The 72,089-nt window shown below is 42.0% G+C and overlaps 1 protein-coding gene and 1 long non-coding RNA gene across 6 annotated transcripts; one reads left to right on the forward strand and one right to left on the reverse strand.

Moving 5' to 3' along the window:
- Nucleotides 1-1,197: 1,197 nt before the first annotated feature.
- On the forward strand, nt 1,198-33,648 carry keap1a (kelch-like ECH-associated protein 1a). 4 transcript variants are annotated; one of them, XM_017700270.1, is made up of 7 exons: nt 1,198-1,241; nt 18,818-19,452; nt 20,775-21,131; nt 21,683-22,359; nt 27,185-27,390; nt 27,483-27,659; nt 33,052-33,648. In XM_017700270.1, the coding sequence occupies exons 2-7, from the start codon at nt 19,243-19,245 to the stop codon at nt 33,219-33,221; spliced, it is 1,797 nt and encodes a 598-aa protein (XP_017555759.1). In that variant the 5' UTR covers nt 1,198-1,241; nt 18,818-19,242; the 3' UTR covers nt 33,222-33,648. The 4 variants fall into 4 exon arrangements, with proteins under 4 accessions (XP_017555759.1, XP_017555760.1, XP_017555757.1 ...); XM_017700271.2 differs by having other exon boundaries at nt 1,228-1,266; XM_017700268.2 differs by lacking the exon at nt 1,198-1,241 and adding an exon at nt 14,869-15,026.
- A 2,269-nt stretch (nt 33,649-35,917) lies between these two features.
- On the reverse strand, nt 35,918-42,495 carry LOC108428899. Of its 2 annotated transcripts, none has more exons than XR_001857963.1 (3): nt 42,409-42,495; nt 39,419-39,531; nt 35,918-36,686 (listed from the first exon to the last, which is right to left on the reverse strand). It is a non-coding gene; the product is annotated as an uncharacterized LOC108428899 (long non-coding RNA). The 2 variants fall into 2 exon arrangements; XR_001857964.1 differs by lacking the exon at nt 42,409-42,495 and adding an exon at nt 39,861-39,899.
- Nucleotides 42,496-72,089: the final 29,594 nt, after the last annotated feature.

Raw genomic sequence — 72,089 nt, forward strand, 5'->3', positions numbered from 1 at the left:
TACCATGAAATTTTGGGCTAAAAATTGGTGGGAACGTAGATTTATTTGGGTAAGATGTTGTGAATCTCAAAATAGGGGGGCAACGGTGCACTTGTCAACATTGTCAAATGGACAACAAGCCTTTCATTAGCCCAGAGGTGGGGAACTTTGGCTCTGGAGGGCCAGATTCCTGCAAAGTTTGGTCATTTTACTGCTCAAGTACACCTGATCCAACTCATCAGTAAGTTACCAGGTTTGGTTGATGTGCTAGGGCATGGAAATAAACAACATGTGCTGGACTCTGGCCCCCACCCTTGCGTTAGCCCATAACGTAAGTTTGTATGGCTGAAAAGTCGCCAGAAAACTTAACACAAGCATGTAGATGTGTGACGAGGTTTGGACGACATATTAAATGTGGTAAAAATCTAAACATATTGCAAGGGAAAACAGTTCAGTTAGATAATGATAGCGTTTCGCTGGTGAACTTGTTTTTGCTTGCATTATCGATTCTACACTGGACAATAAATACACGTTAAATTTGGGGGTCAGCTTTTAGAGGGGGGGTGCACTTGTTTCCAGCAGATATAAAACTTTAACAAAGCGTCCCTGTGCCGATGCTTCGCCGAACACTGTGAGGAGACACCAAGTCACTGGGTAGGTTGTGACTGAATGGATGTAATGGATGAAAATGCAGACTGGAGATAGGACGACTCTGGACAGTTCTTTTCCAACGGTGAGTGATTTATTTACAACGTGAAGACAGACAAAAGAAAAACTGTACAAACCCAAAATACACAGCAGTTCAGGTAAGAATAAGTCTTAGGCTGCAAGGCCATAGGACTATATTCTTTAGCTTAGCTCTACTCCCTTTTCCTCAGCTTCCTCAGTATCTGAGGTTAGTATCCTCGAGCCGGCCTCCTTACTGAACCTTTCCCCTACCTCTTATAGGCTTAGCCCCACCCCTGCATCACCTGAGCTGAACCATTCCACTCTGCAGGGGTGTTGATAGTATAAGAGTGGATTAAAATCAGGGGTACATAAAATCACAATCCCATATCACAAGGCCTTAATATGTAATATTACAAGTAAGATGTTTCATTTAGTGTGAACATTTGTTAACCTGCCTCACTCTGTTTTCTGTGACTTAGGTTAGAGACATCACCCCTCTCATGAGCTAGCCGTGGGCCCTCCGGCACGCTCATGAGTGAGCAACGTCTGAGCTTGCCTCCCTTTTGCTGAGTCTACTAGGAAACAGGAAACAGGTGAGTGTTACAGGCAGGTGTTCAGGTAAGACACCCCCACGCCCACACATACACCTACACCTACAACTACACCCACCCCTGTCTCTGGTGATGGGCAACACGTTTGCCTCATCACAGTCCCTAAACACGTACTCTCATTACAAGATCGCAAGACTACTTATACCCTCTTTAAAAAAATGCTTTTTGAGTTTAAGTTAAACTTTAGTTAAACCAGTTACTGGCTACCTCGAAATTTTGAGTTCATTAAACTTCTAATAATAAGTTAACAGAACAAGAACAAGTTCAATCAACTTCAAATGTAATGGCTGCCCAATGCCTTAAATTGTAACACCAACATTTTTAAATCACTGGGAAAACAACTGTGTATATAAAGCTAATACACTGTTATTTGACATACAGAGGCTTCAAATAAAATCACTCATTTCACTCCTGATCGTTGTGCCACGCACTGTTCAGCCAAATGTGTTACGTCTGAAATCAAATGAAATAAACAAAACATTTGGTTGGTGTTTGGTTTATCGGTGTGATTTATAACTTAGCAAAGAAACAAACACACACAAAAATTTGCAATTTTTCTTCAGGAAATCAAATGTGGACCCCGACACATTCAAATCAAATAATTAGTTCCACAGCTTCTGGCGAGGATATCGGTTCCCGAATGCTTCTCATTAGTTACAGCCATCAGTTACCGTATTGCACTTTTCAGCTAAAAATGTCACTTGCATTTCATATATAAAGTGGTCATTTGAAGGGTTATTTTGTCCAGGCTTTTCTCAGATTGATTGTTTAGCCCTTACCATAATGAAAAGGGACTGCTTTTACTGCATTTTTAATTTACAGTACTGTGCGAAAGTTTTAGGCATCTAAGCAAATTCTTAAACAATTGACCTCAGCAGTGAGTTTATCACAATATACATTAGAACAAAGTCATATTCATAATTCAAATAACTCATAACTTCGAGTTATGAGTTATTATCGATCGATCGATCGATCGATCGATCGTTAGGAACCAGACGTCTGAAGAGCTTAATGCCTCTAAAAGCTAATTCTCAGAAAGTTATTACATGAAATGTCTACAAACACACTACAAGATATCTATCTATCTATCGGGGCCAGCAATTCCAGCTTGAGAGCAGCGGTGGCAAGGTTTATTTATACATATATATATATATATGTATCTTTCTTCTTTCGGCTGCTCCCTTTAGGGGTCGCCACAGCGGATCATCTGCCTCCATCTTGCCCTATCCACTGCCTCCTCTACTTTCACACCAACCATCTCCATGTCCACCTTCACTACATCCATAAACCTTCTCTGAGGTCTACCTCTTCTCCTTCTACCCGGCAGCTCCATCTCCAACATTCTTTGCCCAATATATCCATATATATGTATATATAAAAACCCTGACACCGCTGCTCTTAAGCTCGAATTGCTGGCCTCGTGGAGGAAAGATATTGCTGAAAAGGAACTCCAGGATACTCTCGGCAATGTTTTGTTTACTATCCGGCTCGACCTGCAAGCGGTAAAGACCCAGCTGGCGCATGATAAAGCTACTAAAGATGCTACAATGTCTACGCTAAAAAGTACGGTAGGAGAGATGTAGCACGCACTCAAGAGTGCTCCGACGATATCGCCGTGATGAAAGCTACTGTCGAGTCCCTCATAGCCACCACAGCCAAACTGGAAAATAAATGGGAAGATTTTGAATCCAGATCTCAGCGTAACAACATTAGGATACTGGGAGTACCGGAGGGCCCTGACACCTGTACCACTGCTGCTGTAGCTGCCTTACTGAACTTATGGAAGCGTTCGGTCTGGTAAAGGAGCCGCTTTTGGACTGGACCCACCGGACCCTCCAACCCAAACCCAAGCCCGGTGATCGTCCATGAGTTACTGTGTGCAGATTTCATTATCACAGTGACTGCGTTGACATTCTACGCCGCGCTAGAGAGCTCCAGCAGATTAAAGTCAGAGACCAGATCATCTCGATCTTCCCTGACTACACTGCCAAGGTAGCGCGGGCTCGAGCCGCATTAAATGAGGTCAGGCGCCAACTTCGTGGCATTGACGGTGCTCGGGATGGTCTGATTCACCCAGCGCGACTTCGCATAACATACAACGGTGTTGAGAAGGACTTCGTTTCAGCGGAGGAAGCCAGCCACTATGTCAAAACCTTGATTTCTCAATGAACACTAACAGCTTTTCAGTTCTGTGTTCAATCATTGCTTAGAGTTTATGGACTCACTAGCCTTAATTCCCTGCCTGTGCAGTATTAGGTGGTTTACTGGTTTGTTGCACTAACTAAGTTACTGTTTGTTGATAGCAGGCAGTTTTTTGTTTTGTTTTGTCCTTCAATCTCACTGGACACTGACATATAATAAGGCTATACCAGGTTTTATATTTTTGCACACCTGATCAGATCAGCACTACCTCTTTTTATGCTTTCTGCATCTTTTTGTACGGGACCCAGGGCCTGCTGTTATTTGCTAATTTGTATTCACGTGCTTTCCAGTATCATTCTGATCTGTGTAAAAATGTGATGTGTTCTTAAGGCAGTCATCTTTTTTTCATTTTGTTGGAATGTTCACCTTTAGATGAAACAATATTTTGCAATGCGAGTTTTTTCAATATATCACGTTTTGCAATATGTTTCATACCGTCAAATGGTGTTGAAATCGGGAGGTTTTTCCTTTCTTCTCTCTTTTTTTCTTCTGTCTCTTCTTCTTGCTTACTTTGCTCCGCATAGTCTCCGGGTAGTTCAACACTAGTGTGGACTATAACTTTAGTGTGGGAAACACTGCTGTCCCCTTTGTTCTGGGTTTGTGAGGGGACTTGGGGTGTATTTTTGTTTAGGGGTATGTTGGGGGGAGGGTGTCCCACCTCAGCTCTCTATGGCCATTTGCATTTTTGTTGTTTTTTTTTCTTTTTAAATGGTTAATGGCAATATAGATCCCAGCATTGCTGGGCCAGGCACACTTCTTAGATTTATTAGTTGGAATATTAGTTGGAATATTAGAGGTATGGGAAATCCTGTTAAGAGATCTAAGGTTTTTACACACTTGAAACGTTTAAACTCTGATTTAGTACTTTCACAGGAGATCATCACTTTTCACATTAAAGATCATCGTAGGTTACATTGCCTGTGGGTAAGTCAAGTCTTCCACTCAAACTTTAATTCAAAAGCTAGAGGAGTCGTCATTTTAATTAACAAAAAAGTTCAGTTCTCATCCAAAGATGTTATCGCTGATAGGAATGGCAGATACCTCATAGTTGCTGGTACCCTAATGCAAAAGGTTATGTTGGTAAATGTATATGCCCCGAATTTCAATGACGCTGAATTCGCTAACAGATTGTTGAGTAGCATCCCCTTCTTGAATACTCACCTCGTGATCCTCGGAGGGGATTTTAATTGTTTTTGACCCATTTTTGGACCGCTCTAATCCTCGTAATCTGACTCAATCTGCCATGTCCAACGTATTTTCTGATTTTATGAAACGGAACAGTCTTGTTGATCCGTGGAGATTTCGTAACTCCTCTGTCAAAAAGTTTTCTTTCTTTTCCCAGGTGCACCACTCATATTCTGGAATTGATGATTTTTTTTATTAACAGTACGCTTGATTCTTGTGTTAATTATTTGGACTATTTGGGTATTGTAATTTCTGACCACTCACCTTTATTACTAGACATTCTATTTTCTACCCATCAACGTAGCCCACCACTCTGGAAGTTTAACTCTTCTTTTGGCAGACAAGGAATTTTGTGAACTCATTTCAAGCTCCATTGATGAGTTCTTGTCTTTCAATCAGAATGACTCTTCATATTCATTGCTTTGGGAGACGCTTAAATATTGCCTGAGAGGTCAAATTATTTCTTATTTCTTTCTAATAAAATGATTAATACTCTGCTTAATGAACTTTCATCTGCGATTAGTAATCTTGATCAAACATATGCACTGAACCCTTCTCTGGAACTGCTTAAGCAACGTTTTGATTTGCAAGCAGAATTTGATCTCACTTCAACTAAAGAGGCAGAGCGTCGTGGCTCATATTACGAACATGGTGACAAGGCAAGTCAATTACTGGCACATCAATTATGACGGCAGGCCACTTCCCGCTTGATACCTAGTATTAAAAACATTCATGATATTTTTACTACAGATCCCTTGGAAATTAATGCTACTTTCAAATCATTTTACTCTTCATTATATAAATCTGAATTCCCTGCAGACGACACTAAAATGTACTAATTTCTTCTGAACCTTTCGAACCCTGTCATTGATACTGACATTGCTAGGCTTAACTAGACTCCCCACTCTCCCTTGGAAGAAGTTTCAACTGCAATTAAAGCTATGCAATCTGACAAAACCCCAGAGGCCCTGATGGGTTTCCGATTGAATTTTTCAAAACATTTATTGGTAAATTGGCTCCGCTTCTTTTATCCGTATTCAATGAATCCTTAGAAAGTGGTTCACTGCCACCAACTCTGACACAAGCCACTATTGCTCTCCTTCTCAAGATGGACAAAGATCCAACCTCCTGTGGGTCCTACAGACCATTATCTTTGCTCAATGCTGATGCACAGGTGTTGGCTAAGGTAATTGCATCCCGTTTAGAAAATGTGCTTCCTCATATTATATCCGAGGAGCAAAATGGGTTTATAAAGGGACGTCAACTGTGTAACACCCGCACACTTTTCAATATAATTTACTCAAAACATTCGGCTGAACTTCCTGAACTTGTAATTTCTTTAGATGCTGAAAAGGCATTCGATAGGCTAGAGTGGGAGTATTTCTTTGCAGTTTTGAGGAAATTCAGATTTGGTGATGAATCTATTTCTTGGATTCACCTCCTTTATTTGTCCCCTAAGGCCAGTGTCCACACCAATGATGATTATTCTGATTATTTTGCCCGTGGACGTGAAAGTCGCCAAGGTTGCCCTTTGTCACCTTTGCTTTTTACCATTGCTATTGAGCCTCTGTCTATTACGTTAAGATCTTCCTCCTTATTCAAAGGAATCACCCGTAATGGAAATGAATATAAATTATCATTGTATGCCGATGATTTTTTTATTATATATAACAGATCCCATACTTTCTATCACTGCTGTTTTGAGTATTTTGGAGAATTTCAGCACCTTTTCAGGGTATAAATTAAATTTGGGGAAAAGTGAGTGTTTTCCTGTTAATACTGCAGCTTCTCATCTTCAAAAGTCAGATTTACCTTTTCAGTTTAATCCATTGGGGTTCAAATACCTAGGTATCAACGTGACTTGTTCTTTATCTAGCCTTGCATCTGCTAATTTCACTCCCCTTATCTCAAAGATTACTTCCGATATTCAAAGATGGGGTAATCCCCCCCTTTTATCACCATCCATAAACTTTGTTACTGGTTAAAATCTCCTGGATCCTCTTGGTGTAAATTGGAACCATCATCCTGTAGGGGATCTTCTATATCTGCTCTACTTTATTCTTTAAGGAAATTTAGGGGATTGAAATTGAGGAAATTGAGGACTTTAGGAAAAGGATATTCTAGGTTTCACATCCTTACTAGCAAGACGCACCTTATTGTTGCATTGGAAGTCTGTTAAATATCCTTCTATCTCCCAGTGGCTCAAAGAAGTCATGTCTATTTTAAAACTTGAGAAAATTAAATATATGTTGAGAGGATGTACGGTCAACCCTTTATTTCCTTAATTTCATTTAGTTTCACTAATATGGAGATACTACCCGATTGAATGCATGCTTGTTTTTGTGTTACCTTTTATATTGTATAAATAACTAGCAATATGTGTGTTGAGGAATTGAGGTGGGGGCGTTGGTGGGGAGGGTGATTATTGTTTAATACACGGTATTTTGTGATTAATTTAATTATTTTATCATTGGTATCAAGGGGTTATTTATTTATTTATTTATTTATTTTTGCATGGTTTTGTTGTTGTGTGTGTATGTGACCGTGTACATATACATATATGTTTCAAAAAGGGGGAAAAATGGGAATCAGTGATTTTTTTTTTTTTTTTTTTTTTTTTATGATTGGAAGTATTGTGTTGTATTTTTACAATGAAAAAAAAAACAAAAAACAATGTCTTAGGTAAGACTTTCACACAGTACTGCATATATATATATATATATATATATATATATATATATATATATATATATATATATATATATATATATATATATGCATGCACTGCAAGTATATTAAAATATTAAATACACACACACACATACATACATACATACATACATACATACATACATACATACATACATATACATATATATATATATATATATATATACTTTCAGTGCCTATATTCACTTCAGATGGTGTCCTTGCCTTTGTAGTTATATAGTTGAACAAAACAGTATGGGTTTGTAAGCATAAACATGTCTCCAAACTAAATTGATAGGGAAAAGATATTTAGATAGTTTAGAAATCAACAAAAGTAGTCCATTGTTGCAAAGTCGCTGTTGGCAGTTACAGCTTCAGGACATCAAAGATAAGAAGTAACTGTTTGCAGCATTCTGTTTCAATTTTAGCTCGTTCCTCTTGAAAAGAAGACCTAAATTCCCCAGGATTACAAGGGTCCCTCTCGTAGACTCGCAATTTCAAAACCCTCCATGTATTTTCATTGGGGTTGAAGTCAGGAGATTGGCTTGGCCATTTTTAGAAATCAGCCTCGAGTTATTTTGGCAGTATGTTTGGGATCATTGTCTCGTTAAAACCTCCATCTTCTCCTTGTCTTATTTGGTTCACTGAATGATGACATTCTCTTGCTTCACTGTAGGTGAACATTGGTGTTCTTGAAATCATTCATGCAGCCCTTCGTCCTTCAAACATGACAAGCTGCATCACAGCCTGTTCTAGTTTTGGCTTCGCCTGACCTCACTTCATTGTTCCGAAATGTTGTACATTGTTCCAAACAATGACTGTGGTGCGGTGCGGTCCTTATCATTAATCTGGGAGCATGCTGTGTGATCTTGGGACGCACTCTTGTCTATGTCACGCATTTCATTATGTAACCTTTGTTTATGCTTATGAGCATACATCTTTATTCAAATGTAGAAAAAGACATGTGAAAATCAAGTGGATGAAGTGGATAAATGCACTAGAAATATATTAAGGCCTAATCCCATTTCTTATGTGTACCCTGACCCCTTGTTTTTAGGTATCACCTTGCCTCTTGGAACTAAATGAAAAGGGGTAGTAACTGAAATCTTTCCCGACAAAATGGGACCCTCAAATAATAAAGAGCATCACTTCATTAACAGCTACTGGTGCTGCTCTGTAGGCGACCCTGCCAGTCTGGGCAGGTTCAGCTCCTCACTCCTCAAAGCGGGGGGCAATTATTTATCATCACCCACCGCTAATTCTTCAGAGATTTTTCCGGCTGAAGTCAGCTATCCACCAGATTCTCGTTCGAATTTTTCAGTTCCACCTTAAAAGGTGAAGCAGTTACATTCTGGTGCTTCAGGCATGGACACTGCTGTACTACTTAAGGTGGAATGGGAACATTAGCTAGCTAGCTACTGATACATTAGTATGCTATTAGCGATTTTGAATGCCTGTTATGAAGAAAATGACCAAAATACATTGAAACGACATTAAACTAAGATAAAACAGTGGTTATAATTTTTTAACAGAGAAAATACTCACATTTGTGGGTGTCTTTGGTCGCCTGTGCCGCCATCTTGCCTGTTTTTCTTTTTTTTTTCCACTCTGTTTGGAGCGTATCTCTGAAAAACCTCCGTTTGGAGGGCCATGTAGCCCAAACACTTCACCCTGCCCCTCCATCTCAACTAGTATGGTCAGGGGTGAAATGGTCAACACTCTCACTGTAGGTTATGGTTCCACATAAACCCTTTTCAACATGCATATATTTAGACCACTTTAACAGAACAACAATGTTGGCAGTCTCCTAAATAGGGAGTAGCCACTGAGGTCATGCACGGAACATCACGTCTCCGGCCTACAGCTTGCTTCCTTCAACTGCTGCCGTTAGAGGGCAGCAGAAGTATAACAGATCAACCTCAGGGTGGCATCAGCTTTCACATCAGTGAGCCTGATACATTTCAGTTCTCCAGGAAACCAATAAACCATAATTTAATATTCTGACAAAGCTCATGATATGCGGCCTAATGCATTATTTATGATGTGTGAATCCTGTTGAATGGGAGGGAAAAGGGAAGGTTGCACTGTGGCAGGTATCGAGAGAATGAGAGAATCCTTTGTGTAAAACAGGTCTGGGGCTTCAGGAAGCATGGCTAAAGTTTTGTTGTCATAGTGTCACCATGCTATAAGCACCTTTGCTCTAGCTTTCAATATGGTATAACTACATTGCTTATGCAAGCGGAGACGTGCAGGCCAACACGTTAGTCTGGTATGCAGTCTGTCTGTGATTGCCTTCTAAAAAATGCCTTTGATGCATGATGTTTGGGTTCTTTTCGTAAGGCATGCAGCCAAAAAACTTTTTTTATGATGAGCGTGGTAACGCTAACCTTTCTAAACCAAGTGGGTTTTACCACGGCGGATGAGGTCACATAGATAAAAGTGAAGTATTTTGACAAATTCATGAAATAATTGCCTCAAACACACACTCCTCCACAGCTAATGAGACGGTGTAACGTGTCCAGCGGTGTTACTAGGCGTGCCGTAATTAGCTGTTTTCTTTCTCGCTCTCTTTATCCGCCATTGGCTGTGCATGTTTGTTGACTTGCCCTCGCAATTTAGATACAAAAGTGATCCTCTCTTACGTTCCTTATGACCGTGACAAGATGTGAATCAAGGAAAGCAGGCCTCGCCATAACCGCACAGGGGTCAGAGTGCTGGGTGTAACCCAACAAGGAAAAGGAACTTCCAAGAAGCCTACAGGATATTTACTGAAAATCAGCCAGCGTTCCCTGGCTCTATAATGGATTTGACACATGAGGATTCGGCAGGCCGGCTTCCGTGTTTACATCATGTTTTTAACATGCCTAATTGCCTGTGTGCGTTCGCTGTGAGTAGCAAGTCGCAGGAAACATGAGCTCCTCTGCCTGTCATTAATCAGATAATGTCAAGCCGTCTTGCTACTTGCACTTTAGCCTGAAGCCTCAACCCTCTATTTGTCCTCTGGCTTTTGGTATCAATAGCATGCTATAGACGGCAGGGCAGGTTCCTGAGCTGAGTGTGTTAACATGCTGATTCATTGCTGCAGAATGCCACGTTGGGGATACTCTGACTCACAGCGGTTTCAGTCTGTGTGCTTCGTAAACCCAAACAAGTCCAAACAACCCTACTGCACCCTCCAAGGAAAGAAGGGGTTTCCCAGTGGGCGTTAATTTAGCTTTATTAGCCTGCATGGGCTAGCCTAAGAGGTGGTGTTGTCATTACCAAGTCAGCTTGTGGACTGTTTTCACATCTATGACATTTTGATGTATGGTTTGTTTTTTGGATGAATAATCCATATACATTGTTCAATATACACTCACTGGCCACTTTATTAGGTACACCTTGCTAGTAAAAGGTTGGACCCCCCTTTGCCTTCAGAACTGTCTTAATTCTTCATGGCATACTTTCAACAAGGTGTTGGAAACATTCCTCAGCAATTCTGGTTGGTTATTTGAGTTCCTGTTGCCTTTCTATCATCTGGAACCAGTCTGCCCATTCTCCTCTGACCTCTCACATCAACAAGGCATTTTCGTCCACACAACTGCAGCTCACTGGACGCGTTGCGGCCATGTGATTGGCTGATTAGCTATTTGTGTTAACAAGCAATTGAACTTATGAAACTATTGTACCTAATAAAGTGTCTGGTGACTATGGTGCCACACACATTTGAAAAGCTAATTAGACAAAGACAGCTAGACAGAAAGCAAGCTAATTACAATGAGTTGATAAGATTTAGAATGGTTTAAGTCATATTTAGGTAATAGGCAGTTCATTATTTCAGTGGGAAATCATTCCTCAAAAAGATATGACATTTCTTGTGGTGTCCCTCAAGGTTCAGTTTTAGAGCCTTTGCTTTTCTCTTGTACATGCTGCCTGTCAGTGATGTCAGTAGGAAACATGGTATAAATTTTCATAGCAATGCTGATGACACCAAGTTATACGTTTCTGTCCCTTCTGATGATCAAGACTCTGTAGACAGACTGACCAGCTGTCTCAGATATTTATCAGTTGATGTCACAAATCTTTCTACAATTAGAGATGTAGCTACATTATGTAGGCTTGAAATCTGCTAAATTTGATTAAGCATATTATTTCCAAAATTTAGCACACCTGTGAGTAAATCACAATGCCTACATTTCTGCTTGATCATTCACTAGATCAGGCTTTTGTTTATAACAAGTCCTACAGGCAGACATATTGGAATGTTAATTGTATTGTATAGCAGGATGCTCCTGCTTTTTCACAAATTTGTGGGTGTGGCCAGTGCAGTCCTGCATTGACATGTCCTTAATATTCATAATCATATTCTGATGCATCTTGCAAAAGTTCCTTTCTGTTTTTCTGCAAAGATCATATCCAATGAATGGGCCTCATTCACCAATATCACCAAGTCTTTTCTTAAATGTGCTCTTGAGGAAGGTCCTAAGGGAAAATGTGAGATTGTAAGATCAGTGACATGTTCCTAAACTGCAGAATTGTTAGCACCTTTCTGCGGAAGTGTGTTCTTAAGAACGATCGGTGAATGAGGCCCTTTGTCGCTAAACAATGAGACTTCGTTGGTCAGCTTACTGTTTTTAGGGCTAGTTAGTATTGCAAGCATGAAGCAATTCGGCAGCATTTTAACTGTCCTCCCAGCTCGACCAACTAACTTTGTGAGAATAATATGCTACAAATATGAAATGTAACATATTTGTAGTTCCCCACAAGTCAAAACATTTCACCAAAAATTACAGCACTGAGGTGAGGCTATGTTAGGAAGAAATGTAGCCTATTGTCAGCCTTAGAGGCTCTGCCCACAGAGGTAGAGACCGATATTTATTCTACGCTAACTGGGCCACAGCTATTGTCAGGAAGATTCTGATTGGCTATCTGCACTGCCACAAGTTTGCCCTACCGTGCACCAATTTTTATCTGTCCAACTACAAAGAAACGTAATCCCTGAATTAAAAAAAATATTGTGAGGCTTATGGCACCACATCTTTAATGTTCTCATAAGATTTTTGAGAGCTGTCTTTGAAGCAATTAGCTGCTAGTGAACAAGATCTCACACATCTCACAGGTTTTGGTAGTCACCTGCCTGTACAAGTCACTCAGAACATGGTTTGTGGTGACAGGAACCAGGCATTCACTTTTCAGAAACTGAGCCCCTGAGCTGATGTTAAGTGTTTATATCGGTTAAACTTTGGCTGAAATGCATTTTGGTGATATGACTGGTGTGGAATTGCGCAGAATTGGGTAGAACGTCTGTCCCATAGACTGCTGTTTGGGTAGGAGAGTCTGAGTACATTATGCTGCAGTGCAGGCTGGGAACTGTAGTGCAGTGCATTGTGAAACAGGCTAATATTAATAGAAAATCGAAATACTTTTGCAGGCCAGATAGGATTGTGTGGCGGGCCTGATCTGGATTGTGTTTGACACATAGGTTCGAGGACGTCTAAGGTTGTGAATTACATTTATGGCATTTGGCTGATGCTCTTGTCCAGAGCGACTTACAATTTGGTCATTTTTACACAGGTAGGCCAAGGTGGTGTTAGGAGTCTGGCCCAAGGACTCTTACTGGTATAGTGTAGGGTGTTTTGCCCTGGTGGGGGATTGAACCCCAGTCTACAGTGTAGAAGGCAGAGGTGTTAACCACTACAATATCCCAACCACTATTAATAGATAATTAATTATCTAGGTTAGTACCTTCATCATACCTTCAGCAGTATAATGTTGATTTTGCATCTGAGACCTAAACATCGAGTCAGGCCTTCTCTCGGTGCCTGTGCGTGTGACATTGAAGACGTATGACATGGTCTAAAAACACCTCTGACTTTTAAATGATGAATTCAGATTTTACAGGGTGACCATATTTTACTGTTTTTTTTTTACTTGTGACTCAGTAAAGCTACTTGGTCGGGACCCCCCACAGGACCACCACAGAGGTATTATTTCTCAGCACTGATGTGGTGGTGGTGTGTTCGTGTGTGTTGTGCTGGTACGAGTGGATCAGATACAGGAGCACTGCTAGTTTTTAAACGCTGTGTCCACTCACTGTCCGCTCTAAGATTGTCACCATTATTAGTCCCACAACAGGGAAATTTCACCTCTGCATTTACCCATCACTGAGGTGAAACACCACATACACACTAGTGAGCACATACACACAAGGGGGCAACGAGCACACTTGCCCGGAGCGGTGGGCAGCCCTGTCCGCTCTATTAGACACTTCTATTTTGCTGATCCACCTTGTAGATGTAAAGTCAGAGACGATAGCTCATCTGCTGCTGCACAGTGTGTGTCGGTCATCCTCTAGTCCTTCATCAGTGGTCACAGGACGCTGTTAGCTGGATATTTTTGGTTCTCAGTCCAGCAGCGACACTGAGGTATTTAAAATTTCCAGAAGTGCTGCTGTGTCTGATCCACTCAGACCAGCATAACATACACTAACACACCACCCAATGTTAGTGCTGAGAATACTCCACCATGCTCTGGGGGGTCCTGACCATTGATGAACAGGGTAACAATGTCTGCAAAGAAACAGATGGAACTACAAAGTGCACCTATACAGTAAGTGGAGCTGATAAAATGGGCAATGAGTGTAGAAACAAGGCGTACTTAGTTCGCGTCTTCTGAGTTCATTTATGTGTTGTTGACAGTCATGACTCTTCTTTCGGGACTAGTTTGCCTTAAAACGTCCTGCATGTATCCCTGCACCCTGAATGGATCCAAATAAATGGTTCAAAAAAACATATTAAGCCACAAAACGATCATAAAACAACGTTTCAGGCGTCACACACGATTACATCCAACCACTTCGGGTAATAACGTTCGGTGAGCTTGTGGAGGTGGACGTCTGGTTCCTATCGCCACCACTGTGAACAAGTCCGCCTCTGCAAGTTTCTGCATAACGGAGCGTTTCATCACCAAACCACTCGGAAGGCCTCTGTTCACGTCTCGACCACTTGTTGATGGAGAAATGTTGTAAACTGGGTGGAGTTCCCCTTTAAATACCTGTCAAATAAGTCGTGAAGTAAATGTAAATAAGCTCAACACCGCAAGACAAACGGGCTGCAGTGAATCATCCAGCAGCGGCGAGTTAACACACAAACAGTCCAGCCCGGTCACCGCCCGCCTTTGTCCACTTTCGGTTTGTCACAGACCTTCCTGAGCGTGCGCTGCTGACGTCGTGTTTGAAGTTGAGCGCGAGCGGGAGTTGCACAGTCATGCTGATGTCGAAATTAGGCCGAGCGGGCAGCGCGAGGAGCGAGCCGGGGAGAGAGAGAGAGAGAGAGAGAGAGAGAGAGAGAGAGAGAGAGAGAGAGAGAGAGAGAGAGAGAGAGAGAGAGAGAGAGAGAGAGAGAGAGAGAGAGAGAGAGAGAGAGAGAGAGAGAGAGAGAGAGAGAGAGAGAGAGAGAGAGAGAGAGAGAGAGAGAGAGAGAGAGAGAGAGAGAGAGAGAGAGAGAGAGAGAGAGAGAGAGAGAGAGAGAGAGAGAGAGAGAGAGAGAGAGAGAGACGGTTCTGACATACGGCGCTGCAGACTACCACGCTCGCACCGAGTCTCTGGAGCGTCCCGAAGGCGCGAGGAAGTTTGAGCGGGCTCGGGGGCTCCGTGTGGGGCTGAGCTTCACAGCGCGGAGGTGCTAGCCGAGGGTGAGTGAGTCGCCGGGGTCAGTGTTCAGGGCTGCCGTGTCGACTGCATTAGGCCCGTTCACACGGGAGGGCTATGCTGGGTTAAAAGGGAAACCCCACCGACTTTTCCAATTTTCTGCAGAATTCACTCATTGAGACGTAAACAAAGTCGTTCCGAGTGGTGTGAAGTGTGAAGTGCACCCTACTAGACATACTTCACGAGCCAGAACTGCTTCCAATGGTGGTGATAGGAACCAGACGTCCACCTCCCTGTTAGCAAGTTAATACATGCAAGTCAGCTATAATGCTGTAACTGTTATGATCAAGTTGTGGCTTAAAATGTATTTTGAGTGCATTTATTCGAATCCAGTCATGGCGGAGGGATACATCCAGGGCGTTGTGAGGCAAAATAGTCCCCAAAGAAGTCTGTTGTTCCAAGTTCAGGATTACATGTAAAAACCCACAACACACATGCTGGTTAACTGGTGGTAAATAAAATGGCTTTATTTGTGCTGCACACATGATGCCCCCTGCTTCCTATCGCCGCCACTGTGAAGAAGTGAGTCTCTACAATGAGCCACTTCACACCAAACCGCTCTGAATGGCCGTGTTTTCATCTCAGGGGATTAAACTGTGCGGGCGTTTTTGAAAAATCAGTGGAATTACCCCTATAACGTTACTCTGCTCACTGACTTGTGTGCTGAGAGATTTGCACTGAGCTCCTGGCTCACTGTATGGGAACCACAGCCTGTCCTACATAATCTAGATCTTGTAACAAGTGGCTCTCGGCCAGTTTATGGGAGATCCGTGTGAATGTATATAGATGCGAAACTTTGGCCGTATGATGTTTTTTCCAAGCTCTTCTACACATTTTAATGCACTATTACTGAATTTAGCTGATTGGGGGAACAAGATCAAACCGATAATGCAGCCAGTTCAAAACAAACATCATATTAAGCCATATTTAAGGTTTTTTTTTTCCTGTAGACGAACTTTTCTTTTTAAAAAGTCAACAAAACATGTCATTTGACTGTTGAAACTCCTGCATACAACGGCTCAGCTGTACGGTTCAGTATCCTTCTCTGTTCCATACGGAGTGTAATGAATGTGGCTTGTGTTTGCTCTGTTTCCCAGCCCAGTTTAAACAGTGCGGCTCTTAAGTTTGAACAGCTAATCCCACAGGACGAGGCCCTGGTGCGTCAGGCTGTGCAGAGAACTCTTTCTCAGGTAGACGGTGAGGGTGCGGGGTAGGGTTGCAAGGCCGAGCCTTTTCTTAAGAACTGACGTATCACCACCTGCGCCTGATACCATGCAAATAAAGTCTCAGGGGAAGCTGAAGGCCAAAGAACCCCACTTCCTGGCTCTTTTGTGTGACTTACAGGTCACGTGCAAGAAAAAATGCTACTTGCTTGCCTTATTAGGAACAGTTGAGCCACGTTTTTGTATTTGCCTTGGACTGCCTGAATTGTGGGCCAGTTTGACAGCTGAGCTTCTTGTAAGAAGTCACTCTGGCCAGGTAAGTAAGGAAATCAGGCTTACTTGTTTGTCATATGTTGACTTATATGAGTTGTTTTTGTAAGACTATAATTAGAGTTGGCACAATACACCTTTTTCTTTTTGGAAACTTTTGAATATCGGCCCAATACAGAGCCAATATTTCTTCTATAACCCCATTTCTAGTACCTGTTTCGGCGGTCCACCTGCATTTTTCTTCTTCAGGAATATTGATGTAGTGTATTCAGTGGAAATGGGAAAGCTTTACAAATGTTTGTATCTGAGCAAAAAACTTAATTTTTTTTTTTTTTTAATTGGGAAAACTGCACAGAAAGAGACATGGGAATCGTAGCACTTTTGAAGGAAGGCTGTTGGCTGAAAACATTTCATTTCATTACATTAATTAAAAACATCTGAGTTGATTTCCATTTCATCTGACCCACTAATGGATCTGGAGCAATATCTTGTGTACTACTAAACCGTTTTGAATTGAAACACTTCATTCAGAGCATCTAAATGTATAGGTAACATTTTGTTCTATTGCTTTGACAGTTAAGCCGTCTTAAGTTGAGACGCTAAATAAATGTTTGCTGACTGAACAAAGATTCAGAAGCTCCTTTTTTACAATGCACGCCCCGTCTCTTAATCATTGTCCAGTTCTCTTACGCTCTCTGATTCAGTTTTCCGCTGAGTCACTGTTATCCTCCTGCATACTCAGAGTACGAGCGGCTCGTTATCTTTGGCAGTGGAGATTTATATCTTTTGCCTGTAACACACTCTGTTCTTTCGTTAACGTTTGACAGGGGATGCAGAAAAATCCTTTTTATCATAAAGCATTTAGTGAAATACAAGAACCAGACATTGTAAACATTTATTTCAATATAACTAGTATATAATTAGTATATATGAAATAGTACATATAATTTGTGCAACACTAATAACTGTATCGGTCAGATTTTTCGAAATGTCTGCATAAATCAGTCACTGAAATGTAAACAAGTTCATTCAGTGTGGTTTGATGTAAAGTAGGGAATTTTAGAGAAACCTACCAATTTTGGTTTCTTTACAGGGGTGTTTATAGGAAACAGGGGTCACAGTATCTACAATGCAAATATAGCCATTTTATTTACTACCCAAAACCAGTGAACCTCTGTGTCTTCTGAGCTTGGTGATATTAAAAGTTTTGTTTTATCCCAAAACTTTGCTTAAAGAATGTCTCTGGCATAAGTGTAATTGGTAATCATTTAAAGTGATAGATTTCTGCATGGTTTTCAAGACATCAAATCCTCAGACGTCTGGTTCCTATCACCAACACTGTGATCAATCAGTGGAATTCTCCCTTACACTGTTATAACTTTCTTAAACTGTTGCAATATTTGGTAGTATGACTTTTATGCTGCGTTTACAGTATTTGTACATTGTCTAGGCCAAATCCTATTGGAAGTTAAGGTGAAGGTTCTTTGAAAGTGGAACGAAAGTTCACTTTTTCTCCTGCACTTTTCACACTGCAGTAAACTCAGGTTAGTTAATGAGTAATAATCCCAGCGGAGGCACAGAACCTGTGCTGGTACACGTAGTTCAGTTCTTCGTTTATTAATGTTCCCTTTTAAGTCCAGCTTAGTGTGCTGCGTCATGAGGGCACATGATACAATGAGCCTTTATGGCAGGCAGAGGCCAGGGGCACCGCTGTTCCACAGGAAGCCATGGCAAGCTGCAGCAGTGTCTTGTGATAAGCATGATCTGAGGCAAACAGCGAACTTGGAACGCTCTGTTGGGCAATAATGTTGGACGCAAAGTCTCTTCAGCTGCCCTGATGCTCTGCAAATATGTTATATAACCCAGTGGAACAAACCACGGCGTAGCAAACTCTGTTAGCATGGCCAGAGGTGGGGCTGGCATGACGGCCATTGAGAGGGAGCGTTTCGCTGAGCTGCGCTCGTTATGATATTCAGGAAATCACTAGTTCCCTTTGGGCCTGTGGGTGTGGCTTTGTTTTTGGAAGACTTTAAGATTTGGAAAGGAAAAGGGAAGTGAAACATGATTCAGCAGAGTGTGCATGGCCGTCAGTGTGTACGGTTACACTCATATACAACAGTTTGGACAGTACTCGAGCGTGAAAGAAGATCTTATGGGCATTCTTTTATGTTTTTGGGCCTATAGTACCTTAACTTATACAATGAAACTTGGGCCCAGTTTCCATCCATGTGTGGGAAGATCACAACTTAATGTCATGATTTAGACCAATCACAATGTGCAGCGTCTTTGGAAAGGTTACTTATGATACATGTTCTTTTCTGACTTTTTACTTTCTTTTTCAGCACAGAATGCAAGGAGAGTCCACACCCAGGCAGTGCTGTCCTACTTCAAGTTGGGAGGCTCCAACTGAATGAACTAGAACTCTCGAGTTGGAGAAGTGAAAGCAAGTTTGCATGGGATGCCATTAGATACCAAGAGATGTAAGAAGGGACTCGTCTGAATAAGCATAACAGAATAGGGTTGGTATCTTTGTGACATTTTATCAGTGCACCTGGCTATGTACCATTCAGTGATGCCCCTTTGGTCCGAGATGGACCACTGCCACGATGGCCTCCGCACAAGACAAAAGAAACACGGCTCTCTGTCTCCAAGTGATCACCAGTTGTGTCTGTATTTCTTCATGACACGTGGTTGGGTGTAGACTCTCTCCCGCTCTGACCCACTCTGTATCACAGTAAACATACTTCGCAACCTCAGGCCTCAGAGAATGATATGTCCAAGGAAGAAGAGGCCCATCAAAGATGAGGATTTTTCAGCCATCGTTGTGCCCTCTATGAAGGGCCATGGTTACCTTGACTACACCATTGAGAGTCATCCTTCCAGAGCCTTCGAGCTCATGGATGAGTTGCGTCATCACGGACTGCTCTGCGACATGGTACTTCATGTGACTTACAAAGATACAGTAGTGGATTTCAAGGTGAGGGTTTTCAGTGATCAGTTCATGACAAAGATGAGAGTCAGCAAGATAGTTATGGAGCGCTTGCTCAGTTTGTGCTGAGTCAGCTCGAGTTGACTGAGGTTAGCAGTTCCTGGGGGGAAAAAAGCAGAAGTGGTTGGGATGTTATGTGTACTATCTCTAGAATCTATCTATATTACAAATACTTGACCTAAAATGCCAAGGGGAATGAAAACTAGACCGGTTAGCTTGGTCCCATTGCTTTCATGCCAAGTGGTTGCCCTTGCATCATTCAATATTAGCAGAATTAGCATGTTGCACAAGGCAATCTTTTAGGTCACTGTATTATATGCCGGGTTTGATGCATGGTGCATGCATGCAGATGTAGGGTGAATATTGCTAAACTGGAACATCAAAAAATCAAGAAATAGAAAACAGAGGCAGGGAGACATTTTTAGAACCCTAAGTTTGTCCACATTCTGCTAATAGAGTGGGACTCGTTACTTTCAAAGGGGGACAAAGTGGGGGTTGAGAGGTTGTGAGTTTGATTCCCGGTCATATCGCGGCCATCTGTGGCGGGGAAGCCAATTTGCTATCCCCGCATCACTCAGCATGATTCTTGCCAACATGGGCATCTGTTAGCTGACTCAGAAGAACTGCCAATTAGCACTCTCCTTCAAGCGTGTTAAACTGTCCGGTGCCCTTTGAAAAGATCTGGTTGTTCTTCCTATATCTCAGACCAAAGCATATCGAATTGGCAAAATTGGAGTTAAAATTGGGTAAAAACCAAAAAAGAACACACAAATAGAAGTCAGTGGGTCTCCTTCCATATAGAGGTTTCCTCTTTGGAAAACTTTTGTTGGCCAGTAGGTACTCTTGTAATTGTAGTCACTGTTGTTTAGCTGTATATAAATGATAAACATGGCAAAAAGGTTTTCAAGTCAAGTTTTATGTCTTTATAACCTTAACATAAAATCACTTTAATGAGGTTGGACTGTAACTTTTGATATAAAGTACAAACGTGAAGATATACATGATCCCACTTTACCATTTGTCCCACTTTACCAATATTCACTCTATTACAACCACCTGCCGTTGAAATGCTGTTAAACGCCTTAAAAGGCCATGGACCCAAAGTTTCATTACAGACTTCTAAAATCTCAGCTCAACCTGATTGAAGTCCTGTAGTTACAGAGTAATACGCCTTAGTATGTAATTAGCCTAAAATTTTGAGGGGTTAATTAGCATTTGAGTCGTTTTGGTATTGATCAGAACAAATCAGACGGTTGTGGGGAAGTGTGATGTTATTATGCTCGTCACATAGATGTGTCTTTATTCTCCAGGTTCATAAGCTGGTGCTGGCTGCTTGTAGCCCCTACTTCAAAGCCATGTTCACTAGCAACTTCAAGGAGTGCCTGGCCTCAGAGATAACTCTGAAGGACGTGTGCCCTCAAGTAGTCGAGAGATTGGTGAACTTCGCCTATACCTCCCGCATCACGGTTGGGGAAAAGTGCGTCCTGCATGTCCTGCTGACTGCCATGCGCTATCAGATGGAAGACGTGGCCAAAGCATGTTGTGACTTCCTCATCAAAAACCTGGAGCCGTCAAACGTTATTGGGATCTCCCGGTTCGCAGAGGAGCTCGGCTGCATGGAGCTTCATCAACGGTGCCGAGAGTACATCAACACTCACTTCAGTGAGGTGGGTGCCAGGGAGACCCTGATAATGGAGTGCCTGTTAGCATTAATCAATGTCTCGCTACTGGACATGCGATCCTAAATGACTGCGCAGAGACAGTACCTGTAGCATGCCATGTAGATGTAACTAGACACTGAAAGTGGTGAGGAAGGCTCTGTGAAGATTTGTCTGAGCATTTTTACTTCACTGAGTAGCTGAAATGATCACCAATTTGGTTTTCTTCCTTTAGTCATCATAACTGTGGGATCAAAACCTTACAACTCAGTATTATTTTTTTTTGTGTGTGTTGTAAATCATTTAATGGCACCAGCTGTCCTTTACATGAATTCCCTGATGAATGGAACAAAGAAATGGTCCCAAGTTGCATTTTTTCCATTGTCCTAAAAGGTTATCATTTTAAAAATGCAAGGTTTTGTCCCAACAGACATGATATGCTCCAGCTCTTATTAAAGTCAAAGTTTCAATGTTGAGTGTTGACAAAGAGGAAAAAGTCAGTCTTGAAGCTTTCTCAGAATGACCCAGCAAAATGATGTGATCTGTGCATTTTCTTCCAGGTAATCAAAGAGGAGGAATTCTTCAGCCTGTCTCATTGCCAGCTGCTGGAGCTGATCAGCCAGGACAGCTTGAAAGTGCTCTGCGAGACTGAGGTCTACAAGGCCTGCATCGACTGGGTGCGTTGGGACGTGGAGGGTCGTGCCCAGTACTTCCACGCTCTGCTCAATGCTGTCCACATCTACGCCTTGCCGGCCAAGTTCCTCAAGAGACAGCTGCAGTCCTGCCCCATCCTAAGCAAAGCCAACTCTTGCAAAGACTTCCTTTCCAAGATCTTCCAGGATATGACCCTCCGCAAGCCTCTGCCCCCTGCCCCGCTCCGTGGAACACAGTTGATCTATGTGGCTGGGGGCTATAATCAGCATTCGCTGGGCTCTATGGAGGCCTTTGACCCTCGGAGGAAGACTTGGCTGCAGCTGGCGGATATGGAGACGCCCTGTAGTGGCCTCGGAGCCTGCGTCTTGTTCGGGCTCTTCTACGCAGTGGGAGGTCGAAACCTTTCTTTGCAAAGCAACATAGATTCTGCAGCACTGTCCTGCTACAACCCCATGACTAACCAGTGGACTCAGCTAGCTTCACTTAATGTACCGAGAAACAGAGTGGGCATCGGGGAGCTTGATGGAAGCATCTACGCTGTTGGCGGTTCACATGGGTCCACGCATCACAACACTGTGGAGAGGTAAGTTTGAGGATGGGCACAGAACTTAAAGGGGAACTCCACCAATTTTGCAAAATGACAATCATTCCTAGATAAATTTAGAGTCAAAATCGTTCACCATTGTAGTGTTAGGAACCAGACATCCATATGTCTTCACTATAAATATCACCATTTCATCTGCTATCTAAATGACCAGTGAACTTGGACGTGTCTTATAAGATTTTATGTTACACTGATAATTGTAAAATAGTACTAAATTTGAAAGAATGTTTTTTTATAGGTACTGTCTATAGGTATTATGAAGGTACTATCTATAGGTATCTCTCCACCCTGCACACCTTTTATGTCATATTGGTTGGCGGGGTTGCGTCTCACACTGTCATCACAACTCAGAGCTTATGTGAGTAACGTTATTCATCAGAGGAGCTGCGATAGATCACAGTTGCAGTTGCCGTTACAAATGCCAGAAATCCTGAATTTGTGGCAAATTGTTTTGAAGCTACACACAAACACCGAAGTCGAACAACTTCACAGACAAAGACTACCTTACTCAAGACCCGTGGAAAAATGTAAAGCAAATTTCTTCAACAACTGCTGTTCCCTTTGTTGTCATCGTTAGCCAACGTACATACAGTATATCAGTGGCAGCCATTAGCTTACAACAGGCTGTCAAAAGTGGCCCATGCAATAAAATACCAATCTGCCTCACTGTTCTACCTCAAAAAGTGGTAAGCAGAGTAGCAATAGTTTGTTTTTGATCCACCAGTTTCCATTCGCCAGCAGGTTCAGCCTCACTCTTCTTCTCGCTTCTTCAAGCTGCTGCAACTCATTTGTGTGTTCTGGTTCAAATTGACATGGATGTATGATATTTTGGAAAACAGACCTCCTCGAAGTCCTCCGCGTACGTAAGAAAACAAAAAATAGACTGTAAACAAGAGCTGCTGCTGGTGTTAACTGTGTCGAACGGCTGTAGCTACAGGCAAATAGCAACATAAGCATGTTTGCTTGAGCCGTTGATCTTCGGTTTTGAGAGTAAAAGTAGAGTAAAAGTTTACACAAAGTACATTTTATAGTAAAACTTTATAACAAATCTGTCACAAAACAACATCTCAAGTATTATGCAATGCATTTTGTGCAACAGCTTAACGGGACGTAGCTTTTAGAGCCATTAAATGCTTCGTCTGGTTCCTAGTCATATGGTGAAAAATTCTGACAAGGTTAGTTTCTCTAGATAGGCGCACTTCACACCAAACCACTCTGAATGATTTTGTTCATTGAATGACTGAGTAATTTTGCCAGATTTCATTTATTTACATACTTTACATGTACCCCTTGGTTAAATTACAATCTTAGCGTAAAACGTTGAAATTCTCATCTGTTAGCATGTCAGTCATATCGAGTAATGGTAAAGATATTTAGGTCAAACTTCCCTCGCTACTTTTGGCCGTGTGGCGTCAACACAAACTCATTTGTTTACTTTATAAAAAGAGTTTATCAAGGTTGGCTTTGTTTTGCATTATTGCGCAATAAGGAGCTAATCTGTGCCTCTGTCAGGTTGCAGCCACCCAAACCAGCCACACATGACTCGAGGCAACTGCGACGTTCATTTTCATGGCTGGTATAGATTTGTATGTATTTGCGGGTGATTTAACTTGAAATACTTCTGCTGCAGTTTAATAGAAAGCCTCGAACAACCCCAGGCGTTCAGATCTACATATGACAAGAGGACACTATTGCAGTTAAGCGAAAGGTTCGACGGGAATACAGCTCATGTTACATATTGTACTAGGCTTGTGAGCCGCCTTTCATCAACTTCAAAATGTTTTGACTTGGGATGTGTTCCCTCCAGCACCAGGCAGAGTCTGCTCTCGTTCAGAGGAGTCACTCTAGACGAACAGGCTTTAGGCTGTTCTGTTTCATAACCCACATACCGCAGCTAATAGTCAGTGTAAGCTTTGGAAGAGCAGTGCCAGCTGTAATGCCAAAATAGGTGTTGGTACAGGAATTCTGTTGTTCGTTCTTCAAGCCGCCTGCCAGCCTCTGCTCTGTTAGATCAGGTTTTTTGGTCGAGAGCTCGGGAATTGAAAGCAGAGGTTACCGTTGACCAAGGATGACAATGCACATCTTTATCTCAGACTTGGCCTGCGAGTTGACCCATGACCTATGCAGAGTCACTCTGCCCGAGGGTAATAAAATAAGGGTGGTGGAGCATGGAGCGTGTTTTACATGAGACGGGCGTTACATTTACTGTACACAGTGGCTCACTCTATATACACATTACACAGTGGAAAAGAGTTGCCGTCATATGTTTTTGCAACACTCGAAATGCACAAGTGAGCAAGGAAAAGCAGCACCAGTCGGTTCAGATCTCAGGAATGTGAATCCGACAGACAGTGCTTTATTTACTGCGCTGAACAGAGCAAAGCTAATCTCACCAAGAATGCAAGCGGGACAAGTGTGTACATTCTCCAGTCTGAAGGAAGAGTGGAACTGAGCCGCCAGCGTGGAAATCAATAAAACCACTGAAATTGCAAAAAGGTGTGAAACCCAAGCCTGCGCATTCTCTTCTGGTGTGTCCCCTGACAGCCACCGTATCTGTCAGCAACTGCAGAAGCCTCTGGAAATCTTCACAAAACGGAAGTGTCGTATCGTTTGCAGCCTAAATGTATTCCCATCTCATTGAAAGGCTGTTTGAATCGGGACGTTTTCTGCGACTCAGATAACATGGCCCTTGGGGCATCCGCATGGCTGTAGTTATACTGGGGTTGAATGCTTTTTATTGAGCTCTGCTTGGATGTATTTCAGTCTAGGAGGATGGTTTTATGATATCTGGAAACAGTTACAAGTACTGCATAGCATAGATGCCCCACATTGGTAAACATGATGGATAAAGCAATGCCATTCATTCACATTCAAAGACACATTGTGTGTTATTAGACTCTGTTTATTATTAGCAGTAGTAGCACTGTTATTAATTTTATAATTATTTATAGTTATTAGGGCGTGACCGATATAAATGTTTTGTGGTTGAAACGATACCAAAGGCTAGCGATTGATAACTGATAATATTGGCCAACATAACTGCAATATATAATCATCTTTATATTTTAGGTTTTAATGTTATGCTAAAACTCAAGGTTATATATAAATGTATATAATATATATCTCGCTCTTGTCAGAATAAAACCTTGAATCTCCGAAATTTTAACTTTACAGGAGAAGGAAAAACTCTACTTTACTTTTAATGTAAGTCAATGGAACCAAAAGTTTTTCCAAGTATTTTTGAGACGTTTCTTTTGGTCCGTTCATCATGAGGTATATACACAATGTAAAGGGTAACAGGCATTTCAAAAATGTCAAAAGTTGATAAAATGACGAACAGCGGTGATAGTCTTAAATTATACTTTTATTTTACTTGTGCAGGATACTTTGCACTCTTGGTTTCTGTTTGTCACCTCTTATTGTTTTGATTGTTTCATTTTTCATTACTTCTCTCCATTTAAAAAAGTGTTTTCATTTAATTATTTTAATTCAAATTTAATTTTCTATTCATTTTAGATCATTTCTCCATGAGCTGCACTACAGTTCCCAGCATGCAATGCAACGCAACAAATGTGCACCCACCCCCTCCCCAGCAACAAGCTATGGGACAGCACCACAAAAAAAAATGACAATGTCCAGTTCAAGCAGTTGGGCAGTCTATAAAAACCTGTACATTGGGGAAATTTAGAGGTTTAATAGTTTTTCTACAGCTATTGTAGCCTGTTATTTATACAAAATCTGTTGTTACTTTACATTGTTTTTTTTTATCGTTCAAGTATTCAGTGCAAGTATCAAGTTGTTTTTTTTTTTTTTTTTTTTTACCGTCATAGTTTTGACACAGCTGCCCCACAGATTTGATGATATTTTTTAATATGGCCTTTTGTGGTTGAGTTTGACACCCCTGCTATAGATAATCTGAGCGTGCTTTAGAGGCATGAATGTCTAGGATTTTGTTCTGTCTTTGGGAGATCATGAGCTTGAAACCTGATGGTCCTGCAACCAAAAAGCGTTAATTATCAGTAACATTATCAGTCATACTAATAAAACCATGTGTTTCTAATATTGGCCTATATTATCGACCGTCCGAAGTATCAGTCAGGCCACAGCAATCGTCTATTACACTATTTATGCATGTAAGGCTACGTTCACATCAGCAGGTTGAAGTGGCACAGATTTTTTTTTTTTTGCCGTAATGTGAGTCAGATCTGATGTTTTCAGGGCTGTGTGGACACTCAAATCTGATCTTTTCAAATCCGACCTGAGCCACTTTCATGTGGTCCTAGATCGGATACGTATCCACGCAATCATGTGCTTTCTATCCACTGAGCGTGTGCTACCATTCAGCATTACCATGGCAGCAGCGCCGAACAGAAGTTAAAGCCTGTAAAGGGTGGAAAAGTAACACATCTCACTTTTTTCTCCTTCTTCTCGCTCTAACGAAGCTGAGAGCTGATCAGAGTGAATTATCTTCTCAGCGAAGCTCGTTCTGCCGGTTAGTTTGTGCTGATGATTCGTTCACGTGAAGTTACTGAGTAGGATGTGCGCATGAGGGTCATTTCAGGACACTTACCTAATGACTGAATCACTTACCTAAATGACTGTGATCTATCGAGTCAGAGAGATCGGGTTTGAGCAAAAAATTGGATTTGAACAATGAGGCTTGTAATGTGAACGCATCTTAAGTGCACCTTAAATACTTTATGCAAACAAAAGGCGAAAGACAGTATAGGCAGTAACCTGTACGGAAGCAGTGTCGACTTATTTTTCCCTAAATTCAATACTGAAAGTGGCATCTTTGTTACAGGTATGACCCAGAGGCGAACAGGTGGACATTTGTGATGCCCATGTCCGTAGCCCGCCTAGGCGCTGGAGTGGCTTCATGTGGGGGGGCTCTATATGTGATTGGAGGCTTTGATGGGGAAAATCGCTGGAAAACAGTGGAACGCTACCAACCGGACACCAACGCTTGGCAGCAAGTAGCACCTATGAACACCGTACGAAGTGGCTTAGGTAATTACTAAACAGTACTCACAGTTATTCCTGGTCCTGGTTTGGTATTTCAGTGCCAGTGTATTCCTATTTCCTTTGTCTTTACTTTGTAGGAGTGGTGTGCATGGATTCTTACCTCTACGCAGTGGGTGGTTATGATGGTCAAACGCAACTCAACACTATGGAGAGATATAATGTATCAAGAGACGTGTGGGAGCCAATGGCATCTATGGGCCACTGTCGCAGTGCACACGGAGTCACGGTCTACCAGGGAAAACTATTCGTATTTGGTAAGTTAGTGCTTCACTGCATGTAGCTCTGAGGGTCCTGTCAGTCAGGCAGCCACAACGACCTTTGCTATCGCTGCTACATGTTGCAAGCACAGGTGGACAAACATTGTCCAGGCACATCCATGTCTGTGATGTGTGGAAGGGTTGGATGAAGTGGAAGATAACTAGGAGTGCAAATTAATTATCTTCTTCTCAGCCACTCATCTCAGATAACAGCTGCCCTAAACACACTAAAACAGGTCACTTAGGGCCTGTTTACACCTTGCATCATGATGTGCTTCTTGTTCCGATCGTATCTGGGTTTATACAGCGGTTAGTTATGCCCACGCAAGCTGACTGGTTGAGAAGTGTTCTAACCATGCTGATATTTCACCGTAACATCACTGGTTTTTCATAAACACTCGGCTGAGATGCCGTTGCCAAGCAACGACTTTGACAGCTGTAGGAGACGCTCAAGCCATTTTTACTTCTTACTTTGCCACAAACAGAAAAACGGACACTTTTAAAGTCACATTTGACCCACAGCCGATTTGGTTCAACTCTGAAGATGAGACGACACTAAATTCCCAAACTGTCGTCACTGAGCAGCTTTTCAGTCGGCAGCTGTGACAGAAGAACAGCTAAACAACCTGGAATCAGCCAGAAATTAAACGAATACCATTCGCCAAACGTGTGGTCTGATCTTCAGAGTCTGACCCAATCAGACTGAGCCATAAAACCGATGCAATAAAGACAAAAAAGCTGCTCTGTGGTGACGACAGTTTGGGAATTTAGTGTAAGGAGCTGGAGAACGAACTGCCGGCTGTGCAGCGAGTGGGCGGAGCTCGTTACTCTGACGTACCAATAAGCTGCTTGTTAAGGAGCTATAATCTGGCAGAAGGAACTGAACACAAACATAATAAACGTCGCGTTCACAGCCAGTTTATTCATTTATTACTTTGTTTATTTAACTGTTGTATAAAAGCAATAGAACACTTGAGGTTGAGCGTTATCGCTATAACATCATGGCTGTGATGATCTGTGACCAAATCACAGCCGTGATGTTATTTTGTGATAACAGACTCCCTCTGTGTTGTATTGCTTAAATATATATGGATGGATTCCATTCATATTTTTTCCCTAAAATGTGTCCCCAGTGTGACCAGATGAGATCTGGTTTTCCAATGTGAAAATTCAATGTGAAAATACAGAAAACGCATTCCATTTGCAGTGGTGCTGAAGGTGGTCAAGATCAGACTTTGACACAGTGTGTCTTGGATGTGTTTACACTTGGTTTTTCATCCAAAAACACATGTTGATGCCAAGTATAAAGAGCCACCTAGAGAGGCAGGAGGTACATGCATGCAAGTTGCACAACAGCGTAAGAAAACATTGAATTCTACTACAGCAAGGATTGTAAGTAGCAAGTATAAGAGACACTTTTTAATCCCACAAATGGGGAAATTTCACCTATGCATTTAACCCATCTGTGAAGTGAAACACCACATACACACACTAGGGGGCAGTGAGCACACTTGCCCAGAGCGGTGGGCAGCCCTATCCACAGCGCCCGGGGAGCAATTTGGGGTTAGGCGTCTTGCTCAAGGTCTGTCGGCGCTGGGGATTGAACCGGCAACCTTCCGGTCACAGGGCCGGTTCCTTAACCTCCAGCCCACGACTGCCTGCAGATAAGGCCTTTAAGGCTATTTTTATTTTTAGCGTACTTTAACATTTCTTCATAGACGTTGCCACTGGACACAACCTTCTTTGACTCTACTTTGCTGTGAAAAAGTACTTGCCCATTCCCAATTTCTCCTATTTTTGTATATTTGTTACACTTGATTGTTTCAGATCATTAAACTCTTTTTAATATTAGTCAAAGATAAACCAATTAAACACAAAATGCTGCTTTTAAATGATCGTTTTATTTATTGTAGGGAAAAATGCTGTGCAGCCCTTCCTGGCCCTATCTGAAAAAATAATTGTCCGCGTAGCTACTAATTCAGAGTTAACTAAATTCAGCTGACTATTGGGTTCAGTTTCTCTAGGCACACCCAGGCATGATTACTGCCAGACCTGTTGACTCTAATCACTTAGAGTTTTTCTGGCAAAGTCTAACATCTAAAATTAGCAGCACATGATGCCAAATTTTAGATTAAAAATGCAAAGTCATTGAAATCTGCCAGTCTGAAAAGGGTTACAAAGCCATTGCTAAGGCTCTGGAACTGCAGGAAACGGAGAGCCATAACCCACGAATGGAGAGAACCTAAGACAGTGGTGAACCTTCCCAGGTGTGGCCTGCCTACAAAGAGCACATTGATGACTTATCCAGGAAGTCACAAAAGAACAGAGACAGACATCGAAAGAATTGAAGGCTTCACTTGCCTCAGTTAAGGTCAATGTACACAACTGCATAATGGAATGATCACTCAAACTGCACTGTTTACTTCTGTTGTCTTCATCTTATATTAAAATGAGTTGGGAGAGCTGAAACATTTAAATGTGACAAATTAGCAGAAATCGAAGAACTCTGTGAGGGGCAAATACTTTTTCACAAGCACTGTACCTCGACTCTGAAAACCTAAAGCTCACTGGATTGAAAAGATAATAGGCAGTAAAGTCAAATAGTCTTCATGCTGCGTCCAAGCCAGAGCCGTTTCTTCACACCTGCTCATAGAAGCACCTTCATTTACATGGAACTCCCATTTTATTGCGTCTCCGTTCAAGTCATTATGCAGTGCACGGGGCGAAATGTCCCAAACACCAGCTTCAAGGTCAGAAAGATTCCACTGTGTCGTCGCGTGTGCGCCCGCAAAGAGCGGCTCTGTGTGTGTAAGACTGGACGGATGGTGAGAAAAGATTAACAGGGAAGTTTTATCATACTGTCTGCATCTTGACAGTTCCCAAATTCCCTGCTCTATCTGTAGTTTTCCATTTGCCACGTTGTGCATGCACTTTATCCAGAGTGACATATTATTCTATTTCACAACTGGTTATTTACTGAGAAAATGGAGCCTTTGTGTCTTGATTGTATTTGCTCGTTGAACCGGCCAGCCTCTCATTACAAGGCCATTTCCCTATCAGCTAGAACACAATGCAGAGTCATTCACAAGTTAATCAGCAGCGCAACCCGGGATGCACACTTTGCATGTGCCATTATTTTTCTCACAAATTCCTATACCAGGCACCTTGATGTATGTACCATTGGACATTACACAGTGCATATTTTTAGCTGTTTTTTGATGGTATAAAGAGCCACCTAGAGAGGCAGGAGGCTGAGGTACATGCATGCAAGTTGCACAACAGCACAGCAAAACATTGAAGTCTTCTACAACAAGGATTGTAAGTAGCAGGTATAAGATATGGCCTATAAGGCTATTTTTAGCGCACTTTAACATTTCTTCATAAACGCAGCCACTGGACACAAACCTTCTTTGACTCTACAGTGCTGTGAAAAAGTACTTGTCCATTCCCAGTTTCTTCTATTTTTGTATATTTGTTACACTTGATTGTTTCAGATCATCAAACTCCTTTTAATGTAAGACGATGAACCACACACACATCTTCGAAACCGCTTAACCTTCTGGGTCGCGGGGGGGAGCTAGAGCCTATTAGGGGCAATTTAGCATCTCCAATTAGCCTGACTGCATTGTCTTTGGACTGTGGGAGGAAACCGGAGTACCCAGAGGAAGTCCACACAGAAACGAGGAGAATGCAAAGTCCACACAGATAGGACCCTGGTCGCCCGGCCGGGGAATCGAACCCTTCTTGCTGTGAGGCAACACTGCACCACTGTGCCGTCCTAAGATAAACCAAGTAAACACAAAATGCTGTTTTTCAATGAGTCAACCCTAATGCTGTTCAGCCCTACCTGGCCCTATGTGGAAAAGTAATTGCCCCCTTCGCTACTAATTCAACCAGTTAACCAAGTTCATTTGACTATTGGGAACCATAAATTCTGCTCTCTATTAGAAAGTCCTGAAGGAGAATGTCCACCTGTCGGTTCGCGACCTAAATCTTACGTGCAGTGGGGTTATGCTATTTGTTTGGTTTTTTAAAATTATTTATTATTATATACATCTGTGATGGACTGGTGATCTATCCAGGGTGTATCCTGCCTTATAAAATCCAACATACACACACACACACCTATGACCACCTCACAGCGACTGAACTCTGTATTACTACACCACGGCACAAAAGTCTTTGTGCTCTTAATGGAATAATCTTTTACTCTAATGCTGCTCGCATGAACCACCGAGTGCACCGATTAAGTAGGAACCCATTTTTTTTTTGTTTAAACTGAGGTGCTAACAACTTCCATCCATCCATTTTCTAAGCCGCTTCTCCCTCAGGGTTGGGGGGGTGGTGCTAGAGCCTATCCCGGCGGTCATCAGGCGGCAAGTTTCCTTAAATAGAGCTAGGCTAGCTAACAAGCTAAACAGCTCTGGCTTGAAGTATTTATGATATGATTAACCGTAAAAGGACAACATAAACACTAAAATGTCCGTGTTTCAGTCAGAAGTCGCATCAAACCCAGGCTGAATTCCAAAAGCCTTACATACTCCCTAAACAGTGTGCTAGATATGAAAGTTTAGAAATTCTAGCCTTTACAGCCAAATAGTAAATCATTTATTGAGTACGGATGTGTCCCAAATGACTATTTCTTAGCTATATTATGCACTGTTGGGCTGCAGGAACCAGTATTTAAATTCCTTCGTCGTGCACTATGCAGGGAGCCTTTTGAGCTTCAGCCCTGGCGTGATAAAGCGAATATTTTTGCATTAAAAACTGTTGTGCATTATGAATGAAAATAAGTTGAAAAGTTCATGAAATGACTGCATTTTACAGCAATGTTTTCCTCCTCGTTCAGTGGTCCATGATTGTTTGGAGGATATCGTATGCTAAAGGCACTGCATTTCCTGGCATAATACTTGCTTACGTTGATTATTATTAATAATAACCAATGATAATTCTTCCCTTATTGTCACTATTTTCTTCGCATAGTGCCTAACACCCCCCCCCGTGATAAAATTGCAGTAACAGCCTCTTGAGACTTATAGCTTTAATATATTTCCAGTTCAGTCTTTAATGTTGGTTGCACTTTTTTTTATTTACATGTATGTTCTGTATGGACTGGTTTGAGTCTGCACTCGCATTTCAGTTTTATGCAAAAGAATTACATAAAAACATTGAAACAAGGTTTTTTTATCATTATTATTTACTTGCAAAACAAGACTGTTCACAGTGTTGACTTTTCATCAAATTCAAATCATCATAAAATACCTATAAACACACGTGTTGCAGATTTTAAATTTACCTGCAACCTCAAAGGATTAATTACTTTGTGGAAGAACCAGTGGCTCATTAAACGATGCTTACAGATTTTGCCCTATCTAACTTTGTCCTCCAGGTGGCTTCAACCAGGGTGGTTTCTTATCCAGCGTGGAGTGCTACTGTCCAGGTAGCAATCAGTGGACGTATGTGACGGACATGCCGGTGGGTCGGAGCGGAATGGGCATGGCTGTAACCATGGAGCCGTGCCCGGGCTGCCTCCAAGAGGAGGAGGAGGAAGTAGCGTGAGAGAGAACTTTGACCTTCGAAGCTCGACCCACTGCCCATAATCCTTTGAACCTTGGCACACTTTTCTTACCAAAAAGACCATGTTTTCCAGGCCAAGTGATTCTGGGACTGCTGTGCCAGTGTGGACGTTTTCCTCTTGACGATTTCGGTGATGCAGTATTTCCCAGCCCCATCACCCCCCACAACACCCCCAACCCCACCCCACCCTGGTCACAGTGTGTGTTTGTGTGTTATTTAGAAAGCAATCACTGGACTGTAAGGCTGTTTTCCTAACATAATAAGGTTTCATATAATGCACTGTGCCCCAGATGTACACACTCACGCTGAAGACTTGATTTTATTAGTTTGTTCTGTATATCTGCTCATTTTTTTAAAAAATGTTCATCTCTGCATTAGATAAAAATAGTGAATATTCACTCAGACTTCAGTGATTGCGTCTCTTTACTCTTTTCTTTTGTCGTCGTGTTGAAACAAGCGACAAGTTCAAAATCTCATCTTCTCCATCGTGCACTTCTCTTCCCGACCACTAGGTGGAGGAATATGTCTTCTAGAAAAAAGTGAGTGCTTTTAATGCAGAATTTTAGGAGACTAAACTTTTTATATTAGCGACGTTACAGTTTAATTTATGATTAGTTAAATAATGATTTTCATTTACTGTAATATATATGGGTGAAATTTCCACCTATATTTAGTGCTATATTCTTAACCTTGTGCTTGAATTTAGTTAAACATTAGTGGTTAAACATCATCAAGATATATATGGCTCCAGTCAGATAACCCCAATGCTAACAAGAGTGCGATTTCTCATGTGATGTCACGGCACTAGTCACCCAGAGGATTGTTTATGTCCATCATCGGCTGCTGCCGAGCTACTCTTACTGTATCTGAGGCCACACTGGGTGGACAGTGGTCTACATGCTGCCTCATGGTGAGCTCAGCTGGGCTGGGTGGTGATTTTGGCTGAGTGGACGCCCAAAACCACCTTCCTAGTAAACACGTCTGTGGTAATCATCACTTAAAGGGGCATTCCACCAGTTCTAGAGAAACTGACAGAATTTGAAACCGAGTCAGATGTAGGAACCGGACGTCCAGAACATTTAATGCGTTTAAATGGCCACCTCACAGGAAGCTGGCAACAGAATTGTTGCCAAGATGATGCTTTTCATGGTGGAGGGATACACCCACTGCATGATAAGACATATTAGTCTTAACTGGTTGTTTTAGATCATCAATTAAATGGCTATATTTCCTATATTTCCTATCAGCAACACTGTAAAGAAATCCAAGTCTAAGTTTCTCTGCAGAGAACCATTTCACATTAAACCACTCTGGATGACTTTGTTTACATCTCAACAGTTGAATTATGCAGAAATGTGTAACTGACCCAGTAAGGGTCCAAAAGGTATGGATGATATGGGTGTGACTTACTCTGAAGAGGTACTGCATTTAGTCTTAAATTGAAACACGTCCTGAAAATGCATGGAATTTAACCTGAGGATTATTTTGGTCCAGTTCAGAACTATTTTTAAACGTACACTGAATTCAGAAATACAGCATAAAAAGGAATCAATACCGGCCTGGTTGTTTACCCAGCGTTAACTGTTTACGTTGGCGCCTTTTACGCCACTTTTTTTCTAAAGGGCACATGGTGTCATGATTTACCAAAGGTGGCACAAAGGCCACATTTCAGTTTCCTGTTCATCAACCCTTAGCGGCTGGGAGTTAGTGTTGTTTTGCTATACTGTAATTACACATCAAGTTGAATAGCAGATCATATTAGATTTACATTCCGAATCGACAGTTTTGAGTGGGCACTTCAGACGTCTGTGTTCATTTCGACATGAAGGAAGTGAAAAAAGTGGTAATAAATGTAAAGAATGCTTGATTCTGAGTAAAACAGGATATCGACCCCAAATCTAACACAAACGTGGTATGGATTTAGCAGTTAGGTCCAATCTCATTTCACCCCTCGCCCCTACCACTGAGCCCTTACCCCTATTTGCACGTTCACTCCGAAGGGTAGGGCGAAGTGTTAGGGCTACATGGCCCTCCAAACAGAGGTTTTACAGAGACTCACTCCAAAACAGAGTGATATGAGGGGAAAAAAGAAAGACCAGCAAGACGGCTGAACAAGCGACCAAAGAAACCCACAAATAGGAGCATTTTTTTCTGTTATAATTACAATAACCACCGTATTATCTTAGTTTAATGTAGTTTCAATGTATTATGGTCCTTTTCTTCATATCAAGAATAAACACCGCTAGTACTATGCTGATGTCTCAGTAGCTCACTGGCTCATTTTCCTGTTTACACCCTAAATGGTGCAGCACTTACATTCTGGGGCCTCAAGGAAATTCGAACGAGAAGGTCATGAATATCTGACCTCAGCTTCATATCACTGAAGAATCAGGGGCAGGTGATAATTGATTATTGCTTCGTCCTCTTTGAAGGAATATAATGCCTTAAATGCTACTAAAGCCCAGCAGTGGGGAGCTGAACTTTACCCTCCTCTGCTGTCACTGCAGACGGCCAGCATCGCCTACAGAGCAGCGCAAGTAACTAATGTAAGTTAATGTTAATTATTTGAGGGTCCCATTACATAGGGGAAAATGTCAACCACTGTCCCTTGTAACTCTGTTCCTAGGGGCGAGTTGACACTCGAAAACAAGGGGTGGGGTAAATAATTCAAGTCAAGATTCATATCAAGCTACAACTTTTATTATAGCTGTGGCTCCTAATGGTTAAATGGGGATTCCATCGACTTTTCAAACTTTCTGCATCATTTATCGCTGAAATAAGGGATCAGGCAGCTCATTCGTAACAATTTCATGTAATATTGTTCTCTGGGGGAGCCTTTAGGGGCATTAATCTCTTCACGTGCCTGATTCCTATCACCAGCACTGACTCGGTAAGTTTCTCTAGAACACACCAAACCGTTCTGAATGACTTTGTTTGCATCTCAACCTTTTAATTCTACTGAAATTTCTAAAAAAATCAGCAAAGTTCCCCTTTCAGAAACCGTAAGAGCGTCCGCTGTGTAAGCGTCACTCTGTCTATAGCAGAGGAGATGCACTATAATGTGTTTAATGAGCCGGTTGTCTTTCCTGCTCTCTCACGTGTGGAGATACACACACTCTAAGTCACAAGGGGGTGAAGTATGTGTAAGAAAGGCCTGAAGGCTCCTTGTGGTTTGCGTCAAGCTGTGATATGTGATTGGTAGCTAAGGGGTGGGAGCATGGAGGGGGGGGTGTGTTGCTCATTGTCGAGCTTTAGTTGATGACTCACAGGCCAAAGACATGACGCACCGGTGCTTGCTCTCTCTTTCTCTCCCTTATTCATGATGTTCCACGCCGTACAGCAACCTCTGTTCTGACTGTTGTCTTCTATGGTAAATCTGGTGGAGTCCTAAGTTCGCTGGATTGTTCCTCAGCATCCACTTCTTCATCAGCATGTGAGCACCATGGTCTAAACAGTGAGAGAGAGAGAGGCTTAGTAATAGCCTGCCTTGATTGTAAAGCTTTTGTAGATGTCTCATACCGGAAATGACACACTCCACTGTGACAAAGATAGAAATGGACACATTATTGCTTACATTTTATCAGTAGCCACTACAACACAGACTGCATTTCAAATACGAAACGACCAGGTGAGAATAATCTAGCGCCACGTCATCATCATCATCGTCGTCTACGTGCATGTGATATGCAGCTGCGGCCTTTTTTGTGGTGCACCTACATTGCTGCCTATACTCACAGTCTATTTCATCAGATCCACTTACCGCATATGCTTCCTGGACAAAAGTAATGGGATACACTTCTTAATCGTTGAATTCAGGTGCTTCATTCAGTCCCGTTGCCACAGATGTATAAAATCAAGCACCTAGCCATGCAGTCTGCCTTTAAACATTTGTGAAAGAATGGGTCGTTCTAAAGAGCTCACTGAATTCGAGTGTGGTGCTGTAATAGGATGCCACCATTGCAACAAGTCAGTCCCTCCTAGATATTCCACAATCAACTGTGTGTGGTATTATTGAAAATTGGAAGCGTTTAGGAACCACAGCAACAAGGCTACGAAGCTGCCGAGGGTTGAATGGTGCATAAACGTCGCCTGCTGATCAATAACTGCTAGTTTCCAAACCTCCACTGGCATCAACATCAGCACAAAGGTTGTGCGCCGGGAGCCTCATGGCATGGGTCTCCATGGCCAAGCAAGCCTTACCTCACTAAGTACAATGCCAAGCGTCATATGATGGGGGTGTAAAGCACACCACAACTGGACTCTGGAGCCACAGAGACACATTCTGTGGAGTGATGAATCATGGTTCTCTGGCAGTCTGATGGATGAGTCTGGGTTTGGCAAATGTCAGGAGAACGTTACCTGCCTGACTGCATAGTGCCAACTGTAAAGTTTGGTGGAGGAGGGATGATGCTATGGGGTTGTTTTTCAGGGGTTGATCTAGAACCCTTAGTTCCAGTGAAGGGAAATCTTAATGCTTCAACATTTTAGATAACTCTACACTTTCAACCTTGTGGGAAAAGTTTGGGGAAGAACCTTTTCTGTTCCAGCATGACTGAGCCCCAGTGCACAGAGCAAGGTCCATAAAGTCATGGCTAGGTGAGTTTGGTGTGGAAGAACTCGACTGGCCCTCACAGAGCCCTGACCTCAACCCCAATGAACATCTTTGGGATGAACTAGAATGGAGATTGCGAGCCAGGCCCACTTCGTCTGGCATCAGTGTCTGACCTCACAAATGATCTTCTGGATGAATGAGCTAAATTCCCAGGGGAGTGGAAGCTATTATAGCTGCAAAGGGGGTCCAACTCCATATTAATGCACTTTGTAGTTCTTAGCAAGTGTTGCAGTGGTATAAGTGGATCAGATGCAGCAGCGTTGCTAGAGTTTTTAAACACTGGGTCCATTTACTGTCCAGTCTTTTAGACACACCTATCTTGTTGCTCCACCTTGTACATTACTGGGCAAAAGCCACCATTTATTCAAAACAGATGTTATTCATTTATCTCCATCAGGAAAATGTAGAGAACACATTTGACAGAAAATTAAACCTTAACATAATATTATGTCATATTTTTCAGTATGCAGTGTCCACACTTGGCCTTTATTATACCTTCCATTCTTTTCAGGAGACTCGCTTTCAGTTTTTCACCTTGATCTTTTTCTACAGTTCCAAAGTTCAGTCTTGGAAGTTGGTTGCATTTGCTGCTTCTCATGATTCACATACTCCCAAACACAGTGAGTGATGTTGAGGTCTGGGCTCTGGGGTGGCCAGTCCACTGTTCAGCTTCTTTGTTTGATGTGTCCGTCTCCTTTTCTCTGTGAGGTTCTTTTTGACCCGTTGAGTGGTCTTCTCACAGTTTAAGGATGGACAGAAACACCTGTGGATGTTTTCAGATCTGAAGCAGCTTGATTTTCTCCTCTCTCTCTCTCAGAGATGAAAGCACTATTTATCTACCTGTGACAGTTTTGTTGGTCTATCAGGTCTCGATTAACTCCAGTTTGCCTTTCTCCTTCCTTATGCGAGCATTTTATCTTACACTGTATCTAATCTCAGAAATTTCTCAGAACAACTCGTACTTGCCTTGAACTTAAACAAAAGAAGGGTGGTCTTCTCCACAGTACTGTAGATGTAAAGTTACAGACGATAGCTCATCTGGTGCTGCTCATTTTCTGTTAGTCATCCTCTAGTCCTTCATTAGTGGTCAGTTTCTGACCACAGGACACTGTTGGCAGGATATTTTAGGTTGGTGGACTATTCTCAGTCCAGCAGTGACGCTACATTGTTTAAAAACTCCAGCAGCACTGATGCGTCTGATTCACTTGTACCAGCGCAACAGCCAGTAACACACTACTTCCATGCCATACCTGCTTTGTGGTGGCCCTGTTCGGGTCCCAACTATTAAAGAATGGGGCAACAGGGGGGCCAACAAAGTATGCAGGGACACAGATGGACTATAAATTGCACCTATATGGTAAGTGGACCTGATCAAATGGGCAGTGAGCACAGATGCAAGATACTCCTATGTGCTCCTATTAAAGTGGACAGTGAGTGTTCCATGCCTTTAAGATAACTGCTAAATACCATCTCTTACACACAGAGATTGCAGCTATAAAAACCATATAGTGTCACATCATAGAATAGTGCTCAACTGTAATTGCAGTATGTTAGTAATGTGTGTTACCATTGTCGGCACACAGGGGGCGCTACAGAACCTCGTTTGGTGAGTTGAGAGGACTTCAGGGCATAAAGCCGATGCCAAAGCTTGGGGAACTGTGGCCTGTCCGGTATCTTGATCTGGAAGACATGAACCCCAGGCATTGGGTCATCCATTCAAATACAGTATGCGCCAAAATAACATGTGTATATAGTAAATATGATATCAACTGAGTATCTTTAGACTGGCCTTTTGTTATTAACATGAATTTGTAAATTTGTCTTGTTCATGGACAATAAGCACATATCAAAGTCTTGAATAGTGTCATTTTTTGGAATGATTTAATATATAATGATATAATATTTGTGTCCACTCAAGCCCTCAAGCCTTAATAGAGACTTTTAACTTTTGTAAATTGTACCTGCGTCCAAGCTTGAAGGGGATGATATATAACATGAGATTCACTCACCCATCCAAATCATTGAATTCAGGTGTTCCAATCACTTCCATGACCACAGGTGTATAACACCAAGCCCCTAGTCCTGCAGACTGCTTCTACAGACATTAGTGAAAGAATGGGTCGCACTCAGGAGCTCCAGTGAACTCCAGCGTGGTACCGTGATCAGACGCCACCTGTGCAACAAGTCCAGTTTTGAAATTTCCTCACTACTAAATATTCCGCAGTCAACTGTCAGGGGTATTATAACAAACTGGAAGTGATTGGGAACGACAGCAACTCAGCCACAAAATGATAGGCCACGTAAAATGACAGAGCAGCGGATACAGAGGTGCAAAGTGCCCAGAGGTCGCCAACTTTCTGCAGAGTCAATCACTACAGACCTCCAAACTTCATGTGGCCTTCAGATCAGCTCAAGAACAGCGTAGAGAGCTTCATGGAGTGGGTTTCCATGGCCAAGCAGCTGCATCTAAGCCTTAAGCGTCGAATGCAGTGGTGTAAAGCGCCGCCACTGGACTGTAGAGCAGTGGAGACGCGAGTGGCCAATCACACTTCTCCATCTAGCAATCCGATGGACGAGTCTGGCTTTGGTGGCTGCCAGGAGAACGGGACTTGTCTGACTGCATTGTGCCATGTGCAAAGTTTGGTGGAGGGGGGATCATGGTGTGGGGTTGTTTTTCAGGAGTTGGTCTCAGCCCCTTAGTTCCAGTGAAAGGAACTCAATCCATAAAGTGCACAAATCTAGGTCCATAAAGACATGGATGAGCAAGTTTGGTGTGGAAGAACTTGACTGGCCTGCACAGAGTCCTGACCTCAACCCGACAGAACACCTTTGGGATGAATTAGAGTGGAGACTGCGAGCCAGGCCTTCTTGTCCCACATCTGTGTCTGGGATGTCACTAAAGTTCATATGCGTGTGAAGGCAGACGACTGAATACTTTTGGAAATATAGCGTACATAAATATATATAAACATCATATAGCCATGTTTTGCATGGTTGTATGGCTCCTCTCTATAATAGAAAGCCTGTTGCACATAAATTCTTCTATAGCAATTCTATACAACATAAAAACAGGTTCCACTCATGTAATATGTAAAACAGCCTTTTTAACATGGCTTAAATCACCACGGCTGAACATCTTAAAGGGCCAGTATCATAGACAGAAATTTTCCTGCTATTTTGAAATAAGAGTTTGCTGTCAGCTGTAAAGACTCTTAAAGCAGTTCAAAATTCCCTCCCCAGTCTCGATAGTCCATACACGGAAGCCAAGTCATTGTTTTTGTGATGTCACAGTAACATCTATCCATGCTTGCCTACAGCAGTTTAACTCTGCCCGCTCACATTGTTGGCCATGAGGTCCGCTTTGGCACGGACTGCTTTTTGAATGAGGCACAACAATAGCTGCCAATCAGAACAGACATCATTTACATATATCAGTCTTAAACACACAGCCAGTTATATTCTAAGAGACAAGAGGGAGGTCGGAATGTCTGAATGGTCATGGGGAAAAAAAGAAGATGAATGCTTGTTGCCCAAAAGTCGAGTTCGAGAAATGTAGGATGTGGGCCCTTTTAGGATGTGGGCCCTTTGGTAGTGGTCATTTCGGTCAGGCTGTAGCATTGGTGTGTTAAAGGTGAACTCCACCCGCTTTTCCAAAATGGTACATAATTAAATGGTCGAGATGTAAACAAAGTCATCCAGAGTGCTTCGGTGTGAAATGCTCTGTTGTGGACAAACGTACAGGGTCAGAACTGTTCACAGTGGTGGTGATAGGAACCAGACGTCCACCTCCAAGAGCTACCTCGCAGAAAGTTATTCCATGATAGCTTTGTGGTAAAGTTGTGGCTTAAATGTAGTTTAACCCATTCATTTTAATCGACTGACGACAGAGGGTTACAAGCAGGTCGGTGTGAGCCCCCAAAAAACTTACTTTTTCGGATTTATGACATTATCATGTGAAAACTCAGCTGTGTGGATACTCTGGTGTTAAATTAAATGGCTGTATTTGTGTTGTGGACATATATGGGGACAAAATATGGCTCTACAATGAACCACTTCACATCAAATCACTCTGAACGGCTCTGTTTACATCTCAAGGATTGAATTATTCAGAAATTTGGAGAAACTGGTGGAGCTCCCCTTTTAACAAGTAACTTTATTGACAAAGACATGAAGTTGGGGGCCTTGACTCGGACGAAAAGACGACATTTACGACGTTATCTAGCTGTAATATCAGAAAACGTGAAGCATTTCTGACGCCAAACGCACTTGTTCGAATTTTCCCGTTCCACCTTAAATGGTGCAGCAGTTCCATCCTGGCGCCTCGGGTGCACCATTTAAGGTGGAACGGGAAAATTCGACCACGACGCTGAACACACGCTGCCGCGGTCCTGTCAGAAAACAAACACGAGCGTGGACGTGTTTCTGCGACTCGGACTTTACCTGACGGAGCTGGTATTGTACCGTTATGAGGATTTAAGTGGGATAACGTGAAGTAAATTTTCAGTGAAGTCTGAAACACAACACAGCGCGGAGGACTGAAACCTAAACTGTGCTCACCACTTCTTTCTCCCAAACTCAGCTCACAAGCGCGAGTCGACGGTTTCAAGCTCCCCACTCTGTGAATTGATTCTACTACAGGGCCGCCTGAAAGTGGGTTCTGGGGGGCGGGGGGAGCACGGTGCACGTCGCTCACGTTTATTCCCGTTAAACGCACAGTCGACCTGCTTAAAACACTTGATATCAGCGTAGAAGCTGTTTGGCACTATCACAGACACGTAAACGCGCAAAGAGATTCCTCGAATGTGTCCATACGAGCGCCCCGAGCAGTTTGGACTCCCCCCGCCGACGACATGGAATGTTCCACAATTTATTCCAGGGAAAGACTGACAGTTTTTTGGGTCATGAAGCAGCTGTTCAAGTCAGCGTCTCACCCTCCCTCCGCGGGAATAAGAAATTAGTACATTTCAAATTAGATAAGTAAGATTTTTTGCCGTGCAGAGACACAAATACACGTGATTCGAGCTTTTATTTGAAATCAATTGTAAAAATGTGGTGAAGTGGTTTGTTTTCTTTTAATTATTCATCCCTGTTTCACCACTTTTGCACTATGCCATCCCAATCCCAGCCCCAAAGTTTTGGAATTATGTTTCACTGCTTTATCTGCTGTATTGCTGAATATATTGTTTTCTAGAGTTCTTGTTTATGGTGATCTGCTCATCTGACAATGTCCAAAACAGCTACTGTGCTCATCTAATTCCGTCTAATCTGCGAATGCAGGTCAGGTTTATAGAGATCACGACATACATCTTTGTGCAAGTTAAAGGGCCATTCCGACTGAAGTGGAATGAAATGTGAAAACATAACCAGTGCTACATTTGTTGTGAACATGCCTTCTCGCCTGCCGCAACAGTCTCCAGAGTGAGATTTCTCAGTTTAAAGACTAGGAAATCCCCTGCTGATGATGTATCTTGAAGGTGGGAACATTTGAAAGACCTGGAGTGGATACTTAAAGGCGGGCGGTTCTGCTTTAGTGGTTGTAGGAGGAATGGTGGGAATTTTTAGGTTCAGTGGGATAGCCATCCGGAATGGTTCTTTGGCATATGAATGCATTGCATGCTGGGTATTGTAGTGAGAAAGCACAGATGGACCAAAACGATTCAAAGTGAACTCTGTCAAACCGTTGAAGCGGAGGGACACATTACGGAGATATGGAATCACATACGATGACACATAGCATATTAAATGTTAGTTTTAGGCCGGAGTTCCCCGTTTAATAGTTATTAGAGTTTATTCAAATTAGAATGACTTTCACTTGCTAGATGATATTCTTTCTTGCCTCTGGAAGTTGCGATGTGAATCACTGGTAGAAACACAAAAATGAACCACAAGGTATTTATATTTCAGTGAGGTTTCCCCTCACTGTTCATACTGAAATACTGAGAATGTGTCCGCAGTGCTTTGCATTTCCAGAGGTGTTGAGTGGCCTTAGTGCTGACCGTGAGTGAACGCTGTTTATTTATTGCATGTAAACTGGACCTTACAATAAACGGCTCTGCAATGCAGAGCAATGCTAGCATTTGTAATAGCTTCTGAGAAATTCCCCTTTAAGACTAAACTGGGCTCTTCGAATAAACATTCGCTTGGCATCACGCGGAAATGAGCAGTGAAATCCAGATATTATGCGGTGTCTCGCTCCGTCTATCTGTCTGTCTGTCTGTCTGTCTGTCTCCCAGTGCAGCAGCTGCAGATGCCCACTCTGTATAAGTGGATTACAACTATATTCCAATCCTCATAGGCATGGCAGATACCGGTCAATTGGTGTAGTTTAGATGAAGATTTAGACCAGATGATCACCGCCGTCCCCTGTTGTTGTTTTCTTCCAGCTGAACCTTGTGTGAACCCTTCCGCGTTGCTGCTCATCAATAGACTTAGTCGGAAACTAAGAACAAAAGGAACTGGGGAGTAGATGTCATTTTCTCAGGAGATCATTTGGATTGTAAATACATGCATACAATAGCATGTTCTTCACAAATAGACAAAAGGCCAGAAAGTGAGAAAAAAAACACAAACTTCTTGCGTTATGGCATGTCTAACTAGGTCATGGATCCAGACTTTTCTCTTGCCAACATGGCTAGGATTAACGAGGTACTCAACAGACATGGATATGATTGACCAGGGGCTTCCCAATCCGGTCCATCAAAATAGCTGGCTCAGGTGTGAGGACAGGCCAAAATGTGGACTGGCTGCAATTCAAAGGTCTGGATGGGGAACATCTGCACTGGGCCATTAGAATCAATCAGCATGTAATACTTCTCTTTGAAACTCATTATGTTCTGGAAGAAGTCATCTCACTACTCATCACTTTACTTCTGTGTTACTCTCTAAAACAGTGGTTTCCAGCCCTGGTCCTGCAGGACCCCCAGCCCTGTACTTTTTTGTGTTTTCCCACCAAAATGTATCCACTTCAAGCCCCCATCTCAAGTGGTGCAGCTCCAGTTTACTTACAGTAATTGAGACTTGTACAGTGGATTAAGACTAGATGAAGCTAAAGTTAGCTTCATTTCCTTGATTGATGAAGCAGTTACATTCAGACGCTTGTACATACGTTACTGCAGTGCATCAAGTCATTATATGCTGAAGGTGTGGCCATGCAAGCAGCCTTGTGGAGGGGCTCTCGGGAGGTGCTGCGCTCATAATAGGAAAGACTTTAATGTCCATAGTTTAAGTTGTTGATGTTAGTTGGCGTGTTGCATTATTAAATGTATAGTTGTGCTATTTTGTGTCAGGTCGTGGGGTAGTTTGTGTTGGTCTCGTGTCCACCATGAAGAGAATTGTATGATTAGAAGTGACCTGCCTGCTGCTGCAACTGCATGGAAAGCATTGAGTACCTGTTCAGTAAAAGAGCATTTGGTTTTAAAACATTGTTTCCCATGTCTTCTTCTTTGCTACCACTATATATGGGGCAGTTGTGGGCTGGAAGTTAGAGAACCAGTTCTGTAACCAGAAGGTTGTCGGTTCGATCTCTTGAGCCCAGTACGTGACTGAGGTGCCCTTGAGCAAGGCACCTAACCCCCAACTGCTCCTCTGGCACTGTGGATAGGGCTGCCCACCGCTCCCGGAAAGTGTGCTCACTGCCCTAAAATGAATAACTAGCTTAAAACAAATTGGTTTGCTGATTACAATAAACAAAAATGTATTTTTTGGTTTCTCGGAAGTCATTAGGCCCTCTCTGAAGGTATCAATAAAAAAAGTCAGAATTCTCCATTTGTTTTAAATAATTAATATCTAATTACACTATACTTTTGTAATCACTATCAGCAATTATGACTTCTAAGGGTTCATATTTCTAACAAATGTGGCATATAAGGAACTGAGCAAATCAAACGGCTGTCGAAAGGTAACACTAAGCCAATTTCACAGGAAGATCAGTTTTATTTGTCTATATCTTTTAACCATAGTGCATTACAGAGATCCAGACCCAGGGCAACAATGAATACGTCAAGGCCGGAAACGGCAGGGAAAGAGTCTTTGAGAATAAAAGAAAAAAGCTTTGATAGATTTTGCGTTGCTTCCTCATGTTTTCTCTTATTTGATGAGGATTCCTCCTCTCTTGCTTTGTCTTTGCTAAAAAAATAAGTATGATCCTCGATTTGGGTTTCCGAAACTTCTCCCAACACAAAATGGTTAGCCAGCACTGGCAACAACCACTGACTCTTCCTCTTTCTGTGTCTTCCAATCAGTGCTATAGCACCACTAAATTCAAGCTGCTGTTTCAATATATAAACTGGAAAGGCACTCTCTAGAGCCATTGTTTGGTTTGTTTGTTCTGGGCTGCTGTAGAAACATGGCAGTGGAACATGGTGGCCCCCAACGTGACTATGGTGGGCTCATTCTAAGCGAATAAAATCACAACCGTTCACAGTTAATAATAATAATGAGGACATGATTTTCTATACTGTATTCAGTTTCTGCTTACACACTGCACCTTTAAGTTTAGCATTTTATGAGCCTAATGCAGGGTTTGGCAACATGTGGCTCCAGAGCTGCATGAGGCTCTTTTCCTGCCCTGTTGCAGCTTCACAGCAGAATTTTAAAAATAATCCTCCTTCGCAGTAAAATAAAGCTCGACTGATCATTCAAACACAGTTTTAACGATAAATGCTCTGAAACATTGTAGTTAATGTAGAACTGCTACTTCACCCTTTAACCCTGTAGGTTGGCGCACAGGCTGCTGGTCACCATAGCAATGCACACAACAATCTCGCCTAGTTAGCAGTTAATGATAAAGCAAAGAGAAAGATTTAAGTCGAACACTGATCATTTGAAGACGAATGGAATAATTTGCATTTATAATCACTCCAGCTGGCTTCCCGATATGTTTAATCTGCAACAAGATACTGTCAATCACTACAAAGTTGCAAAGCTGAACTCAGTCACCATTTAAGATGGAATGGTAAAATTCAAACAAGAACCTGGCAGAAAAATGTTGAGAGACATTTGACAAGAAACTGGTCTACTTTTGCCAAAAAGTTTCCTGCTGGAGATGCGAGAAAGGCGGCTACAGCTGAGCTTAAGCTTAAAGCAGAGCAAAGTAAGGCTGTGTTTTTGTTAATATTATATTTTTAGTCTAGTTTACTAGTACTGTAGCACATACTGAGACATATATACAGCCAAGATGGTAAAATGGACATAAAAAGTTTTGGCTCCCAAGATGGTTTGATTTCTGTTATAAGGACAAAATGGCTCTTCTTAACATTTGGGTTGCCGACTCCTGATCTAATGGGTTCATAAATTCATGTATTATTATTATTATTATCATCAAAATACTTATGAGAAAGTCTGTTCACTCGGCGACCGTCTTTGCAACGCAGCTGGGCAGGTATTTTCCAGTTGTAGGTGGTTCTGGCTGCTGCGCTTGCAAAGATCTTCACAACGAGGGGGCTTTCCCTGCTCGTGACATATCCACCAAGCTGATCGGCTCTTTTTCTGGAAGGGGCGAGAATTTCGGAGCAAACAGACACCATGTTGAGCAGTACAGGCTTTCCCATTCATATTTCAACCAGTGACTCTCTCCTCTTTTATAAGTTTTCTGTTATTGTTATACAATATTTGGAATAGTTATGATTAGCCTCGAGGGCTCCCTTTAAATTTAAGAGAATGCGCTTTTTTGGCATATGACTAAGGTTTAACTTAGCAACTGTTTTTCCGGTGCTAAAGCTTCGGCCTTGGAGCTCTGAGGGACACTGGTGCATAAAATACTCTGCAAAATTCACAGATTTAATTAGATTTAAACCCTTCATTTATTTAATTTCCAGCCAAAAACAGCCATTTAATACAACTTGCTCTTTTTCTCAGCATCAGGAAAACAAGCAGATAACATACATTTAACAGAAAATCACATAGAAGTTCCAAACAACTGCACATCATTTTTAATATTTCAGTATTACACTGTGACCAGCTTCCTTTCTTTTCTCAACACTTGCTCTCTGTTTTTCAAAGAAGCCTGCAGGGATATTTTTCCACAGCTCCAAAGTTCAGTCCTAGACGTTGGTTGTATTTTCTGCTTCTTATGATTAGAGTAATATCAAACACATTCAGTGTTGTTAAGGTCTGGACTCTGGGGCGGTCAGCCCATTGTTCCGAGAACCCCAGCAGCTTCTTTCTTCTTCAACTTCTTTGAACTTGTACTTAATGGACATTTTGACAGAAATCAAATCAATTCAGGGTGGTCTCTAACTTTTGCCCAGTAGTGTAAAGGGGCTTAAATAGTGTTTTTATTTCAAACCTGAAGGGACCATTGATCCATTGCTGATAAACCTGAAATCAAATAAGAAATTGCTGTGTCAAAATGTTACGTATGGCATTTGATTCCAGCTCCAAGGAAACCGGTGACCACAGCTTTGCTGTTCCCTCTACTGTTGCTCTCTAATAGAGACGCCCACATCTGAATGCTGCTGCTGGAGCGGACTCTATGAGCACTTACGTCACTCCTGTGCTGACAGTCCACCCCTCCCCCAAACTACACTATGATGGTGATAGCCACAGACTCCTACTGGGCCTTAACAAGCTTCATATGTGGAATCAGCGTGGAGACCCGACCCAGGACCTCTGCCTTGGCAGAGAAACTCTGTCAGCAGAAGCCCAGCCAGCCGAGAAGGGCTGACAGGGCAAAGGCCTTATTTGATGATCCAGCACCTCTCTATTCTCTTTGCTCCTGAATGCTTCTCTTTTCTGGGCTCTTACCTGTGGCACAGAGCATGGACTGCAGATCAGGGAGCAGCTGGGAACAAGGCCAGGCTTTTAAAAAAAAAAAAAAACAAGATTTCAAAGATTTCACTAGCCTCACTGTGTAAGGCCCAAAACATCCCATACATATATTCTTAATGCAAATGTATAATCCTATCACAAAGTTTTTAAGAGATCATTTCATTTATTGAAGGAAACAGGTTATTCACCATAAACTGGCCCTGTGTGAACAGGTCATTTCCTGCTTGGTTATCCAATTAATCAATTGGCTAAATTTAGTTGGGAATTGGAATCAACTGAACTAGAAACACCCATGCTTGATTACTGCCAGCCCTGTTAAATCGAAACGTCATTTAAATATAATGTTTCCAGCAATGTAAAGTAGGCTAAAGGTCTGAAGAAGCAGCACAGAAGGAGACATACATCTGTCAGGCTCTGGGAATCCAGCGAACCCCAGTGAGTGTCATCGTCTCCACATTAATCAAACTTCAGTCAATCTTTCCAGCCTATCAAAATTCCCAAAGCAAAGTGATGACTCTTCCAAGAACTCAGACAAGACATCCACGAAACTAGAGGCCTCGCTGACATCAGATAAGGTCAGCATTCATCATGCCACAGTTTGAGACCAGGCAAAAATGATATCCATGGAAGAGTTGCAAGGTGCTAACCAAGAGGAACATAAAGGTCTTTTTTTCTGACAAAATGCCTTGATAACCCCAGAGCCTTTTGGAATAATGTTCTCTGGACTGATGAATCAAAAGTGTAACTTTTTGGAAGACAAGGGTCCCATTAGATCTGGTGTAAAGTGGTGGATGAAGTACACAAATCATGTACTTGAATTAAAGTAGAGATACCCAAGGTAAAATATTACTCCAGTAAAAGTAGAAGTTCCTCCCTTTAGACCTCCATTTGAGTAAAAGTACTTGCCTTTAAATGTACTTAAGTATCGAAAGTAAAAGTACTAAAAGATTATGATTATGACTCTAATCCTATTCCTATTATTCCTATTATAACTCATTTTTGTAACAAGACTCTTGCTCTTTGCTTGCTTATTTTAGGTGAAAATACTCCAGTGTCTCTCTTGGTGAACCAGTCTTTTAATAGAACATCATTAATTAGTGATACTGATGTCTATTAAAATGATCGTAAGCACAAAACACTGAAGGCAAACAATTTATATGAGGTAGAACCGAGTGGCTCTGAAATCCCTTTTTACAAACAAGCAAAGTTTCAGTTTCAGATTTATTTTCAACTTAATTACAAGTTAAAGTTTATTAAAAACTGGCTTTAAACTCAGGATCACAAATGAGCTCCTTTACTATGTTGATCTGTAGGCGTCTGTTCATAAACATAAACCAGCCCAAACTAATTTACTATAAAATGAAATGGTGTTTGTAGAAATTCAGAAAAAAGCCGCATCAGTCTCGACTGCATATGTGGACATATTTCTATATTGTGCTCTATTTACACAAAGTTAGGTTAGTTCATCATTTATGTTGAACAGACTCTCCCAAAGTTTTACGCTGCTGCGCTGACGTTGAACCGCGTGCTGCACTGGGTCGGTATGACCAACAGGTCAAAACCAGCTCTAAACAAAGTGACCGCTGGGCCCTGATTGGTGCTCTGGCTTTGCGCTTCTTTTGTTTTGACATGTTACGTTTTTATACACACAGAAACAAAAAGGAACGACAGATTTCTCAAAATGTAGTGGAGTAAAAAGTCAGATATCTGACTTTGAAATGTTGTGGAGTGAAAGTAAAAAGTCACCCAAAATGGAACAACTTCAGTAAGTACAGATACACTAAAAACTACTTAAGTAAATTAACAAATAACATTTACTTTGTTACTGTCCACCATTGTGTAAAGCTAATGCAGCATTCAACAATAAGAACATCCTACCAACAGTGAAACATGGTGGTGGTAGTGTGATGGTGTGGGGGATGCTTTGGTGCTTCAGGGCCTGGACAACTTGCCATAATTGAAAGAACCATGAATTCTGCTCTCTACCAGAAACTCCAGTAGGAGAATGTCTGGTCATCAGTCATCAGGGTTATGAAGCAAAACAATGATCAGAAGCAGAAAAAAGCATGCCCACTGAAATAAACAGACACATAATGCACAAATCCTTCCAGTATTACCCATAAAATGGTCATTTAGGCTCATTTGTAGGTTTCATACTTAACAGAATGCGTCTGACCTGCATGAATCTTGTAGGAAATGCTAAGCACATCGAGCCCGCTGTAGGTATCGTGAAAGTCTTGAGGGGATGCTTGGCCCCACCTCCTAATAATACGTTCCACGATCCTGGGCATGGAGGTACGTTCATCAGAACCGACTTCTAATTGAAGGGCATGGTTTCATTAACTTGCTTATTCCAGTGAACTCATCCTGTAATGTTCACTTACTCTGCTATCGGTTTATAAGATACTGAGTGCTTTGATAAGGAGGCTATTAAAGAGAGTCGCAACTACTTCAGATTAGCCATGTCTTCTCAGAGAAGGGTTCTTACTATGTTTTCAGGAACTTTATTCCTTTGAGTGCAAAGTACACTTCAACGCTGAGTACTTGATACAGCAGCTATTAAAAAAAGAACAGAAACCCTCAAATTTACACAAGTTGACAAATTTATAAAAGCAAAGTTTGGAGACCAAACACGGCTAGGCTGACTGTCTATGTTTGGGATGAGGGGAAGATCATTTAAATGATTTTTCTTGGCTAAATCACTTCTTTAAGCAGAGATTTGTGACTGTTTCAGATTGGCTGAATCTGTTACAATGGATACAGAGTCTCTGTAATTCTCATCTGGAGTTCTATAGAGCACTTTTCATGAATAGAGTCCATTTTAGGCTTTAAAACTCTTTAGAAATGTACTTGTTCCTTTTTTCAACAAAGTATGAATTAAAATTAGCATTTAACTTTCAGGAAATGTTATTTTCCCACTTCAGGCTTAAAATCAGACTCTACAGACGTGGTGTCAAATAAATAATAGAAATCCAAAGTTTTATTGTTTTTTTTTCTGTATTTCATGTATATCACTGTTGTCGGAAGAAAACCTCATATCTCCAAAATGGGAACTTTACAAGAGAAGGAAAACCCTATTTCACTTTTCATGTAAGTCAATGGAACCAGAATTGTTTCCAAGCCATTTTTGAGATATGAGGTTTTCTTCCAACAACAGTGATAATATTATTTCAAAGCCTTTAGATTTAGTGTGATTTGTCTTGTATTAGTAAGTTTAATGAATGATTCTTGTTACTGATATGACAGTTTAGGGTAGCCTAATTTACTAAATGAAATGTTTTAAGACTATTTTCACCAAAAATGCCTAAATGACTGAGTAACAGGGTTGACACCCAAGTAGCAGGGTCGAAGCAAGTAATGAGGTTGACCAGAGAGCATATTTGTTGATATAATAATGCCGTATTTTAGTTCAAACGTTTTCATTGAAACAGTTAGTTTATCTAAATGTTATGTCTTCATTCAATATATAGCTGTAATCGGAAAACCCTATATCTCTATTTTTGTCAGTTTTCAGTTTTTGGCATAGTTTAAAAATACTTATTACCCTTTACTTGGTGTGTAAATTTCACGATTAATAGACCAATAGAAACGGCCCAAAATTACTTGATACATATCAATGTTCATTGTATATATATCAACATTCATTCAATATATCTTAATCAAACAAAGATTGATATACACTATATTGCCAAAAGTATTCACTCACCCATCCAAATCATTGAATTCAGGTGTTCCAATCACTTGGAAGCGATTGGGAACGACAGCAACTCAGCCACAATGTGGTCGACCACGTAAAATGACAGAGCGGGGTCAGCGGATGCTGAGGCACATAGTGCACAGAGGTCGCCAACTTTCTGCAGAGTCAATCACTACAGACCTCCAAACTTCATGTAGCCTTCAGATTAGCTCACGAACAGCGTAGAGAGCTTCATGGAATGGGTTTCCATGGCTCAGCAGCTGCATCCAAGGCTTACATCACCAAGCGCAAGGCAAAAAGTCAATTGCAGTGGGTAAAGCGCCGCCACTGGACTCTAGAGCCGTGGAGACGTGTTCTCTGGAGTGACCAATCACGCTTCTCCATCTGGCAATCTGATGGACGACTCTGGGTTTCGCGGTTGCCTGGAGAACAGTACTTGTCTGACTGCATTGTGCCAAGAGTAAAGTTTGGTGGAGGGGGGATCATGGTGTGGGGATATTTTTCAGGAGTTGGGCTCGGCCCCTTAGTTCCAATGAAAGAAACTCTTAATGCTTCAGCTCCAAGAGATTTTGGACAATTTCCTGCTCCCAACGTTGTGGGAACAGTTTGGGGACAGCCCCATCTTCTAAGCTGCTTCTCCTTCTATGGGGGTGCTGGAGCCAATCCCAGCGGCAACTTTTGGAAATATAGTGTATATTAAATGAACAGTGATATACTGTATATGGGCGGCACGGTGGCGTGGTGGGTAGCGCTGTTGCCTCACAGCAAGGTGTGAGTGTGTGAGTGACTGTCTGTGTCTGTCTGTCTGCCCTGCGATGGACTGGCGACATGTCCAGGGTGTATCCTGCCTTCCGCTCGAAGACTGCTGGGATAGGCTGCAGCACCCCCCGCGACCCTGACGGAGAAGCGGCTTAGAAAATGGATGGATGGATGGATGGATGGATGGATGGATGATATACTGTATATTGAATGAACACACATACATACACATAATTTTTTTTCTAACTATATTTTTGGTAACAGGGTTGAATGATGAGCTCTACTCATGCAGTTGAATCTTTTTTATGTGTGCAAATTGAGAAAATAGAATGGAAATACTGACTTGTCTGGTTATTCTGCAGAAAACATGATGCTGCAACTTTCTGTATATCCACAATATACAGGTTCGAATGACTTTTTGTTGATTTAAATAAATTAAGAAGTAACAATAATTCCTTAGTTTTAACATTAATGTGCTTCTTGCTTATTACTAGAAGATTTGAATGAAAATAGAAGTAGTGGGATAGCCTGAAATCACCATATTAAAGGTGGATACAGACATTTTGTGTTTTTGTGATCATTTCAATGCATTTCAATTTTAAAGTTAAAGCACAGATACCTTCCCTTTTCACAGAAACAATGATAAAAAAAACATCAACAGTCACTTTATTGCTTTTAAAAAGGTAATGGGACATAAACTGAACTCTATTCATGGAGAGTGCCAGAGGTCTGAATTTGTCCGGACCGGCTAAACTGCCTCCCTCGATACAGCCATTTCCTCCCCTCTCACCACTGAAAGGCTTCTCCTCCTGCTCTCTTGGCTTAGCGGCTGGAGCGTGTGGTCTCTTAATGGATGTTTCAGAGGCCACCGGTGAGGATGGTAATACATAAATCAATTTGTAAAGACGTTTCTTCATGGGCGCTCAATGGAGCTCAGGTTTTACCTCAGAGCAACACAGTTTCACGCTGGGGCTACGAGGCTAATGTAGCTAATGAGTAATGGAAGCTAATGAATGTGATTCCTACAGTTTATCCAGCGCTCATGGGTCAATATCTGCAGACCACTCAAGGTGGAAGGACTTCTGTGACGATGACATAGGATTTACATTGCTTAGCAAGCTAGCTTATTAGCCAACTAGGCTCCGTAGCTGGCTAGCTAGGTTTGCTAACACTATTAGAGTCTTCATTTGAATGTAAAAGAGAGGGAGGTTGTATATATCGTTGCCGTCTAAACGAAATTAAACATCCCCAGAATGGTAACTTGAAGAAGATGGCAAAAAGGTTCTTTACTTTCAATGTAAGTCAATATGAAGATATTTTGTTTTATTTTATTGATTAAAAATGGGTTATTTTGGCCCATTCAACATGAAATTTACACACGATGTGTAAAGGAAGGCCTCCATGTACTATTGATGCAGAAAACAAAAAAATGGGCAAAAATGGAGCTAGATATTTTTCTTTGGACAGTGACAATATGCAAATGACTCAAGGATTTTACAAGTTTTGGGAACTGAAATGAGCTACAAACAGCTTTACATATTTTGGAGGGACTTTTTTAATGTTAGCTAGCCTCATGTTCGAAACTACAAAGACCCATAACTTTGGGGTTATATCAGAGAACTTGTAGAGATGAGAATTACCATTCTGTAATGACTTCCTGGTATCTCAAACACTAGAGGGCGCACCTCAGCGAGTCTAAAATTAATGGGTTTGTACAGCGCTTTTGAGCAAAATCATAGTTTACATTTTATGGCATTTGGCTGACACTCTTATCCAGAGCGACTTATAATTTGATCATTTTACACAAGTAGGCGAAGGTGGTGTTAGGAGTCTTGCCCAAGGACTCTTATTGGTATAGTGTAGGGTGCTTACCCAGGTGGGAGATTGAACCCTAGTCTACAGCGTAGAAGGCAGAGGTGTTAACCACCACACTACACCAACCACTAGTTGTTAGTTTGTTTATAGTTTATAAAAGCTTAAACATTTTTAAGATAAAAGAATGTAGTCATATCTTGAGCACAGACCAGCATAAAACATTTGAACACTGCTGTTATATTTTTAAGAGCTTTTAAAATCAAGTTAAAGGAGGTTAAAATGGCACCTCATGTACATTCATGAACAGCCAATGTGCTGCTCTGCTCGCCAACTTAGCAGCACACAGGAGCAGTAAAGTCAGCGTCCCGCTGTCTAAAACCTGGTTGCTGTACAAAAAACATCCTTCTACTTTCTAAAATTAAAGGAGAGTTCTGCACAAGTGATTAGAAGCTGTTTTAATTTTTCATTTTTAGCCATTTAGCACCATTTACCCTCAGTCACTGAGGACGCACTCGCAGGCGCCCTCTGATGTTTTGCAATCCTGTTTTTTATATAATGTGGGACATAGGAAGTGGCCAGGCTCTTCCTAATCCGTCTCTGGTTACATGTTTGACTGTAGCTTAAGATAATTGTTGGGTCTCCCCACTGCCTCTGTTAACTCCACTCACTACAACTCCCATAATTCTCCTCACACTCACGTCACAGACTCAACCATTCATGTACACTCATGCTGCCTTCAAGTCCTCGGAAGTTCCTACTTACGACTTCGGAGGTTGTTAAGTGCGACTTAATTTGTGTTCAAGTGGTTTTGGTTAGAAGTTGATTGACACACTGAAAATAATGTTTTTGGTTTGGTCTGATATTACCAGCCCTGATAGTCGCATTCCGAGCATTCTTTTATGATGTTTTCTCCAAGATTATGACCTTTTTCTCGTTATTGTTTCTCGCTTTTGGATTCCCCTTTTGTGCTGTTGTTTTGGCTTGTTTTCTACTTTGGCTTTGGCATGTTTTTAGATTCACGCTGTGTATCGCTCATGTATCTCTTCTTGCTAATCACAGTTTTGATCTGGCCTGGTTTTGACAACTTTACAGGAGAAAGAGAAAACCTACTTTACTTTTAATGTAAGTCAATGGAACCAGACTTTTTTCCAAGTCATTTTGGGTCATTTCTTTTGGTCCGTTCATCATGAAATTTACATACAATATAAAGGGCAACAGGCATTTTCAAATTATGTGAAAAACTGAAAAGAGACAAAAATGGACATACAAGGTTTTGTTCCAACAGCAGCGCTATATTGGACCAGATTCATAAAACTGGGCAGTAACAGTGCTACACCATGAAATATGTGTGCCATGGTAAATAAGAGCTGTTCGTAAAGTAACTTTGGTGGTGTTTCTTTGCACACTTTGGTATTTTCTATGTGTCCTAGGCAAGAGCCAATCAAAATCCACATGTAAATAAGGTTATGCATATTAAAAAACCATACCAAGTGAAGCTTTTGACTGCCAAAATGAACAAAAAGAAAGAAACAATTACAGTTAAACTTTAAATTGTAAGAATTGTATTTTAGTATATAAGATGTATTTTCCAATGAATTCAAATCATTCAACAACAATAACAACAACAATAAGAATAATAATTTAAGCATTTTTCCAATTCATTATACAGTAATCATTTTTACTATGTGTTTTGGGTGGACTGCACCATCTGACCACAGCCTAGGCAGTGTTAGATTGCTTTTTGAACAAGGTACAATACAGGGCAGCCAATCAGAACACATGCCATTTACATATATGGGTCTTAAAGACACAGTAACAAGATTAAGTGACCCTTATTAGTCCCACAATGGGGAAATTTCAACTCCGCATTTAACCCATCCGTGACATGAAACACCACATACACACTAGTGAGCAAACACACACTAGGGGGCAGTGAGCACACTTGCCCGGAGCAGTAGGCAGCCCAATCCGCAGCGCCTGGGGAGCAGTTGGGGGTTAGGTGTCTCGCTCAATGACACCTCAGTCATGTGCTGTCGGCTCTGGGGATCGAACCGGCGACCTTCCGGTCATGAGGCTGGATCCCTAACCTCCAGCCCAAGACTGCCCCAAAGCAGCCTGTTTAATTCTAAGGAATAAATAGAGGTTGGAAAATGGAAAAAGAATTATGAATGTTCTTGGAACATAAAAACCTCAGGAAAAACAATGAAACAAATGAAAAATGTAAAATATGAACCATTAACAACTTGTTGTAGTTTGAGGCGAGTGTGTGATGATTTAGGCATCCAGTTTACACAATGATAATTGGCAGTAATAAATAATTATAAGTTAGCCCCGTAGCTTTCAGACATCAAATATGTCTGATCAGCTACATTCATGGTAAGAAATAATGCGAGTTTTTTTTTGTCCCTCCTTAACCCAGTGGTGGCGCCTGTAGCTCCTTCTTCTTGGGTGGTATTAGCCACCCACCACTACAGAGTGCTAGGGGCACCTGTTGTTCATCAGGCGTTCTCTGCCAGATGCTATTGGGTACACTGATGCTTCTGTCTGTAGGTATTTGTATAAAGAGTGAACAGAGGCCTGGGCTATATTCTGGTTTCTACTAGACAACAGGTTTGGGCCTTACTCCCTTTATCACTTCTCTTTCTCTTAGTGCATTGTTTCCCGACCCTGCCCGAACATAAACTCCTCCTTTTTAATGGGCTGAGTAATTGTTAGAGCAGGAAAATGGTAAAACAGTCTTAGGACAAGGGTACTCCATGACCAGGATTCAACCAAGTTTTCAACACTTCTGTGTAATGAAATGGTCAGTCTATAAACTAGTTATTCAGAGTGGTTTGGTGTAAAATGTTCTGTTCTAGAGAAACTTACAGAGTCAGAATTGTTCATAGTGTTGGTGACAGGAACCAGACAGAAGAGCCTCTAAAAGCTCCCTCTCAGAAACGTATTATATGAAAAACAACTTCCATCCAACCATTTTCTAAGCCGCTCCTCCGTCAGGTTTGCGGGGGGATGCTGGAGCCTATCCCAGCAGTCTTCGGGCGGAAGGCAGGATACACCCTGGACAGGTCGCCAGTCCATCGCAGGGAAGACAGACAGACAGTCACTCACACCTAGGAGCAATTTTAGCATGTCCAATTGGCCTGACTGCATGTCTTTGGACTGTGGGAGGAAACCGGAGAAAACCCACACAGACACAGGGAGAACATGCAAACTCCACACAGAGAGGACCTTGGCCGCCCGGCCGGGGAATTGAACCCAGGCCCTCCTTGCTGTGAGGCGACAGCGCTACCCACCACACCACCGTGCCGCCCGAAACACAACTTATTTTTTAAAAACCTAGTCAGGGTAGAGGGACACATGCAGGCAAAATAGCCCCCCAAAAAAACTTATTTTCCACATTCATCACTATTTTACCCTCAACATTACAGACAAAAGCTAAGAAGATATCTGTGGGTTCACTGGTGGTTTTGGATAGTAACAACATGGACTCCTGGTTTCTATCACCACCACTGTAAATACATCTGAACTGGTAAGCTTCTCTACAGTGAACCAGGGTCTCGCCACAGGAAAACACCAGCCTATCCATGCCTCTTCTGGGCTACTTGTCCTCCTGGGTCACAGGGGTGTTGAGGCCTACCTCAGAGCATGTTGGTGGAGGGCACTCTGGGCAGGCTGCCATGTTTTTGGGCTGTAGGGTGAGGCCAGGGCACCCAGGGGAGGCCCCTACGAGTGCACGGAGGGCCTCAGCTGCCTAGCCAAGGAATCAAACCCAAGGCCTTCTTGTTGTTAGGTGACACTGTGACAACTACCCTGTCCAACCTGTAATGCAATAAGTTCACAGAATTTAGAACATTTGAACATTTGAGGTAACCTATTGCTCTAAAAAAGTAAGTTAAGCACTGATGAACACACCAGGAGGTTTACATTCCATGTAGATTCTGAGCGCTGCAAGTTAGAGTACCTAAAATTTTGGTATTAGATTACTTGAATTAAAGTTTTTAGTTTAATTACCACTACAAGGCAAACACCGAAAGGTTAAGCCTTGTGTGAACATGGTCACCCACAAGCACAGACCTTCACTCGGCTCCAAAGAGAGCACCAAATCGCTCTTTTAGCCAACAAAACAAGGTCAGGAGACTGAGTAACACGTATGAAAAGCATAGACCTGTGAGATCGTGTCCTGTAGACTATATTGTTGTCTGCCCACCCAAAACCGAAAAATCATTGTCGGTTTTCTGTCGTCATCAGTTTTACTACAAAGGCTGCAATCTAACGTCACTTTAATGGATCAAAGGTAAGACACGAATGGACCAGAAACGTTTTTCATACTTGCTGTGGGGATGAGTTTTTGGATACGAGGATCAGGTTTAGGTTTTTACATCTGCTGTCTTTACTTGTCTTTGCCTATCTTGGGTCAGCAGTCATTTTGTCGTCTTCTTTAGGCCTGCCTGCTGTGGGAGTAATGTTATGCCTTGGGCTATGGTGATTAGGTTTAGGTTTTGAAGCTTGATGTGTTGTTTTTCACCCAGTGTGCAAAATACCCCCTGGTATTCGTGGGGTCCCATTCTGGCTGGCAGCTTCAGCGCTGACTGGTTTCAACCTCACTCGCTATATCGGCGCTGATGCTAGCTTAAATGGTGACAAAATAACGGAGTTTAAAAACTTATCTTATGGAAATGCTCTTTTCCCTAGTCTCTTGATGAATTGAGCAGCATGCAAAGGCTTATTGTAAAGTTTTTCAGAGGTAGGCCTATCCTGGGCATAGTTGCAGTTGTTAGGCTCAACTCAAAGAATCAACTGGGTGAACCAGCTCGAGCGTCACCCTGAGGCTGACCAACAGAAGCTCTTTTTGTGGACGAAGCAGGTTAAACAATGACTTTTCCCTGAGTTTGTATTTGAGCATCTGTTTTTCAATATTGGTCAGCATAATGTCACAATTTATTATAGTTTATTGTCAGGGACTCCTAGAATATTGATTTTGAGGCATTCGACTTGACTGAATGGACTTACTTGCATTTATAAGCACTGCATCTGTTTTTCTGTTGCCAGCTTCTTCTTCAAATTCTCCCATTCCACCTTAAATGGTGAAGCAGTCAGGCACCTTTTAAGGTGGAACAGGAAATTTTGAACAAGAAGCTGGTGAATGAGAAGCGAGTTCAGCTTAGTAAAAAGTCAAACGTTGAGAGGCATTTTACAAGAAACTGTTCTACTTTTGAGGAAAAGTTTCCTGCCAGAGATACGAGAAAAGCAGCTATAGCTGAGCTAAAGCTTCAAGCAGAGCAAAGTAAGTCTGTGTTTTTGTATATGTTTTAGTCTATACTACAACATTAGATAGCATATATAAAGACATATTTTTAGCATAGATGGTAAAACATTACTTCATTTATATGGACATAAAATGTTGTGGCTCCCAAGGTGGTTTGATTTTTGTTGAAAGGACAGAATGGCCCTTCTTAACATTTGGGTTATTGGTGTTTTCTGGTTTATTGTCAGAATTTGTTGATATGACCACAGGCTGGACATGTTGGAATATGTAGGGTGATGACTGCATGGCTGTCAGGAATAGGTCATGGCTTGATGTAATAACATTGCAGGACATTCTCTAATTTATTTCCAGCAAATGAACACCTAAATATGTATTTCTACCTGGGTCACTGCAATGAAGCCTTTCTCATCAAACTACTCTGAATGACTTTCTTGCATTGCAATGAGTTAATTCTGCAGAAATTTGGAAAAATTGAAAGATACACTCAGCTCATGGTGTCTTCTAATCGAGCTAAATCCCGTTATTCCTTTGCCGGGCTGTGGCAAGGTCACCACACGCAGCAGCGTACATCTTTAAGCAGATCAGTCGGGACTCTGCCACTGAGGTTAACACCATCTACTAGAGCAGGGTTTGGGTTACTCATGCTCACTTGCTCACCCCCCACCTCCACTGAGAAAGCTCCCTTTCCTTCTCAATGGCTTCCGTTCCTTCCACATTCCATTGAGACTACGCCTCTTAACACACGCGAGGCACACTCTTAATACACGCCTGTTGTCTAGGAAAAAAAATCCCATGAATGGAATTCCAGCCCCTTTACTTGGTAAACCGAGAAACCCCCATGGATGGAAGCGCCATATGGATTTGCATGGATTTGGTTAACCATTGACAGCCTCCACAGTTCCATTGTAGAGAAGAAGATACTGCACTCAAAAAATGACTAGACACCTATTAAAAACTTGGGCTTTTTCTATAAACTATTCATGTTTCAAGAACCTATAAATAGGAACTCCACCATTTTTATTGCAGTTTCACCACGTACATAGATTTGAACATATGTGGTGTACAAATCTATCTATCTATCTATCTATCTATCTATCTATCTATCTATCTATCTATCTATCTATCTATCTATCTGTCTGTCGGCCTGACTGTCTGTTTGTCTATCTGTCTATCTGTCTGTCTGTCGACCTGACTGTCTGTTTGTCTGTCTGTCGGCCTGACTGTCTGTCTATCTGTCTGTCCGTTGGCCTGATTGTCTGTCTGTCTGTCAGCCTGACTGTCTGTCTGTCTGTCTGCCTTATTGTCTGTCTATCTGTCTGTCTGCCTCACTATCTATCTATCTATCTATCTATCTATCTATCTATCTATCTATCTATCTATCTATCTATCTATCTATCTGTTGGCCTGACTGTCTGTCTATCTATCTGTCTGTCAGCCTGACTGTCTGTCTGTTTGTCTATCTGTCTCTCTGTCTGTCTATCTATCTATCTGTCTGTCTGTTGGCCTGACTGTCTGTCTGTCTGTCTGTCTGTCTGTCTGTTTGCCTTATTGTCTGTCTATCTGTCTGTTGGCTTCACTGTCTGTCTATCTATCTATCTGTAACATCACTTTATTTCAAGGTAATTTGGCCACTGAAATAAATTACAAATTCATGAAGAATTCACCGCAGAGAGAGTGGAAGAGTGTAGCTTTTTGGGAGCTATTGGCATAAAAGCTGGCGATGTTTTGTCCTGTAGAGGAGAAGAGTTTGCTCAGATGTAAAGAGATCTGTGGTCTCTGTAAACCTCATCTAGAAAAGCAGCGCTTGTGAATGAAAGGAAAGCACACTTGCACACATAAGAAGCTTTTGGTGGTGGGGAGAATAAGGGAAGCAGTGCTTCTCCAGCAGAAAGGGCTAAGAGAGAGGAGCCCTGGCCTTTTGTACCTCCCCGTGTCCGCAGTTTGTACACATGCTCTGTGTGTGCGTTAGGGGATGGGGGCGGGGGAGCGCGGAGGCCCTGAGAAGAGAGATTGAGAGGCTGTGCAGGGTTGGCTGAGGGCACCACTGTCAACAATATGTGCCTCCACCACTCACACCAAAAGCACACAGGAAGATTCTGGAGAAGAGAAACACTACAGGATGATCATTATCGCCACGCATTTGACGTGGTTGTGCAAAGCAAAATGTGTTTCTCCGGTGCTGGGAAGGTAGGGGGGGGGGGTATGAGGGAAGAGGCAAACCAAAAGTGGATTTAACAGGAGAAACATGTGTTTTCTGGCCCTGCCCTCCGGCCCAGTATCTGCGTAGTTTACCCATGAATGTGCTGGACCAGGGAGGCTGGTGGGGTTGTGGGGCTTGTGGGGGGGATGGGGGTTTGGGGCTAAAATGGTACACTGTGAAAGGAAAAAGCTGTAAAATGTATGGAAAGTTGCCATTTTAGTTGCCAGTAAGTTACCATATTCAGTGTTTAGCATTAGCATGGTAACAGGCCACCAGTCATTTCCAATGGAAGAAGGCGACTTGTAGTGACAAGCCATAAGCATCAAGAGTCAAGAGACAGACTGGAACTTAGATTTTCTCAAAAAAACATTTTGAAACTACAACCTGAATAATTGGGTCCAACAAATCTCTAGGACCAAATCTGATACGGGTCATTTGAGGTCCACAGCCTTGACTTTTTGAAGCTTCTGTTCATTTTGATCCTATTCCCAACAGTTATTGTGCTAAAGCTCACACACACACACACACACACACACACACACACACACACACACACACACACATTTTCTAAGCCGCTTCTCCCTCAGAGTCGCCGGGGGGTGCTGGAGCCTATCCAAGCGGTCATTGGGCGGAAGGCAGGATACATCCTGGACAGGTCGCCAGTCCATTGCAGGGCAAACAGACAGACATACAAAATCACACACATGGTGAATCACCAGTTCACCAGAAAAAAAGTAGTCACCTGTGACTGAAACGTACGTAATAGCATGCAATACCTCCATGAGCATGAATAATAGCTGTGATTTGATTTGGCCTGGACGGGATACGTTTCTGGATATAGGTGACATCAATGTTCAGCCACTCTTGCATCAAAGAATTACGCAGTTTGGCCAGTTTTTGTGTATGCCTTTGCTGCGTCTTACTCATTGGTCCAGGTAGTCCCTCGGATTTTCAAGAGGATTTGCAACCTGCACTGACTTCAAGAAGCAATTCTTGCCTGGAAGCAAAGCGATTTGTATTCACAAGCTGTTAAACATGCTGGCAGTCCCTGTCTGTCAGTTTCATCTTTTGGCCACAATTCTGATGAGAAGTTCCTGTAGACTGGGATTTCTACCACTGCCGGTCGATGCGTATGACTGTACGTTTTGACACGCCTGCAAATTCAGCTACTTCCTTCCCAGCCAAATACAATCACTCCTTTTTGCCAATCATCAACATCTGCTTTGTGACCCATTTCCACAAATCGAACGAGACATTCACTGCACTGTACCACCTTTTCTCAATCTATGAATCCTGTGACACACGCTGCAGGTATTTATAGCCTGATTATCCTTGTGCAACGCCATCTGCAGGAGCCTGAAACTACAACCACCTTAAACACGCAAAGGGACTAATTTTTTTGTCTGGGGGTGGTTATATGGCTCATTCGACTGAATTGTTTCAAAATTAGAGTCGAAAACATATTTTGACTTTAAACTAAATCTTTTTTGCTTTGAGAAACCTGATACCTTAATTATATTTAGTTCAGTGAAATACATGATAGAATATTCCAGTTTGTCACCACCAAAACTGTCAAAACACTGTGGAAACTTAGCACATGTTTCAGTAATGATTGTTTGGGTGGTGAAATTTTAGCTGAGCTCAAAAGCACTAGCCAGTACATGACTAGCAAACACAGCTTTTGTACACACAACAAAATTATATTTTGCATAAAACATAAAAAGATTACTTAATTGTGGAAAATGCGTGAGTAGTGACAATTCTTAATGGTCCACACTGCTTCTCAGACTTTTTGGACACATTTACAAAATAATGGGATCTAACTGCTCACCATATGGCCATGAGGGCTAAAATAAGGCTCCGCCTACAGAATAAAACTTTTTATTTAAAAACTACGCTCATGTTAAATCTAAATCTTTCAGCTGTAAAAGAAATGAAAAAGATCTTAATAAATAATGACAAAAAGTTACTGTATATAAATTATTGTAAAATTACAGCAGCTGTTCACAGTGTAGTGTGTTGTTGTTCAGGACAGGACCTGGAATATAAAGTCTGAGAAGCTGTTCCAGCTATAGACTTAATGTGAAAACAATATAGAGAATAAAAAATACAGAATAATGACAATATTATATATAATGTAGGATATTAAAACAGTAAATAAGTCAGTATATAAAACAAAACAACAGATTGTAATACAGGATATAAGATTTAAAACTAACTATATAAGAGAGAAGATAATATATAAGATATATTTTACAGGATATAACCTAAGACAAATGGCATATTAGACAATAAATAAAACATAAATAATATAATATATAAATTGTGCTATACTTTATGAATATAAGTATATAATAAACTATTATATCGTTTAGAAAAGCATGCAATACAGTATATAGGCAGAAAAAGATAGCATAATACAGCATATAAAGTAAAGGAATTTATTATACAGCATATAAAAATAAGGTAAATGTTTATTAAAGGATATTTACATTTACATTTCTGGCATTTGGCTGACGCTCTTATCCAGAGCGACTTACAATTTGGTAATTTTACACAGGTAGGCGAAGGTGGTGTTAGGAGTCTTGCCCAAGGACTCTTATTGGTATAGTGTAGGGTGTTTGCCCAGGTGGGGATTGAACCCCAGGCTACAGTGTAGAAGGCAGAGGTGTTAACCACTACAATATCCCAACCGGATATAATAAAAGTATGTTACTAACAATATGTGTGGTCGTCTGCAAACGTCTTGGTGCCCCAGGTTATATAAGCTGCATATATATATATATATATATATATATATATATATATATATATATATAACCTTGGGCACCCAAACGTTTGCAGATGACCACACATATTGTTAGTATATAATATATATATAAAATTCTGCAAATTTCTGACTTCTGCCCTGCTCCACTTCTTACAGTGTCATTAAAATCAAGTCAAAAATAAAGTCAACACTAAAGAATCCTAGAGCACCACTATCAGGCTCACTGTGTATTATACACCTCCTCTGTATTTCTAATTACAGTTCTTTGGTTCAGACTCCCAGTTGAATGGGTGGAGCGTCTTCGTGTCTATGTCACTTTCCAACAGCGCGACCTCTCTGAAACCTGTCAGTTCTAGGACTGGGAATAGCGGCGGCTAGTCAGAAATAGGCCAGGTTAGGTCAGGCTTTGTTTTATAATCTCGCACTGGCCTCTTTACACACGCTGCCTCCCTCCCTCCCCCCTCCTCTCCTCCCCACCCGTAGCTTTCCCCTCCTCATCACCCCCCCTTTTTTACGATTAGCACTTTACAGTATTTTCTTCCCCTTTGTTTTCACAGGCCTTTTCCTAGACTCCAGCTCCACGTTTTAGCCAGCTCTCCATCAGCCCTGACTCATTGTGGTCACGTTTGCTGAGATGCAAAGCGCTTGCCAGCCATCCAGCCAGTCACGTTACACACTCGTTGACCTCAATGATACTTCTGATGCGGTAGAGGCTGTGGAACTGATTACCGTGGACTGGAGTTGCCCATTCATGCCCAATACGTAACCTCAGGAGAATTTAAATTTCTCTTTTTATGGGTCTGGTCTTGCAAGACACGCTTTATTGGGTGGCAGCCGTCCAAACAAGCTTGTTGCAGGCAAACTGTTTTTTGAGGCAACAAGAAATTTATTGTTAGGAAAGTAAATCAGAGACAACATCACATGGATGTGTATACAGAATAGAGAGAAATGAATATAAGCCAAGTAAATTAAACCACAGAACCGAATGTAATTAAATCAAGGATCCCTGAGCCTAGAGTCCCTCTCCAGTACATATTGTAGTTTTTCATCTTGGTAACGATCTAGTGCCCATGTGTCAAACACAGGTCCCGCAGGCCAGATCAGGCCCATGGGACAGTCCAATCCAGCCCTCGAAATTATTTTGATTTTGTACTAATATTAGCCCATTTCACAATCAGCAGCACTACAATCCCCAGCGTGCACTGCAACGCAATCTGTACTGACTCACTCCCAACAACAATCTATGGAACAGCAGTTTTCTCTCCAATTGCACGTATCTTATCACCAAGCACAACAGCTGTGTTTCAGCTTCAGTTCAACCAACATAAACACTAAAAACACTATAAACACCCAGCAGCTCAGAAACGGATCCCAAGAATTAATGAACTTGCAGAAAGAAAAGATGGCAGGTGTGCAGATCAAGCACACAGGTGGGTTTGAAAGATTTACATCCTGGGGACATTTAAAGAGACAGTTATTTGTAGCTAATGTAGCCTAAATATACACCAATCAGGCGTAACATTATGACCACCCCCTTGTTTCTACACTCATTGTCCGTTTTATCAGCTCCACTTACTGTATAGCTGCACTTTGTAGTTCTACAGTTACAGACTGTAGTCCATCTGTTTCTCTGATACTTTGTTAGCCCCCTTTTACCCTGTTCTTCAGTGGTCAGGACCCCCATGGACACTCACAGAGCACATACTAGTTGGGGGGTGGATCATTCTCAGCACTGCAGTAACACTGACGTGGTGGTGTGTTAGTGTGTGTTGTGCTTGTACGAGTGGATCAGACACAGCAGTGCTGCTGGAGTTTTTAAACACTGTGTCCACTCACTGTCCACTCTATTAGACACTCCTACCTTGTCAGTCCACCTTGTAGAATCAGAAATGACAGCTCATCTGCTGCTGCACACTTTGTGTTGTTCATCCTCTAGTCCTTCATCACTGGTCACAGGACGCTGCCCTTGGGACACTATTGGCTGATTATTTTTGCTTGGTGGACTGTTCTCAGTCCAGCAGCGACACTGAGGTGTTTAAAAACTCTAGCAGCATTGCTGTGTCTGATCCACCACCCAAATAGTACCTGCTCTGTAAGGGTCCTTGGGGGTCCTGACCACTGAAGAACACATTAATAGGGAGCTAACAAAGTATCAGAGAAACAGAAGGACTACAATCTGTAACTGGATAAAATGGACAATGAGTGTAGAAGCAAGGTGGTCATAATGTTACGCCTGATCAGTGTATCTATATTTATATATAAATATATAAGCACTTGGCCCTCGGATTTGTTCAGATTTTTTATGTGGCTTGTTTAGTGGTTGAGTTTGACAGCCCTGGTCTAATGCATCAATTCAGGAACATTCTATGGTCAAAGGTATGTTGACACCCCCTAAACATTGAGTTCAGGTGTATCAGCCACACTCACTGCTAACAGGTGAATAAAATCAAGTATAAGAAGTGTGGAAGAATGGGTCTTACTAAAGAACTCAGTGACTTTTAACATGCCATCTTTAGTTAGTGAAATTTCTGCCCTGCTAGATCCACCCCAGTCAACTGTAAGTGCTATTATAGTGAAATGGAAACATCTACGAGCAACAACAGCTCGTCCTTGAAGTGGTCAACCATGTGACCTCACAGAGCAGAGGTGCCAAAGTGCATTTAAATCACCTATCCTCTGTTGCATCATTCACTGCAGAGTTGCAAACAGCTCAAGAACTGATCATCGAGAGCTTCATAAAATGGGTTTCTGTGGCTGAGCAGCACAAGCCTAAAATCACTATGCCCAATGACAAGCCTCGACTGGACTGGTGTAATGCACACGACCAGTGGAGTCTGTAGCTGTTAAAGAAGTGATGAAGCAGAGATGAATCATGCTTCGCTATCTGGCAGTCTGATGGAAGAACTTGAGTTTGCCAGGAGAACACTGTATACTGGAATGCACAATGCCAGCAGTAAAGTTTGGCAGAGGAGGGATAATGGGTCTGGGGCTGTTTTTCAGGGTTTGGGCCCCTTAGTTCCACTTAAGGGTGATGTTAATGCTACAGCATACAAAGACACTTTAGACAATTATATGCTTCCAACTTTGCAGCACAAGTTTGGCGAAGACCCTTTCCTGTTCCAGCATGACTGAGCCCCTGTGCACAAATCGAGCTCCATAAAACATGTTCGACAAGTTTAGTGTAGAGGAACTCCAGTGGCCTGCACAGAGCCCTGACCTCAACCCCACTGAATGCCTTTGGGGTGAATTGGAACATTAATTGTGAGCCAGGCCCTCTTGTCCAACATCAGTGCCTGACCTCACAAAGCTCTTTGCACTGAATGGGCACCACAGACACTCGCTAAAATCTTCCCAGAAGAGTGGAGGCTGGCAAAGGCCCATATTAATGCCCATGGTTTTGGAAAGGAAACGTCCAACAAGCTCATACAGGTATGATGGCCTGGTGTCCACATACTTTTGGCCATATAGTGTATAATAGAGCTGGAAAACTCTAAGCAGTGTGCAGTGTGGGGGGTTTCCAGGACCAGATGTGTTGACCAGAATTTGCTAAAATTTAATACTATCCACCAAAATGCTTTCCAAATATATGCTTCATCTCCTGATTCTCTTCTCTTTGCTTTCAAGGTTAAATGAGATGTTCAGACTCTTTGTTTCCTCAAACCACATGTGCTGGAACGTCATTAAAACCACAACAGAGAAAACAGACGAAAATGCTAATTGGCACGCAAATGTGCCGATTCAATTAGCATCCTATTTGAATAGAAGCGCCTTGAAAAGAGTGATATCCGGCAGTTGCGAGGCGCGGGTCCACACAATTGACCGCAGGGAAGGGAGAGAGACGCCAGCCCTGCTTTTCTGATGGAGCCAGAGGTTTGAACGGGGCAGAAACAATTAAAGCGTTTGCACATAAATAAATCCGTCAGGCGACAGCAAGAGATCAACCTGTGTTTAAGGTCTAATTAGTAAGAGCTCCGCCCCTAGAATCCTGGACCCTGTTAGCTACGCTAATTAACCTGCCTCTAACGAGGTATCTGCCGAGTAGACCTCCTGTGGATCGCCCGGTCTCTCCTGATTATACTGATGACCAGCAGACGAATAGTTTGCTTCTGTGTTCTGCAGTCTTTTCCATACTGCTGTCAAATAAACAGACTTGTGGATCAGACACAGCAGCACTGCTGGAGTTTTTAAACACCGTGTCCACTCGCTGTCCACTCTATTAGACGCTCCAACCTTGTCGGTCCACCTTGTAGATGTAAAGTCAGAGACAGCAGCTCATCTGTTGCTGCACAGTTTGTGTTGGTCATCCTCTAGTCCTTCAGGATGCTCCTCACAGGATCCTGTTGGCTGGATGTTTTTGGTTGGTGGATTGTTCTCATTCCAGCCGTGTCTCCCAGTGACCCAGCCCTACCGCCAACTGAAGAAGGAGGTGAGGAGTACTGTGTTGAATGACGTCAACTGACATAATTGCAGGGGTTCCGTGGGAATTTCTTTTTTACTGTCGTTATAAAAATAAGAAAAACGATTAAATAAAATAACAACTAATTATTTTTCTACACTTCACACTTCACTTCAAGTTTTATACAAATCCTTGTGTGTTTTTTGTTAGTTTTTTGTAATAAAAGCTACTGCCTGTCCGATTTGCTCATGAAAGCTAGTTTCGAAGCCTGAGGTAAAGTGCTATGGCTATCAGCTAAGTAGCCAAATTAGTGTTTTTACGCTGCTCTACCACAAACTATTTCACAAATCCTGAAAAAGTGAGAGGATTGGTGAGTCTTAACTTTCTCCCATTTAACATCTGAGGAAACAGGGCCCTATTATCAGCAGAGTGGGTGATGTGCCCCTACGTCACGCCAAGGACTATACTTTCTGTGGCCCTACCGATATTTTGCAGTCACTGAGGTTTTCCGGTATGTGTGTCTGTGCTTGTGTGTCTGTCTGTGCTGGAAAAATCCCGGAATTTCTCATTAGGCTGTGGAGGAAAGATACGCCAAAGTCAGTCTGCTCGCATTTCATTTGCATGCCATTAACTTGCTTTGCCGGTGTCAAGACAGGCAGAGTGGTTGAAAGGAGAAAAAAAAAACAGAAAGCCATCTTCCTCGGTCTGCTTTCACGGCAACATGCCCTTCCACGGGCGAGAACGGTGCACCCCTCGCCTGCTTTCATCCCAGATGCGTGGAAGGGTCATAAACTCATCCTCGGCCTCTAACTGCCCACCCCCACCACCTCCCCCCATTCCGTAATTGGATGCAACAAGGCTCGCTGTCGGGGGGGAAAAAAGGGTGTCGTTTCTCTCCTAGGTGCCGGGGACGGCGTTCAATTAAAATGAACTGGGGAGAGATGCGAAGGCGGGGGTGGTGGTGGTGGGTTGGTGGGCGCAGCGGGAATCTGTTGCATTAAATACGGACTGCCTAACGGGGGCTGACAGCCTTCGCCCTGGAGATCCGAGGTTGGCGAAAAAGAGGGTGTACAGTCTGAAGTAGAGCGTGATAGACACCTGATTAGCACCTTAAAGCGATACTTTAGCTCAAAAAGGTCGAATTTACTCAACAGCTATTCCAAAACTAGTTGATCCAAAGTTTGCATCTTTAGCTTTGCACTAAAGTTTAGAACTGGGCATCATGACATGTATCATCCTGATGAATATGGCAGTATAAGGCATCCTGTGGAGCATGAAAATGTCTTGAAAATATCACATATCATTTTGGGCTGGAGCTATGAGGCTAATGTAGCTAACAAGAACTGGAAGCTTATTAGCATATCAATTAGCATCATGCAAACAATAATGATATATTAATAAGCATTACAATGGACAAAAACACTAGTGGACTTCAAGCCTCAAGATAGCTGCTACCTCTGTTTTTGGCTATGCAGTTACAGCTGCATGTTAAAATTTGGGCCCAATTGAGCAAATTCTATATTTTGTTGGTTTCTGAAGTGAAAACTAGTAAACGCAACCCCCAACACTAACGTCAACTTGCTTTTCTTGAAGTAGTTTATTCCATGTATGAAATCATTGTCCTCCTGTAGCAGCTAGCACCTATTTAGCTTCAGGTTCTTGTCACATTTGCTTCCGTAATGCGTTGATTTTTGTGGAATTCACTTCTCCATCTACCCATGCAGTTTCCTGTAGAACTGGCTGCTACATAACTCAAGCTATAATAGATCCACTCTCATGTTTAACAGTCAGCAAGGTGTTCTTTTCATCAAATGCTGTTCCTTGTTCTCAGCAAACATGGCTTTGGTGAATGTGTTCCATTTTTTACTTCATCAGTCCACAGCACTTCTTTCCAGCTTCTGGCTTATCTAGATGTTGTGTTGCATACTTCAGACATTGGCTTTTGTGATGAGGTCACAGGTGAGGTTTCCTTCTGATGACTCTTCCATGCAGATCATGTTCGTGCAACAACTACGTACAGTAGAAAAGTGCACCACCACTCCTGCGTCAGGAAACCGTTTCTGTCATATGGGGGTTTTGCTTTGCATTTCTGGCCAGCATGTGAGCAGCTCTATCTGAAAGTTTTCTTGGTTTTCCAGGATGTCTGCAGTTCTACTTAACCGCAATGTCTTAAGGACATTCCAGACAATGGAAATTGTGTGCTGGATGTGTTTTGATATATTTTAGTTGTTTTATAGGCTTTACTTTGCTCCATTTTTAGATCCTCAGCCAGCGGCTTAAAGGCGCTTGTGTTTGTTGGGTGTTAGCAAAACATTTGAAGAATTAGAGAATTTATTATGCTCTAGAATAGTCATCAGCTGACAGTTCCTAATGACCATTCTTGAGTGGCCTAATCAGTCCCAGGCCCAAAATCGAGTCTTTAAAATTGGAAGGGTGTCTAAATGTCTGCACATGCCAAAATTACTTTTTTATTTCAATTTTTTTAAAGCAAACATAAAGTAACTATGTATTAACATTTATGGAAACATGCTTTTCAAAATAGTTTGCTGTACTTCATTTCACTTCAAA

This window comes from Pygocentrus nattereri, chromosome 2 (genome assembly GCF_015220715.1).
Source record: "Pygocentrus nattereri isolate fPygNat1 chromosome 2, fPygNat1.pri, whole genome shotgun sequence".
Taxonomy (NCBI): Eukaryota; Metazoa; Chordata; class Actinopteri; order Characiformes; family Serrasalmidae; genus Pygocentrus; species Pygocentrus nattereri.

What these genes read in the sequence shown, in the direction of transcription:
- keap1a (XM_017700270.1), top strand. Translation starts at nt 19,243, where the DNA reads ATGATATGTCCAAGGAAGAAGAGGCCCATCAAAGATGAGGATTTTTCA. An exon ending in TCAACACTCACTTCAGTGAG is followed by an intron (nt 21,132 to 21,682) that starts GTGGGTGCCAGG and finishes ATTTTCTTCCAG; the next exon opens with GTAATCAAAGAGGAGGAATT. An exon ending in CATCACAACACTGTGGAGAG is followed by an intron (nt 22,360 to 27,184) that starts GTAAGTTTGAGG and finishes TCTTTGTTACAG; the next exon opens with GTATGACCCAGAGGCGAACA.